The sequence below is a fragment of the Dendrobates tinctorius genome, unplaced genomic scaffold (genome assembly GCF_039654945.1).
Source record: "Dendrobates tinctorius isolate UK_male_01 unplaced genomic scaffold, ASM3965494v1 ptg000089l, whole genome shotgun sequence".
In the NCBI taxonomy this organism is placed as follows: Eukaryota; Metazoa; Chordata; class Amphibia; order Anura; family Dendrobatidae; genus Dendrobates; species Dendrobates tinctorius.
Window position 1 is genome coordinate 4,586,241 of NW_027361757.1, and position 72,089 is coordinate 4,658,329.

General features: G+C 48.1%; 1 long non-coding RNA gene across 1 annotated transcript; it reads left to right on the forward strand.

Annotated features, from left to right (window-relative positions):
- Positions 1-41,945: 41,945 nt before the first annotated feature.
- LOC141098190 (uncharacterized) lies at positions 41,946-50,315 on the forward strand. The gene is made up of 2 exons (XR_012234175.1): positions 41,946-42,558; positions 48,114-50,315. It is a non-coding gene; the product is annotated as an uncharacterized lncRNA (long non-coding RNA).
- Positions 50,316-72,089: the final 21,774 nt, after the last annotated feature.

The window sequence follows — 72,089 nt, forward strand, 5'->3', positions numbered from 1 at the left end:
TGCCAAACTAATCTCGTTTGAGATGATGCCCTACCGGTTGGTGGAAAGCGCAGCTTTCCGCGAACTCATGGCCTATGCAGTACCACGCTATGACCTACCCAGTCGCCACTTCTTCTCTCGCAAAGCCATCCCAGCCCTCCACCATCATGTAAAAGACCGCATTGTCCATGCACTCAAGCAGTCAGTGAGTGGAAAGGTGCACCTCACAACTGATGCATGGTCCAGTCGGCATGGCCAGGGCCGTTACGTGTCCATCACTGTGCACTGAGTTAATGTGGTGGATGCAGGGTCCACAGGGGACAGCGGTGGTGGGACAGTGCTGCCTAGCCCACGGTATAGGAAACAGTAGGCTGTAGGCGTTCCACCCTCCTCCTCCTCCTCCTCCTCCAGAAGCGAAAGCTCGTCCACAGAGCGCAGTCGTACGAGCACTCCATCTGCAGCTGCCACTGTTGCACACGAGGTGTCCCCCTATCGCGCAGCTAGTGGAAAGCGTCAGCAGGCTGTGTTGCAGATGATGTGTTTGGGCGACAGACACACCGCCGAGGTGCTGGCCGAGTACTTGAAGCGACAAACTGAGTCATGGCTGGGCAGTGTACATCTTGAGGCAGGCAAGGTAGTTAGTGATAACGGACGTAATTTTGTGGCAGCCATAGCCCTTTCAAAACTCAGACACATACCTTGCTTGGCTCACACCTTGAACCTGGTGGTGCAGTGCTTCCTCAAAAATTATCCGGAGTTAACAGCCCTGCTCCAGAAGGTGCGAAGACTGTGCGCGCACATCCGCTGGTCGCCTGTACACTCCGTTCGTATGCAGAAGTTGTAGCGATTGCTCCACCTTCCCAACCACCGCCTCATTATCGACATTGCAACAAGGTGGAACTCCACCCTGCACATGGTGGAGCGGCTGTGCGAGCAGAGGCAGGCCATAATGCATTTGTGGGAGGATACACGGCCAGGCACTTTGAGAGCAGACATGGAGTTGACAGGTGTGCAGTGGTCGAAGCTGAAAGACCTCTGTAAAGTCCTTCAGTGTTTTGAGGAATGCACACGGCTGGTAAGCGCAGACGACGCCATCCTAAGCATGAGCATCCCACTTATGCGTCTGCTCATGCAAACTTTGACGCACCTTAAGGAGCAGGCGTCTGCAGCCAATGTTGACGAGGAGGGAATCCTTGATGACATTCAGCCATTGTCTGCTCAGGGACCTCTCCTGGATGAGGTGGAGGAAGAAGAGGAGGAGGAGGATGATGATGGGGATGATTACTTAGGGGAGGAGGATGCATCTCTTGGGGCAAGTGAAAATGTTGGCGTGGCAAGGTCTGGTACAGGGTTTGTGCGTGACTGGAGGGATGTGGATTTGCCAGAAAGTGCTCCTCCAACCAGCACTCGCAGTGCATCATTGACACCGGGAACATTGGCCCACATGTCAGATTATGCCTTGCAGATCCTAAAAAGGGACCCCCGCATTGCCAAAATGATGAACGATGACGACTACTGGTTGGCCAGCATCCTGGAACCACGCTATAAAGGCAAATTACAAAACATCATGCTCAGGAGAACCTTGACCTAATATTGGCTAATAAACAAGCAACTCTGGTAAATCGGTTGCTTGAGGCATTCCCAGCACACAGCAGCGGTGATGGTTCTCACACGAGCCGTACGGGCCGGGGGCAGCTTGGCAGAGGTGTTCATGGTGCACACAGCAGAAGTGGCGTTGGAGACAGGGGTTTCATGACAATGTTGTGGACTGATTTTTCAAGTACCGCTCACACAACTGGTAATACTGCATCGATGGAAAGTGACAGGAGACAGCAGTTGTCAACTATGGTTACAAACTACTTTTCCTCCCATATCGATGTTCTCCCACACAGGTCATTCCCCTTTGACTATTGGGCCGCTAAACTGGACACCTGGCCTGAATTGGGACAATATGCCTTACAGGAGCTCGCTTGCCCAGCTGCAAGTGTGCTATCGTAAAGAGTCTTCAGTGCAGCTGGATCAATCCTGATAGAAAAAAGGACCCGTCTGTCAACCCAAAATGTGGATGATCTAACCTTCATTAAAATGAACCACGCATGGGTTTCCAAGGATTTTGTCCCACCTTCCCCTGATGACACATAGGGTGACAGAAAAATGGCTTGCTTGGGTCCACCTCTTCCTGGGACTTGACCTATTTCGCCTTTTGCATCAGCTGAATGTCCAACATCAACATATGCCACTTTCTAAAACTCCCTAACTGTGCTGCCTCCCCCTCCCCATGGCCGGCGTCACCACCTAGCACACGACACCGTGCGAGTGCCGTTGCCCTGGACAGGTGGGTAGGCCGACTCTTGGGCGCGGGCACTGGCACAGGGTCCCTCATAGTGCAATCAAGTGTCTCTGACGGTGGTGGTGCACACCCGCCGTCAGACACACCGCCGTACTATGAGGGGCCCAGTGCCAGTACCGACGCCCACGAGTGGGCCCCCCTTGCTTGGGCAGGGCCCCAGCATTTGCAATCTTTACCTCTCCCTGCTCCTCCGCTGTGTAGTCTGGGCCGTCAAATCCATACTGTGCCTGATACCATCTGAGCCTGCCTCCTGATGTATAGACATATATTTTGAATGTGTACGCTATCCATACATGTTATCCAGGGATACGGTACCCTTTCTCACCTTTGTGCAATCACGTGTAATCCATACTGGGCGTGAGAACGGCTGGCGAGCTGTTAAGCAAGCTACAGCACGTGTGGTTTGCACACGTAAGTTTTTCATTTTTTCAGGAATGACGGTTAGGCCTAATTCCGGAACTGCGGTTGACCTGCACTTACTGGGAAATCATTGTTCGCGGGTAATAATTGTAATCAGTGATCCCCATCACTAACGTTGTTCAGCGGGTTATCTGCACCTGTAAGCGACAAACGCTGGCCTTTTCAGTGTAGCGCACATGCAGCCACGGACATGTAAGGGCATGACACACCAGTTATTGGCCAATCTCATGTGCCAGAGCCTCACATGTCCCTCTAGTAAGCCGGACTCGGACCGCGGGCCATGACGGAGTCTCGTTCGTTAACGGAATTAAGCTTGCAATGTGTGCATCTTTTCTGTAGCTGGCATGGTTGAGGTTTCCCAGGTGGAGTCGAATTTAACCGTAGGCTCCACTCCTGGTGGTGCCCTTCTGGACATTCCTTTAAGGTTCAGCTTTGCAACCATACTGCCCACGTAAAACAAACACTTTGCCTTCATGAACGCTGTTTGGAGGGTCATGACTCGTGGGAATAACGCCGCCCAATCAGTTAACCTGCTAGAGAGATCCTTCGTTGCTCCCAAGCATGACATCACACTCCCTAGGAGGAAGGTAATGCCACTGTGGCGACCGTACTCCTGGGGGCGACACAAGTGCACTGATACCCAGCCACTGCTCGATGAATCTGCTGGTACATTGACCCAGACCACTACATTCCCCTCGCACGCTACATGGCCTGAATCTGACCCTGATGAAACTCAGGTTACCCTTCCCATATACAGTTCCATCTTACACAGTGACAAAGAGGAAGTTGCAGATGAAAGTGCAGGTTCGGCCCACCCGCCATCAGACACACCACCGTACTATCAGGGGCCCTGTGCCAGTGCCGTCGCCAACGAGTGGCCCCCCCCTGCTTGCTCAGGATCACAGCACTTGCAAGGTTGAAATACTGTGCAGTGAGATGGAAGATGGGGACGACGAGGAGTCCAGACTAGTACAGGGATTCCCTAGCGAGGAGACTTGATTGTTTTCAATGTTAGGACAGCAATTTTTGGGGAGCACTATACTCTGGAGAATGATAGATGAGGCCCACCGTACACTGGAACATTCCAAAGGTGGACATCAGACACTGGAGCAGCATTTACAGGGCCCATTATACACTAGAGCATTAGAAATGGGGCCCATTTTGTTTGGAGCATTATTTGGGCCCATAAGACAGTGGAGCTTCATCCATGGGGACCATCATATACTGTAGCATTATGTGGAGCTCATCATATACTGTTTCAAACATTATATGGGACCAATGATTCTGTATGGAGAAATAGATGGGCCTCGTCATGAGATGTAAAAAGTGAAGTATTTTTCATTGTACTATACCGCTATTTCTCTGCCGTATCGGAGCATGATGAGTTGTGGTATGTGTTAAAGGGGCGCTCTTTCGCCCAGGGCACATGAAAACCTGGAGCCAGCCCTACCCCCCCACAACTTTAGCCAAATAACCCCCATTTTTCAGTGCGTAACTTGTATTATGAAGTTAATTAAGGTTGACAAGCTTAAGTAAGAAGAATTGATGCTTTTGGCATTCAAATGGGCACTGTAGGTGTGTTTCCTGTCCTCCTCTCACTGCCGACTTTTATTCCCCATTGACTTACATTGGGTTTCGTGTTTCGGGACGACCCCGACTTTTCCCTATAATCGGCCGATCTTGCTCGACCCGACTTTTGGAAAAGTCGGGTTTCACGAAACGAAACTCGACCCTAAAAAACCAAAAGTCGCTCAACTCTAACCACAAGAATTTGATTTACCTGGAGTCGGCCAAACGCTTGAACCCTAAACAGGCTAGATGGGCCTTGTTTTTTACACGTTTTAATTTTGTGGTCTCTTTTCCTCCTGGCACTAAGAATGTCAAGGCTGACGCTCTTTCTAGGAGCTTCTTTGCTGATTCTCCTGTTGTGACCAAGCCTGCTACCATCTTAGGCGAAGGGGTAGTTCTTTCTGCCATCTCGCCCGATTTGAGACGTGCTGTGTAAGAGTTCCAGGAGGACAAACCTGAGCGTTGTCCCACTGGAAAGTTGTATGTTCCTGACCAGTGGAAGAAGAGAGTGATGTCTGAAGTTCATTGCTCTGCATTGGCTGGTCATCCAGGTATTTTTGGTACTAGAGATCTGGTGAGTCGGTCTTTTTGGTGGCCCGCCTTATCTCGTGATGTCAGGAATTTTGTGCAGTCCTGTGGGACTTGCTCCCGGTCTAAACCTTATTCTCGCTCTAGTGGGTTGTTGATGCCTTTGCCGGTCCCCAGGACGCCATGGACCCATATTTCAATGGATTTCATCTCTGATATGCCTGTCTCTCAGAGAATGACTGTTATTTGGGTGATTTGTGATAGGTTCTCTAAGATGGTTCATCTTGTACCACTCCCTAAGTTGCCATCTTCTTCTGAGTTGGTGCCCCTGTTTTTGCAACAGGTGGTTCGCTTGCACGGGATTCCTGAGAACATTGTATCTGACAGAGGAGTTCAGTTTGTGTCTAGATTTTGGAGGACTTTCTGTTCCAAGCTGGGAATTCAGTTGTCCTTCTCCTCTGCGTTTCACCCTCAGACCAATGGGCAGACGGAGAGAACAAACCAGACCTTGGAGTCATATTTGAGATGTTTTATTTCCGCTGATCAGGATGATTGGGTTTCATTTTTGCCCTTGGCCGAATTTGCTTTAAATAATAGGGCTAGTTCTGCCACTTTGATGTCACCTTTTTTTGTAACTTTGGGTTTCATCCTCGATTTTCTTCAGGGCAGGTGGAGCCTTCTGCCTGCCCAGGTGTTGACACTGTGGTGGAGAGAATGCACCAGATTTGGGACCAAGTGGTGGATAAGTTATCTCTCTTCCAGGAAAAGGCCCAGCGGTTTTCCAACCGACATAGGACCATTGGTCCCCGGTTTAAGGTGGGTGATATGGTTTGGTTATCATCAAAAAATATCGCTATGAAGGTCGCTTCTCCTAAGTTTAAGCCTAGATTTATTGGACCTTATAAGATTTGGAGATCATTAATCCGGTCTCTTTTCAGTTGGCTCTTCCTGTCACATTTAAAATCCATAATGTGTTTCATAAGTCCTTTTTGAAGAGGTTTGTTGAACCAGTAGTTCCTGGGGTGGCACCTCCAGACCCTGTATTGGTTGAAGGTAACATGGAATATGAGGTAGAGAAGATACTGGATTCCCATCTGGCTAGACGGAGACTCCAGTATTTGGTTAAGTGGAAGGGTTATGGTCAGGAGGATAATTCCTGGGTCTCTGCCTCTGATATTCATGCCAAAAGATTGGTGCGTGCCTTTCATCGGGCACACCCTGATCGCCCTGGTGGCATGGATGAGGGTTCGGTGACCCCCTCCTCAAGGGGGAGGTACTGTTGTGAGTTCATTTTCCCCTTCACCATTGAGGTCTGATGAAATCCCTCTTCTGGTGAAGGAAGGTAGTGAGGCTGATTACCAAGCACCTGAGCAGGATGATGATGACTGGGTGACGGGAATTGCTGACTGGATATAAGGCAGCCAATGCCCTTCTGCCTCGCTGGTGATTTCTCTGAGGGATTCTAGGAGACCAGTCTTATTCCTGCTCCTCAAAAGCTAAGTTTTCTGCCTTGCTCTTTGCATTTGTGTTTTGGTTTTATTTTGCCTTGCTTTTCTGGATTCGGCCATTCCCTGCTGGGGTGAGCTGAATTCCTTTGTGTCTTTTTGCTGTCTTCAGAAAATACCTGAGTACTGACATAGTCTTTTTGAAGCCTAGCGTCTTCAGGGCCTTTTTCCCTGTCAGTCCGTTGGCTCTTCTTTTGATAGGGTTTTTGGCGGATTGCAGACAGCAGCTTTTCTATCCTGTCCTATCTAGTTAGCTTGGGCCCCATCATTTGCTCAGTCTATCTTTCTATCTGTGTTAGTGCTTTTTCTTCTTGCTTCACCATCATTATATGTTGGGGGCTGCCTATTGCTTTGGGGTCTGCTCTGGGGCTGTCTTTAGGCTATGTAGTTCTCCGGCTGTGATCGAGGGGTCTAGGGCACCGTAGGAACCCCCCACGGCTACTGCTAGTTGTTGTTGATAGGTTCAGGGGTCTGCAATCCGATAGCTGCCAACTTCTCTGGTTTTCTGGACTTAGCTAGCATTTCCGTTTTTGCCTCCTACGGTGACTCATTCATAACATTAACCCCAGAAGTGCCGGTCACCCAGCACTGGTATCATGACACCCACATTGCCAAACTAATCTCGTTAGAGATGATGCCCTATCGGTTGGTTGAAAGCGCAGCTTTCCGCGAAATAATGGCCTACGCAGTTCCACGCTATGAACTACCCAGTCGCCACTTCTTTTCTCGCAAAGCCATCCCAGCCCTCCACCTTCATGTGAAAGACCGCATTGTCCATGCACTCAAGCTGTCAGTGAGTGAAAAGGTGCACCTCATAACTGATGCATGGTCCAGTAGGCATGGCCAGGGCCGTTACGTGTCCATCACTGTGCACTGGGTTAATGTGGTGGATGCAGGGTCCACAGGGGACAGCGGTGGTGGCACAGTGCTGCCTAGCCCACGGTATAGGAAACAGTTGGCTGTAGGCGTTCGACCCTCCTCCTCCTCCTCCAGAAGCGAAAGCTGGTCCACAGAGCGCAGTCGCACGAGCACTGCATCCGCAGTTGACAGTGTTGCAAACGAGGTGTCCCCCTATCGATCAGCTAGTGGAAAGCGTCAGCAGGCTGTGTTGCAGATGATGTGTTTGGGTGACAGACGCACCGCAGAGGTACTGGCCGACTACTTTCAGCGACAAACTGAGTCATGGCTGGGCAGTCTACATCTTGAGGCAGGCAAGGTAGTTAGTGATAACGGACAGAATTTTGTGGCAGCCATAGCCCTTTCAAAACTCAGACACATACCTTGCTTGGCTCACACCTTGAACCTGGTGGTGCAGTGCTTCCTCACTAATTATCCAGATTTAACAGGCCTGCTCCTTAAGGTTCGAAGACTGTGCTCGCACATCCGCCGGTCGCAGGTACACTCCAGTCGTATGCAGAAGCTGCAGCGATTGCTCCACCTTCCCAAACACCGCCTAATTATCGACGTTGCAACAAGGTGGAACTCCACCCTGCACATGGTTGAGCGGCTGTGCGAACAAAGGCAGGCCGTAATGCATTTGTGGGAGGATACACGGGCAAGCACTTTGAGGGCAGACATGGAGTTGACAGGTGTGCAGTGGTTGAAGCTGAAAGACCTCTGTAAAGTCCTTCAGTGTTTTGAGGAATGCACACGGCTGGTAAGCGCAGACGACGCCATCATAAGCATGAGCATCCCACTTATGCGTCTGCTCATACAAACTATGACGCACATTAAGGAGCAGGCGTCTGCAGCCGAGGTTGATGAAGAGGAAGAGGAGGAGGGAAGCCTTGATGACAGTCAGCCATTGTCTGGTCAGGGAACTGTCGTGGATGAGGTGGAGAAAGAAGAAGAAGAGGAGGAGGAGGATGATGGGGATGATTATTTAGGGGAGGATGATGCTTCTCGTGGGGCAAGAGAAAATGTTGGCTTTGCAAGGTCTGGTACAGGGTTTGTGCGTGACCGGAGGGATGTAGATTTGCCAGAAAGTGCTCCTCCACCCAGCACTCGCAGTTCATTATTGACACCGGGAACATTGGCCCACATGTCAGATTATGCCTTGCAGATCCTAAAAAGTGACCCCCGCATTGCCAAAATGATGATGACTACTGGTTGGCCAGCATCCTGGATCCACGCTATAAAGGCAAATTCCAAATATCATACCACAGGAGAACCTTGACCTAATATTGGCTAACAAACAAGCTACTCTGCTAAACCGGTTGGTTGAGGCATTCCCAGCACACAGCAGCGGTGATGGTTCTCACACGAGCCATTGGGGCCGGGGGCAACTTGGAAGCGGTGTTGGTGGTGGACACATTAGAAGTGGCGTTGGAGACAGGGATTTCATGACCATGTTGTGGACTGATTTTTCAAGTCCCGCTCACACGACTGGTAATACTGCATCGATTGAAAGTGACAGGAGACAGCACTTGTCAAGTATGGTTACAAACTACTTTTCCTCCCATATCGATGTTCTCCCTCACAGGTCATTCCCATTTGACTATTGGGCAACTAAACTGGACACCTGGCCTGAATTGGCACAATATGCCTTACAGGAGCTCGCATGCCCAGCTGCAAGTGTGCTATCGGAAAGAGTCTTCAGTGCTGCTGGATCAATACTGACAGAAAAAAGGACCCGTCCGTTGACCCAAAATGTGGATGATCTAACCTTCATTAAAATGAACCATGCATGGGTTTCCAAGGATTTTGTCCATCTTACCCTAATGACACATAGGATGCCAGAAAAATTGTTTTCTTTGGTCCGCCTGTTCCTGGGACTTGACCAATTTCACCTTTAGCAGCAGGTGAATGTCCCACATCAGCATATGCCATTTTTTTAACCTCCCAAACTGGGCAGCCTCCTCCCCCCAATGGCCGGGGTCACCACCGAGCGCACGCCACCATGCGAGTGCCATTGCCCTGGACAGGTGGGTGGGCCGACTCGTGGGCGTGGGCACTGGCACAGGGTGCCTCATAGTGCAATCAAGTGTCTCTGACGGTGGTGGTGCACACCCGCCGTCAGACACACCGCCGTACTATGAGGGGCCCAGTGCCGATGCCCACGAGTGGGCCCCCCTTGCTTGGGCAAGGCCCCAGCATTTGCAATGTTTACCTCTCCCTGCTCCTCCGCTGTGTAGTCTGGGCTGTCAAATCCATCACTGGGACTGGCACTTCAAATTTGGTGAACTGATAGAAGATGATGGTTAAGACGTAGCTATGCCCGGTCCCGCTGGCCGGGATCCAGCTTCAGTTGATCAATGGCTTCCATTTCTTATGGACGTCGACTCACAATGAGATGCAGTGGTGGTTTCTCATCAGCTTTAACAGTTTTCCTACCCACAGACGTGTGACATTCCAATTGAATTGCCTACGGCCTGTGGCTTCTGTGTTTTGCACTCCAAAGTTATGTGACAGATCATGATAGGCAGTGAGCACCATGTTTACATCTCTCCCTGTGATCAAAATTGGATGGATATGAGTAACGGCAATGGGATCAACAGTACTGCGATACAGCAACACTTTCTTCACAAAGAATGGTTTTTGCTGTGTCCACACACTAATTATTTGAGGGTCAGCGTCGCCTCTGAGAATTGTGACGGAAGATGTTCCCGTGAATAGTATTTCGTAGATTTCTGCAATCACTAGACTTTAGGTAAATAATTGTATGCATCTAATTTCCTATTGCAGAGAGTCTGGGCTGTCTTACTGAGACAGAAATATAAATGAAGATTTAAAAATACCACCAAAAGTGTATCATGGTGTACGCTTGAAATACATTTCCTTTTTTCTAGTTTTTAGATTGTTGTGTAATCCATGCAGAGAACACGGAGATTTTAAATGTATAAACTATGCTCTATATACCTGCTATCCAGTGATAATGTACCCTATCTCAACTTTGTACAATCTGGTCTAATTCATACTGGGCCTGAGACCGTCTGAGCCTGCCTCCTGATCGATACACATAGGTTTTTAATGTGTAAACTATGCAACATATATACGTGTTATCCGGTGAAACTGTACCCTTTATCAACTTTCTCGAATCTTGTAGAATCCATACTGGGCCTGAGAACGGCTGCAGAGCTGTTAAGCAAGCTACAGCACCTGTGGTTTGGACACGTAATGTTTTGCATTTTTTCTGGAATGGCGGTTAGGCCGAAATCAGGAGTTGCTGTTGACCTGCACTTACTGGGAAATCATCGTTCACGGCGAATTATTGGAATCCAGATCCCCATCACTAACGGTGTTCAGCGGGTCCTTTCAGTGTAGTGCGCATGTAGCCCCAGACATGGAAGGCCATGATAGCCCAGTTATTGCTCGACAGCTCGTGCCAGAGCCTCACATATCCCTCTAGTAAGCTTTACGCGTACCGCATGGGCATGCCGAAGTCTCGTTCGTTAACGGAAGAAAGCTGACAAATCGCTAGCACAACTACAAAAGGACATACCACACCACACACACACAATCGACAAAGCTTTCAATGTGTGCATCTTTTTTTGAGGTGGCATGGTTGTGGTTTCCCAGGTGGAGTCCAATTAAGCCGCAGGCTCCACTCCTGGTGGTGCCCTTTGGACATTCCTTTAAGGTTCAGCTTTGCAATCATACTGCCCCCGGAAAGTAAACACTTTGGCTTCATGGACGCTGTTTGGAGGTTCATGGGAATAACGCCGCCTGATCGCCAGTTGCCATAATTTATTGGTGGGAAATACGACGGTATATGATTGTGTTTGTTTTCAGATATTGTTTTTTTGGGTTTGGTTTTTACATTTTTAGTCCAGACTTTCTTGACTTCACAAGGGCATGACAAGCCTAGATCTGTGTCTCCTCCACCTCCTCCTTTTACTCCTCCACCTCTTTTGTAAATGTAGTTGCCCTTTTCCATATGTTATTTTTGCCTTCTGAGCATTTTGTCGGCTTTGGGACACCTTTTAAGGTGTTTTGTAATTGTTTTGTATGTGTTAGTATGTGTTTGCGTTTGCCTGCCATTGTTTTCAGTGTGGTTCGACGAACATTCGACGAACTTGCCTCCTGTGCAACGAACCAAAACACTAGCGGGGTGGCTCAACACTACTAATGATATATAGACGTACATTGTTAATGTTTAAACTATGCTATATATACCTGCTATCTGATGATACTGTACACTTTGTCTACTTTTTATATTCATGTCTAATCCTTACTGAGCCTGGGAGTGTCTCTGTGTGACTGATGGAATATATATGGAGATTGATAATTATCCTTTGACTGAATAGAGCTGTACGCTTCTGATACAGTACCACATATGTGATGTTATTTTGTGTCTATTTTGTGCTAAATTTGGAAGTTTGGTGGAAGAGACCGCGGACGTGGGCGTGAGGGGGCCAGCTGGTGCTGATGGTGGTGGTGCATCTGCTGATAGTGGCAAAAGCACAATAGCAGCTAAGGCAGGAGGTGTTGAGCCTGCGTCATGGTCTGTCTACGGAACGCCTGGAAGGCTACCTTTTCTGGGAGTAGCTTAACCGTTTTTAAAGCCGGAGCATGAGGAACTGGTTTGGGCTTACATTGCCGAAACAGACTCCAGCAAATATTCCCTCCTTTTCTGAAGTTTCAAAAAATGCAAGCACTGAGTCGTCAAGTGCTGGCTCCTGGTCAGGAAGAACCCCTTTCCTTGTCTCCTGAACCCCCACCCAAAGTGAATGATGCAGCAGGCCACACTTCACATTAGTCCAAGTAGCTCTTTCTATTATACCATGCAAGGGTTATCAAGTCAAATCGTGAATTCCCCAGTCCAAGATGAATTTGACATGGAATGTGGGTGGCCAGGCAGGGCAGTGGGGTTAATCGGTACCGGGACGGTGTCTCCCTGGGATGTGTCACAGTGGTGGTGACCCGTTCTGTGGCCCTGAACGTCCATGCAAAGGGGTGAATTACATTTATAGGTGAATGATACGTGACGCCACCTGTGGTTTCTGAGTAGATTGACCAGCGCTGCAGTGGCGCTTCTCTGGGACAGAAGTTGTGGTGCAGCTAAGATGTAGAAGCCCTGCACAGGTATGGCCATTGTCGCAGGGCACATGAAAGAGTTGGTAGATGGTGTGCAGTGCAGGATGTAGCAGAGCTGGCGCAGGCACAGGAGAAAGAGGACAGACACAGTCGTGCAGTTCCTTTACCTGTACTTGGTAAGTGCCGTCCAGGACCCAGAGTACAGATGGAGAAGGAGTTGGTCAGCCAGGAAGCCAATTTGGAATTCTCTCTCTGCAGATAGGTAGAGTGGTCTCCGTTCTAGCGCTTATCTGAGGTACTCGCCGTGCTGAGCTCAATGAAGTTCCCCCTGTTGACTCTCTCTTGGAACTTTCTCGTATGGCAGGCAGCCGTAGCCTTTTCCTTCTGGCTCCCACACGTCCCTGCTGGGGCCTCCGAGCCTTAGTTGGGTACAGAGCATTTACAGCTGCTGCTTTCTCCGGTTTCTGCTGCAGGAACGTCAGTGTCCCTACAAACTCGGAGACCGGAATCCGGACCATGCGCTCAAGCTAGGAGTGAGCCTTAACTCTGCTCATCCTCCAGCTCCCCTACTCACGTCCACACACTTCCCCTTCCCTTCACAGACTGCCCTAACTTACCTCCTCCCGACCACAGACAGCAGCTCCTCAGCAGTCAATTTCAGTGGTCTCCCTGCTGGCCTGGAGTGGGAAATGTGTTGTGTGTTCGTTTAACTGCTAGAGAGATCCTTCGTTGCTCCCAAGCATGACATCACACTCCCTATGAGGAAGGTAATGCCACTGTGGCGACCGTACTCCTGGGGGCGCCACAAGTGCACTGAGGCCCAGCCACTGCTTGATGATTCTGCTGGTACATTGACCCAGACCACTACATTCCCCTCGCACTCTACACAGCCTGAATGTGACTCAGATGAAACTCAGGTTACCCTTGCCATATACTGTACCACCTTACACGGTGACAAAAAGGAAGGTGCAGCTGAAAGTACAGGTTCGGCCCACCCGCCGTCAGACACACCGCCGTACTATGAGGGGGCCTATGCCAGTTCCGTCACCAACGAGTGGACCCCCCCTGCTTGCTCTGGATCACAGCACTTGCAAAGTTGAAATACTTACCTCCCTGCTCCACCGCCATGAAGTCTTCCGCGTTTCCTGACAGTGATATTCTGATCAGAGAGCGCAATGACATCACGTCTGTACGCCCAGACTAGTACAGGGATTCCCTAGCGAGTAGACTTTGCGGAGACTTATTTAATTGTTTTCAATGTTGGGACAGCAATTTTTGGGGAGCACTATACTCTGGAGAATGATATATGGGGCCCACCATACACTGGAGCATTCCAAAGGTTGACATCAGACACTGGAGCAGCATTTACAGGGCCCATTATACACTACAGCATTAGAAATGGGGCCCATTATATATAGAGCTTTATTTGGGCCCATTAGACAGTGCAGCTTCATCCATGGGGACCAACATATACTGTAGCATTATGTGGAGCTCATCATATACTGTTTCAAACATTATATGGGACTAATGATTCTGTATGGTGAAATATATGGGCCTCATTACTCTGTATAGCGCACTATGCGGTGGCCATAATACTGTATGGTGTAAGATACTGTCCGTTTTTGGAGCTATTGGAGAATTTAAAATGGATATCAGTCGTGAGATGTAAAAAGTGAAGTATTTTTCATTGTACTAAACCGCTTTTTGTCTGCCGTATCGGAGCATCATGAGTTGTGGTATGTGTTAAAGGGGCGCTCTTTGGCCCAGGGCACATGAAAACCTGGAGCCAGCCCTACCCCCCCCCCACAAATTTAGCCAAATAACCCCCATTTTTGAGTGCGTAACAAGTATTATGAAGTAAATTAAGGTTGAAAAGCTTCAGTAATAAGATTTGATGTTTTTGGCATTCAAAAGGGCACTGTAGGTGTGTTTCCTGGCCTCCACTCCCTGCCGACTTTGCTTCCCCATTGACTTGCATTGGGTTTCGTGTTTCAGTCGGCCTTCGACTTTTCACAAAAATAGGCCGATTTCGTTCGACCCGACTTTTGCGAAAGTCGGGTTTCATGAAACCCGACTCGATCCAAAAAAAGGCAAAGTCGCTCAACTCTACTAGTAACCTTTTTTTTTTCCTTAAGCTGGTGGTTTCAGTTCTAGTTTTGCCCTGGTGGCCGTTAGGGTCATTGCACTTGATGTTTTCTTTGCTTTGCCTTTTGCCCCGGTGGTCAAAAGCAGCTTTTGGCACCTGATCATTTGACCATTCCCTTTTCCTATATAGGGTCACATGGTCTATGAGCAGGTGTTGGTGATATTGGTCATTTCAACCATCCTTGGTAGAGGAAGAAGCTAGAGAGAGTTCCTTGCAGCACGGTTAGAGTCCTGGTGTGGAAGGACACACAGTGAGGAGTTCCTTGCAGCTCTGACAACGCTTGGTGACGTAGCAGCTATTCAGGAGGAAAGGTGCATTCTGGTGCTGGACTCTGTTGCTGGGAGCAAGAGTAACAGAGCAGAGCTAAGTGCTGTTATCCCTGTTTGTATTTTTCCCTGGTGTGTATTAGTACAGCGGTGGGGCCAGAGCCTGCACCACCCAGCTCCCTAGCAAGGGATAGGTGTAGGGTGTACTAGGGTGACAGTTTCTGGCTCGCCGACAGGTGAGGAGCCTGTATAGAGAACGTTAGGAGTGTGAGGGACACTGACTCAGGGGAGTGCAGGAGGTCTCCACGTCCCCATTCCCTTTCGCAGGGCCCACCGTTGGAACTGTTTCCCCTTCCCCCGTGTCTTGTTGTTTTAGTTACTGGCCTGCGGGTCGTGTCACAGGACAGTTACGCGTGCCATGTCTTGTTGTTTTAGTTACCGGCCTGCGGGTCATGTCACACAAGACGGGTCCACGTGACATTATCACCAGCCATAGCATTTTTCTCTGTTGAGCCATGGGCCAAGTGCAGACCGGTGAACAGTTGCTGCTGGCCCTCAATGAGGTTAGTGAGGAGCTGAATGATGTGCTTCAGCAGCACCTGCAGCGGAATTATGGGTCTGAGGCCTATCCTCTGCCTCAACTAGATGGTCCATATACGGCTTTGGGAGGATGTGCCATGGAGTCCCTGCTGGGGAACAGGACTTGCTTATACAGACGGACGTACCCAGGTAGGTGGGTGGAGTCGCTGTCCCCATGGTGCTGCCTGGTGTTCCCCAAGGTGATGGGGTACGGCCCTGTAGTGAGCAGACTATTGATTTAGTCCATGGCATTGACGCCGAAACTTCTGTACTGTCAGAGAAGCTGTGTTCCCCTGGTTGTGTGGAGGAAGACGACCTGGGAGTGTATATTTCCTCCTCGCCCTCAGAAGGTACTATGACAACAGAGGTGATGGTTTACGAGGTACCTGAGGGCATACCGGTGCTTGTGGACAGTGGAGCAGAAGTCAGTCTGGTGGATGCTCAGGTGGTCCAACTCATAGTCTGAGGTGTAAGACGCTGGACAAACCCATAAGCGTCCAGGCCATTAACTCTGTCCCACTGAGCCAGGGGGGGTTTACTCCAAGTCATAGAAGACATTGAGCTGCATAGCGGACATCAGGATGTGTCCCAGCCATACTACATCTTGGAGGGAAATCCAGCACCTATCGTTGTGGGCCCCCCTTGGTCTAAAAAACACAACCCGGTCTTAGATTGGCGGACTAGGGAAGTAGTCAGCTGGGACTAGTCGTGTGAGGGCTGCTGCCTAGGGGCTACTGTCTCTACTGTCTCTCTACAAATGTCCCCTTCCTCTCCAGTGGTAGCAGCTGAGATGCTGCAGGAGAGTAGGGGCAAGGCTCAACCCTCACCATTAGCCAACCCTGAGAGGCACAGACCTCGTAGTAGGAGGGGTTGGAGGGTGGTGTTTCCCTTGGTGAATTGCGGGGCTGTGAGTGTGGTGACACAGGGGGACGCCTCTGTTGTCAGTTCCAGAGAGAGTTCACAGTGTTGTGACAAACGAATGTGTGGCAATAAATGTTCAGGTCCGGACCTGTGTGTGAACAAGCATGTATGGGTGGCCACCAAAAACATCCAGTGGAAGTGTGTTGCGGAGGTCTGGAATTCTCAGGTGATCGGGCCGTATCTGGTGTCGGCTATCCAGGGCCCGGAGACTTAGCAGCTGGAGTTACCCACATACTTGCCCATACACCTCTTATTCCCCAGATCGGCGTTTTGGAGATGGGTGGTGCCTCCGGAACATACTTTGCCAATACCAGCGGTGCGCGTTTGTCATAAACCTGAAGTGCAGGTAGTTGCTGGGGTGAACTCTGGACCTGGGCGTCCCCGCTGTAGGTGGTTCACTGAAGAGGAGCGGTCTTGAGGGTCCGGAGGCCCCTCATTAAGTGAGAATACTGTCATGATCCATGCTGGATTATGACAGATAAAAGCACTAGTAACCTTTTTTTTTCCATAAGCAGGTGGTTTCAGTTCTAGTTTTGCCCCAGTGGCCGTTAGGGTCATTGCACTTGATGTTTTCTTTGCTTTGCATTTTGCCCCCGGTGGTCACTGGGATTATAGCAGCTTTTGGCCCCTGATCATTTGACCATCCCCTTTTCCTATATAGGGTCACATGGTCTATGAGCAGGTGTTGGTGATATTGGTCATTTCAACCATCCTTGGTGGAGGAAGGAGCTAGAGAAAGTTCCTTGCAGCACGGTCAGAGTCCTGGTGTGGAAGGACACACAGTAAGGAGTTCCTTGCAGCTCTGACAACGCTTGGTGACATAGCAGCTATTCAGGAGGAAAGCTGCATTCTGGTGCTGGAATCTGTTGCTGGGAGCAAGAGCAATAGAGCAGAGCTAAGTGCTGTTATCCCTGTTTGTATTTTTCCCTGGTGTGTATTAGTATAGCGGTGGGGCCAGTGCCTGCACCACCCAGCTCCCAAGCAAGGGATAGGTGTAGGGTGTTCTAGGGTGACAGGTTCCGGCTCGGAGACAGGTGAGGAGCCTGTATAGGGAACGTTAGGAGTGTGAGGGACACTGACTCAGGGGAGTGCAGGAGGTCTCCACGTCCCCGTTCCATATCGCAGGGCCCACCGTTGTAACTGTTTCCCCTTCCCCTGTGTCTTGTTGTTTTAGTTACCGGCCTGCGGGTCGTGTCACAGGACAGTTACGCGTGCCGTGTCTTGTTGTTTTAGTTACCGGCCTGCGGGTCGTGTCACACAAGACGGGTCCACGAGACAGCCAGCCAGGCTCCAGGCACCGGGCAGTGCCAGGCAACGGGCAGCGCCAGCCAGGCTCCGGTGGTCAGGGTCTGGAGAACAGACACGATCTAGAAAGAAACTTAAGCAGTATGGTGCAAGCACCACAGAATCAAGACTGTGCTCACAACATCTCATTCACCAGTGGTTCTCAGCCTGGACGGTTGCATCTTGGCAGCGTCCAGGTTGAAAACTAATTATCCCTCAGACACAGATTACGGCATGGGACAGAACGACGTACAGGTATGGAACATTGTTGTTTTTTATTTTATTTTTATTACAGGAGATCAAGGGCTTCGGTGGAATTAGGCGAGGTCGTAAGTTTGATTTATTTGAGAATATTAAAGGAGTCTGTCATCTTTTCAATTAAAGGACTTTACTCTGGGTGTCTGTGTTTTCTTACAATGTAACTATGGGGTTAGTAATGGGGGAGTCTTATTGACCCTCTCCATTACTGCATACAGCCGCAGCATCCAATCCACAGCAAATCCTAATGTAATCCTGAATGTGGACATATACCCTTAGACACCTATCCATTATTAAACCACTAGTCTGAAAGGGGTTGTTATTATTATTATTATTATGCATTTATAAAGCGCCATTTATTCCATGGCACTTTACATGTGAAAAGGGGAAATATAGACAAGTATAATAAACATGTGTAAGACAAGGGACACACAAGTACATAAGGAGAGAGGACCCTGCCCGCGAGGGCTCACAGTCTACAGGGATGGGTGAGGATACAGTATGAGAGGGTAGAGCAGGTCTTGCTGTGATTCAGTAGACCGAGGATCATTGCAGGCTGTAGGCTTGTCAGAACAGGTGGGTCTTCAGGTTCTTCTTGAAGGTTTCCTTTGATGGTGAGAGTCTGATGTGTTGCGACAGGGAGTTCCAGAGTATGGGGGAAGCACGGGAGAAGTCTTGTATGCGGTTGTGGGAAGAAGAGATAAGGGGGGAGTAAAGAAGGAAATCTTGAGATGATCGAAGGTTGCGTGCAGGTAGGTACCTAGAGACCATGTCACAGATGTATGGAGGAGACAGGTTGTGGATGGCTTTGTATGTCATGGTTAGGGTTTTGAATTGTAGCCTCTGGGCAATAGGAAGCCAGTGACCTGGCATAGGGGGGAGGCTGGGGAATAGCGGGGAGACAGGTGGATTAGTCAGGCAGCAGAGTGTGTAGGATGGACTGGAGCGGAGCCAGAGTGCTAGAGGGGAGGCCAGAGAGTAGGAGGTTGCAGTAGTCGAGGTGGGAGATGATAAGAGCATGCACTAGTGTTTTTGTGGTTTCGTGGTTGAGGAATGAGCGGATCCGGGAAATATTTTTGAGTTTGAGGCGGCAGGAGGAGATGAGGGCTTGGATATGTGGTTTGAAATAGAGCGCTGAGTCGAGGATCACCCCAAGGCACCAAGCGTGCGGGACTGGGGAAATAAAGCAGCCTTTGACATTGATGGTTAGGTCTGGTGGAGGGTAGAGTGAGATGCGGGAAAGATGATGAATTCTATTTTGTCCATGTTCAGTTTGAGAAAGCGAGCAGAGAAGAAGGCTGAGATAGCAGACAGACATTGTGGGATTTCAGTCAGTAAGGAGGCGAGGTCGGGTCCAGATAGGTAGATCTGCGTGTCATCGGCATAGAGGTGATACTGCAAACCATGGGATTCTATGAGCTGTCCCAAGCCCAAGGTATAGATGGAGAATAGTAGGGTTCCTAGGACAGAGCCTTGGGGAACACCGACAGACAGGGGGTGAGGTGAGGAGGTGGTGTGTGAGAGGGAGACACTAAATGTTCGGTCTGTTAGGTATGATGAGATCCAGGATAGGGCCAGGTCTGTGATGCCAAGAGATGAGAGAGTCTGTTGCAGGAGGGAATGGTCTACGGTGTCGAAGGCAGAGGACAGGTCCAGTAGAAGGAGGACAGAGTAGTGTCGCTTGCTCTTGGCGGTTAGTAAGTCATTAGTGAATTTAGTTAGGGCAGTTTCAGTTGAGTGATGCGATCGGAAGCCAGATTGTAACCGGTCAAAGAGGGAACAGGAGGAGAGGTGGGAGGACAGTTCAAGATATACATGCTGTTCCAGTAGTTTTGAGGCGTAAGGGAGAAGAGATATTGGGCGATAGTTAGACACAGAGGATTGGTCAAGGGAGGGCTTTTTGAGGATGGGTGTGATTGAGGCATGTTTGAAGGAAGAGGGAAAGACACCATTTGTAAGTGAAAGGTTGAAAAGGTGTTAGAGATGGGATGAGGACTGTGGCCAAGTTAGGGATGAGGTGAGACGGGAGTGGGTCGAGGGCACAAGTGGTGAGGTGTGATCTTGACAGAAGGGTGGAGAGCTGATCTTCTGTCATGGTGGAGAAGCTGGCTTTTGCAAAACAGGGCTGAGCGGCTAAGAGGGGCATTGGGGGCTGCGGGCCAAAGTTTTGTCTGATCATGTCGATCTTCTGCCTAAAGAAGGAGGCAAAGTCTTTAGCAGAAATGAGAGGAAGGGGAGGAGGTGTTGTGAGAAGGAGTAGAGAATTGAAAGTGTTGAAGAGCTGTTTAGGGTTGTGAGACAGGGAGGATATTAGAGATGCAAAGTAAGTTTGTTTTGCGGCAGAGAGCGTGGACTTAAAGCTGACAAGGGACTGCTTGTATGCATTGAAGTGCTCAGTAGAATGGGTTCTCTTCCATTTCCGATTAGTGGACCTGGAAACCCGTCTCATTTCTTTGGTCAGGCTGGTCAGCCAGGGGTGCCTGTTGATTGTTTGAGTTTTGCTCTGCGTGAGGGGGGCAGCCGAATCAAGTGTTGCTGTTATTGTGGTGTTTTAAAAAGTGGCAGCAGCATCTGTGTCATGAAGGGAAGCTATGTCTGTAAGAGGGAGAAGGGACTCAGAGAGTGATTGTAAATTGAGGTGTTTGAGATTCCTGCGAGGGTGAGCGAGTTTATGGAGCGGGGGTTGCGCAGTAGGAGAGGAGAGGGAAGAGAATGTCAGTAGGTTGTGGTCAGACAGGGGGAGGGGTGAGTTAAAAGAACACACACACATTAAGAAAAAAGACTTTTAATGAAATAAACAAACATACATTTTTTCCATCTTTATTACACTCCCAATCCAATAAAAGCCATAGTGTGGTTCTCACGCGAAATTATGGACATGCGTCTCGCCTTTTTAGACTGCAGCATGCGTATTTATCTTGCGTAGATGCTCTGTCTATGCAAGATAAATTACCCAGTCTATGGAAATCATGCAGTGATACCACATGTATTCAATGAACACATGCGGTATCACCACGCGTAGAAAGGGGGGCGGCACTTTGGGCAGAGCGGGGATTCCGCAGTGCCTAAAAGCGCCGGCAGTACTTAAAGTGGAAACATACCCTTATTGACACCTCTCCATTATTTACCAGGCTTAATGTCACCTTACAATAGCAAGGTGACATTAACCCCTTATTACCCCATATGCCACCGCTAAAGGGCGATGGGAAGAAAGTAAATGTTGGAATTAGCGCATCTTACAGATGCGCCTTTTCTGGGGTGGCTGAGGGCAGATTTTTTTAGCCAGGGGGGCCCAAAAACAATGGTCCCTCTCTAGGCTTTTATATCTGCCCTCATTCACTGGCTTGCCCTCTCTGGTGAAGAAAATTGGGTGGGAGCCCACACCAGTTTTTTCCGTGAATTAATCCTTTAATTTAACACCTACAGCTCCAAAATTTAACACACACACACTACTAACATTATTAGCCCTGCTGTGGTTCTGCAATCCGTTGTATTCCTGGAACTCCTAATCATGTGACCTGCTCTATGGTTCTACCCAGGCTGTTCTAGCGATGCTCTCTATGGTCCTGGAGGATCTGAACCCAAAGTCCCTCCCTGGTCTTGACCCGGAAGTACTGGTGCTATGGTGCTATATCTGACGGCCCCTCCCTATGGCCAGGGGCTGATTATCGTGTTGCTACCCTGCATGGCTGCTTGGTCTGCTCGGTCACTCTCTGTATTCTGTGCCCATGCACTCTGCCCTGTGGTGCGTCTCTGCACACGCTCTGTGCTTGCACTCTGCCTCCTGTCTCGTGCCATGTCTTGTGTTGTCTCTCGTGCCATGTTTGCCTTTGCCTTGCTTTGCCTTGTAGTATGTCCGCTGTTCTTTGCCTTTGCCTGTTTCGCCATGTCTGGTCTTTGCTATTATGAGCCTTGTAGTGCTTCTCATGTTTCTTGTCTCTGCCTGGTTTTCCGTACTCTGTCCTATGGTGCTCTCTTGCACATTTCCATGTCTAGTCCCAAGGTGCTCCCTTGGCCCGGCTCTGGGCTTCGGCCTACGCTCCGCTGCTAGACTCTGCCCTATGGTGCTCTCTTGCACATTTCCATGGCTAGTCCCAAGGCTCTCCATTGGCCCGGCCCTGGGCTTCGGCCAACGCTCCACTGCTAGCTCTGTTCTCGCTCTGCCCTGGCTCTGTTTCTGCCTATATTCCGCTTCGTGTTCCGTACCCTGTCTTGCCTTGTTTCTCGCCTAGCCTTGCCTTGTTTCTTGCTTTGCCTTGCCTTGTTTCTTCGTGTGCCCTTTGCATGCACCTGGCCTTCCTAGCTTCCTGCTTGTGCCTCAGCCGTGCCCACTCTAGCCGTGCCCGCCTGCTTGTGCCTAAGCCGTGCTCGTCGGTCAGTGACAGCTGTGTCGCCTGCTATGCCCCAGTCGGGATCGCTGGAGTCTTACCCGCCTGTTTGTGCTGCAGCCCTTCCAGCTAGCCAGTGCCCCAGCCGTGCTCTCTGTGCTTCCTTGCACCCACGCTGTCTCTGCACTGTGCACTCCGTGCTTCTCTTAGCACGCTCAGGCCCTCGCCTGCCCCATGGCATACCTCCCCGTGCTTATGTAAAAGTACGCGCAGGTCTTGCCATGTACCCTGTCATGCCCTCTTGCACGCACAGGCCCTAACCCTGTTCTTGAACCCTGACCCTGGCGTGTCTCTCTGCACGCGCAGGATTCTGCTTGAACCCTGACCCTGGCGTGTCTCTCTGCACGCGCAGGACTCTGTCTTGAACCTGACCCTGGTGTTTCTCTTTGCACGCGAAGCACTCTGCCTTGAACCCTGACCCTGGCGTGTCTCTCTGCACACGCAGGACTCTGTCTTGAACCTGACCCTGGCGTGTCTCTCTGCACGCGCAGGACTATGCCTTGAACCCTGACCCTGGCGTGTCTCTCTGCACGCGCAGGACCCTGCCTTGCACCTTGCTTTGAACCCTGGCGTGTCCCCTACACACACACCCTGCCTGGAATCCTGCCTTGGACCTCTGTGTGTTCCCTAACATGCACCATGCCTGCAGATCTGTCGTGCCTCCTTGCCTGAACCCGGGTTCGCCTGCCAGATGCCTGGAACCTGCCATCGCTGCCAGAGAGCGTAAGCCTTATGACTGCGGCCTGATGTCTGCAGCCAGATGCCCTGTTCCTGTCGATTGTTGCCAGTTGTCCGGAGTCCGATGCCATTGAGCCCTTGCCTGTACCCAGGCGTGCCACCTGGCACATACCATTCTTTGGACCTTGGCGTGTCTCCGAGCAAGCACCTTGTCTTGGACTCTAGCATGTCCTAGCACGCATCCCTCCTTGGAATTCTGGTGTGACCCCTAACACGTACCCTGCCCTGGACTTCGGTATGTTTTCTGCACGTGTTATGTTTGGAACTTTTGGCGTGCCCTCGCACGCACCTTGCCGTGTTTCACCGTTTGTGCCCTGCATCTGATTCTCTGTTTTTGCCTTGTATCTGATTAAAGTGTGTAACCATGTTTGCTGAAGAAACCCTGTGACCTCGCTTATGTTTCATATCCTGTTCGTCCTGTTGCCAGGCACTCAATAGTGTCTCCCTGAGCCGGCCGTCTGGTCCAGCTGCTGTGGTGGCTCACCCCCTTGGTCTTACCCCTGACACTCCCTGTACAGGGGGTAGGTTCTCACTAGGTCAGTTCGCCCTAGGTGGGTGGGTGCCACGGCCCAGAGGGTCCACTCAAAGAAGAATAACGACTCGGCGTAGGCTGACGCTCCTCACAGGGAATCAGTCAGTGGAGACGTATAGCTCCGAATTCTGCAGATGTGCAACTGATATAAAATGGAATGACTCGGCTCCCAGAAGATAATTTCTTCAGAGCCTTACTGAAAAGTTGAAAGATACTATGGCAGTGCATGAAACCCCTGAACCCTTGGAGGCTGCTATGTCGTTGGCTATACATGTTGATAAATTTATCCGGAGACTCTTTTTCAGCGTATTGCCCCTTTGCCAGGGGAGCAGTCTGGCAGTGAATCAGCTCTGGGGAAGGTGGAGGAACCCATGCATTTAGCAGGTGCCTCTGCATTGCATATTTCCCTGGAGATTTGATAAAAGAAGGGAGTGTGGGTTTTTTTGTGGAAAAAATTTACATTTTATTGGGGCTTGTCCTTTGATGCCTAAGCAAAAGGAGACTTGTTTAACTATTGGTAGTCTGGAGATCAATAAGCGAGGGGTGCACTTATCATCGACCTGCAGTTCCCATTTTGTCCTGATAGCAGAGGTGGTGCTGGAGAGCAAAAGCGAGATTTCTGTGTTTGTTGACAGTGGAGATGGAGTTAGGATGATTGATGCTGAGTTTGCTAGAACTTATGGGCTGGTTTGCTGTACATTAGTTAAGCTCATTCCCATCTTCGACATCGCGTCAGCGCCACTTGCACAGAAAGGAAGGATTTTATTGCAGAAAGTCTAAAGAAAGGATGTAGGTAGGGGCAACCGACCGGGGGATGGTCCGCTTCTTGCTGCAGATAGACACGATAGACAAAATTTGTGTTCAACAGGTCCGTTTTTATTGTCCGTCCTCCTGACGACCACAGCAATACACCACAGCAGCTTCACACTTCTCCATACACAGGCCCGGGTACCTTCACTTTTCTTTCCTGTAGTTGTGGCGTCCCTCGTGGCTCTTTTCGCTGTGGCTGCCCTAGGCCTTTCTACCACAGCGCTTCACCAGTCCGCTGCATCGGCTGTACAGTCATGGCCAAAAGTTTTGAGAATGACACAAATATTATATTTTCACATGATCTGCTGGCCTCTGGTTTTTATGTGTGTTTGTCAGATGTTTTTATCACATACAGAAATATAATTGCAATCATATTATGAGTAGCAAAAGGTTATATTGACAGTTAGAATGAGTTAATGCAGCAATCAATATTTGCAGTGTTGACCCTTCTTCTTCAGGACCTCAGCAATTCTCCCTGGCATGCTCTCAATCAACTTCTGGATCAAATCCTGACTGATAGCAGTCCATTCTTGTAAAATCAATGCTTTTATTTTGTCTGAATTTGAAGGTTTTTGTTTGTCCACCCGTCTCTTGATGATTGACCACAAGTTCTCAATGGGATTAAGATCTGGGGAGTTTCCAGGCCATGGTCCCAAAATCTCTATGTTTTGTTCCCTGAGCCATTTAGTTATCACCTTTGCTTTATGGCAAGGTGCTCCATCATGTTGAAAAAGGCATTGTTGATCGCCAAACTGCTCTTGGACGGTTGGGAGAAGTTGCTCTTGGAGGACATTCTGGTACCATTCTTTATTCATGGCTGTGTTTTTAGGCAAGACTGAGAGAGAGCCCATTCCCTTGGCTGAGAAGCAACCCCACACATGAATGGTTTCAGGATGCTTGACAGTTGGCATGAGACAAGACTGGTGGTAGCGCTCACCTGGTCTTCTCCGAATAAGCCGTTTTCCAGATGTCCCAAACAATCGAAAAGGGGATTCATCAGAGAAAATGACTTTACCCCAATCCTCAGCAGTCCACTCCCTGTACCTCTTGCAGAATATCAGTCTGTCCATGATGTTTTTCCTGGAGAGAAGTGGCTTCTTTGCTGCCCTCCTTGAGACCAGGCCTTGCTCCAGGAGTCTCCGCCTCACAGTGCGTGTAGATGCACTCACACCTGCCTGCTGCCATTCCTGAGCAAGCTCTGCACTGCTGGTGGCTGATCCCGCAGCTGAAACACTTTTAAGAGACGGTCCTGGCGCTTGCTGGTCTTTTTGGGCGCCCTGGAGCCTTTTTGGCAACAAGGGAACCTCTCTCCTTGAAGTTCTTGATGATTCAATAGATTGTTGACTGAGGTGCAATCTTTCTAGCTGCGATACTCTTCCCTGTTAGGCCATTTTTGTGCAGTGCAATGATGACAGCACGTGTTTCTTTAGAGATAACCATGGTTAACAGAAGAGAAACAATGATGCCAAGCACCAGCCTCCTTTTAAAGTGTCCAGTGGTGTCATTCTTACTTAATCATGACAGATTGATCTCCAGCCCTGTCCTCATCAACACCCACACCTGTGTTAATGGAGCAATCACTGAAACGATGTTAGCTGGTCCTTTTAAGGCAGGGCTGCAATGATGTTGAAATGTGTTTTGGGGGATAAAGTTCATTTTCTAGGCAAATATTGACTTTGCAAGTAATTGCTGTTAAGCTGATCACTCTTTATAATATTCTGGAGTATATGCAAATTGCCATTAGAAAAAATGAAGCAGTAGACTTCGTAAAAATTAATATTTGTGTCATTCTCAAAACTTTTGGCCATGACTGTAGAAGTGAACACCATGCACCATGCTTCACCAACAGTCCATGCCCCGGAAGTCTTCACATGCAGGACACACTTCCGGGGCATAGACCGCGCTGGAAAATACCGGCGCATATGCAGTATCGCTTATATGCTTCACCCACAGTTGGGCAAAGCATACTGCGCAGGCGCCAGAGGCCTCTTTGAATGCACAAGTGCGGCAAACAACGTTATCTGTGATATTCACGGATGAAGATTACGCTCAGCAAGCCGAGGAGGGGGGAAAGAAGCCGACTAAGCCACGCCGATCAGACCGGACCGCGGCGATTTGCATAACTCTTCACCAACATAACAAAGGTATTTTTGCATCAAAGGTGCGGGGTCGGGGGGAATAAAAAATCCTAAAAGAATCCTTAGGGGACGCACAATTGGGTGATATCTTTACATGATATCACTAAAGTAAAAAGGGGTGACAGATTCCCTTTAAAGGGAACCTGTCACCCACACAGGGTGTTTTTCAGTTAAAGAGCCACCTTCAGCAGCACTAAGGCTGCATTCTGTGAAGGTGGCTCTTCTTTTTCTGACCCCTAGTAACGATGAAATATCGACTTTTATAAATAGCTCCTCATACCTGTAATATGTCCCATAGGTATGATGTGTCCCCCTGTATCAGCTGCCTACCATCCGTCCATCATGTCTGTCAGGTGTTTCGGCGGCGCCCACCATCTGTCCATCATGTTGCCCCTGTGCGGCACTGCCTCCTCCTGTTTTGAATGCAGGTGCCTGCGCTGTGACAAGAGTTCTCGGGCATGCGCAGTGCGTGCTGCCCGAGAACCGACATCAGGCTATTGCGCCTGCGTGTTGTGGAGGCCCCAGATCCAGCCCCGCAGTGTGTTATGATGTATTCACACTGCGGGGCATATAACTGAGGGCAGTAGATATGCACAGATTGAAGGCAACTCCCTGATTCAATATGGCACCACACAACTTGATAGAGAGAAGAGAGCGGGTGCAAATTAGTCAGTGCAGGGGCGGACACTGACAGCTTGGGGCCCCTATGCAAGAAATGTTTGGGCCCACCTCTGTTTATGGCAACAAAGCTACAGATAACCTTAAGATATGTTTCCTCTCAATACGAATATTACAGTCCCCTATTACATGGTGCCCTCTTATGTACAGCACCATCCCTTACATATCGGAATCTCGTTATTTATAGCATCCTGGTTTTGTTACATAGCATCTGCTACACCGCTCTGACATACTCACCCAGCCTCCCATCCCACGCCGTCACTACATACTCACCCGGCCTCCGCTTCCACGCCGCAGCCTCTCACCACCCGACGGCCACGGCGGTCACCTCTGATGGGCTCGCGGCCGACGCCATCTCTGCATGCAATGCGCATGCGCCATAGGCCACGGCCACGCCTCCCTTCTGCTTCCTGTGCTCCGGCTGTGCCCTGACCCGGAAGGACCTTCGGACCAATGGCAGACCAGACGGGGCCATATTAGGCCACTTCCCCCTGAGGGAGGCGCCAGATCGTTGTGCTACCTTGCACACTGGGCCATGCTTCCTCCTTTGCTCTCTGCAGACTCTCGGTACCGTCCTCGGTGTTTCCTGCAGTAGGCTCGCAGCATGTCTTCTGTGTTCTCTGCAGTATTCTCAGTCCTGCTACAGTGTTCCTGTTTCCTCCGTCTCCTGCCTCCGGTTTCCCTCTTCCATCCTGCTCCAGTCCTGCCGTCCTACTCCAGTCCTGCCTCCGGTGTTCCTGGTCCATCCTGCTCCAGTCCTGCTGTCTTACTCCAGTCCTGCATCCGGTGTTCCAGTTCCATCCTGCTCCAGTCCTTCCATCCTCCTTAATTCCTGTCTCCTGTGTTCCAACTCTGTCCTGTCATCTACACTTCAGTTCCTCCATGTTCCAGTCTATAGTTTTACTCCATTCCTGTCTCCTGTGTTCCAGCTCTGTTCTGTCATCTACACTTCAGTCCCACAGTCCTACTCCAGTCCATCCTGAGCCGCCCCTCTCGGTACCGGCTACCGTGGTACTCGAACCCCTGGGCCTGCTCCTAACGGTCCCTGTATAGGGGCCGTTTCCACCTGGCAGCTCGCCAGGGGCCCCTTGGTGCCACGGCCCAGAGGGTCCACTCCTGAAGATTTCGGCTCAGACCAGTCACGCTAACAGCATCCACTCTTGTTATATAAAAACTGAAGTGATTGCTGATGGAATCTGGTAAAGTTACTTTTCTGATGGTGGAGTATGATGGACTGGTCAGATGTTGCTCCATCAGCAGTCATGTTATATCTAACAACAGAGGACATTCTGTAGTAAAGAGAGAGCGCTGTGATTAACAAAAATAATGAGAAAGTAGTATGTAAAGGACGGTGCTATATATAAAAAAACATAATACTTTGTAATAATGGGAAAACACTGTTCATAAAAACAGAGGATGCTACATCATAGGGGGCCCCTCCATACATAACTGGAGAGGATGGCACGTAATAAGGGATGCTCCTTCCTGGGATAATGTCCCCCATACTGGGACCATTCCTCGTATGATGTGCCCCTTCCTGGGATGTGTTATGTTCCTCAAACATAAAATAATATACTACCTGCCTTCCCCTACGCTGCATGGTGTTCACTTCTACAGCCGATGCAGCTGACTTCAGCATCCCCACCATGTTGCATGATGTCACTGTCATGTGCTCTCAGCAACGGGCACGCTGACGCCAGCTGCCAGCCTCTGATAGGCCACCGGCATGTATTGCAGCTGAGGGAGCTGGCGGGACTCCTGCTCCACAAAACATTTTCAGCAAAATGTGGTTCCAAGGCCGTGAATCCAGCACTTGCATCCAGCTGATATAGTCGCTGGTGTTGGCGTGCCCCCTCCACCTCTGAGACCCCTGGTGCCATGATTACCTGGGATCGCTGACATCACAGTTGAGCCTAGAGCACATAATATGTATGTTACTAATGTCAGCAGTTATGTGAGCAGTCTTTAATTGTAACACAAGTGTTATCCCATAATCTCTATCAAGCAATTAAGGTTTTTTAATATTATATGCACAATACCTGTGAACTGGCACAGAATAAAATTGAATTATTATTATTATATGCTTAATGACACACGAGGAGATTGATATTATTGCACTGTATACATATGCAGGGTCAGCATCAGCACCAAGGCAAGTGTCAGGGCCCTGAGCAGACGGGGGGCCCACTCGCCGTCAGGGACACCGACACGCTATGGGGACCTGGTGCTAGCGCTGGCGAGTGGGCCCCCTACTTGCTCAGGGCCCCGGTACTTGCAATACTTGTCTATCCCCGTTCCTCCACTGCATCTTCTTTCACGTCTTCTGACTCTGTGATGTTTCAGGTCAGATGGCGTGATGACGTGACTAGTGTGCGCCCTCTGCTCTGAACAGTCACAGAGCAAAAAGCAGGACGACTGCGACGCTGAGGAGTCTAGAGGAGAGCAGCAGCCAGCGAGGAGAGGTGAGCATTTCACTTCATTTTTTTTTTTTTTTTTTTAATGTTTGGCGCAATATATGAGGTCCATCATATACTTGAGCATTACATGGGGTCCATCATACTGTATAGAGGACTACACTGTCCAGCTCCTGAGCTATTGTAGAATTTACAAGAGATATCACTCATGTAATGTAAGAAGTACGTGAAATCTTTGGCATTGTATTATACCTATATTTCTCTGCTGTATCTGCATCATGAATCGTGGTATGTGGTAAAAGTGCCAACTGAGACACTGGGGCCCACGAAAACCTGGAGCCGGCCCTGTACATATGCACTATGCTCCCTGATGGATATTGATTAACCACTGATTATAGAGTATAACCTATATGTACCGTGTTTATACTCTGTGAATGTTCATGGTTTGAGAAAGGTTCACAGTTTGAAATGTTGTGCATACCTGGGTGAATAAAGATCAGTTTTTTTCACTATCTCATGCCTGGAGTGCTGCTATTTATTTTTGCCGTATGCCACTATACATCTGCCTCTATTCATATGGTTACATTTCTATATGTAAAACAATATCTATAATAATAAATGCCCTAAGCAGCTTCCGGTTGTAACAACTTCCGTCCAGTTGTAACCGGTGACGTCACCACACACACACGCACATGTTAACCCTCAACACACCACACCGCCTCAACACACACTCCTCTCACCTTTCACCTCCACTCATGTCCACTCACTCTTTCACTCCACATACATTCCTTTCTCTCACTCCGTTTCTCATACTCACACCGTCATCGTCGCTGCCCCGACATCTTCCTCCGCCGCCGCGATCCAGGATCCAGACGTTCTCCAGGCCGCCGACATGTTCTTGCGGGACGCCATCTTGGATGTCGTGAAATCCCGCGAGATTCAAGATGGCGTCGCCGCAACAATATGTCGCTGGCGTGGACGACATCGGGATCCAAAAAGATGGCATCAGCGAAATCTCACGAGATTACGCCGACGCCATTTTGGATCCCGATGTCGCCCATGCCAGCGACATGTTGCGGCGACGCCATCTTGAATATCGCGGGACTTCACGACATCCAAGATGGCGTCCCGCAAGAATATGTCGCTGGCGTGGGCGACATCGGGATCCAAAATGGCGTCGGCGTAATCTCGAGAGATTTCGCCGACGCCATCTTTTTGGATCCCGATGTCGTCCACGCCAGCGACATGTTGTTGCGGCGACGCTATCTTGAATATCGCGGGATTTCACGAAATCCAAGATGGCGTCCCGCAAGAACATGTCGGCGGCCTGGAGAACGTCTGGATCCTGGATCGCGGCGGCGGAGGAAGATGTCGGGGCAGCGACGATGACGGTGTGAGTATGAGAAACGGAGTGAGAGAAAGGAACGTATGTGGAGTGAAAGAGTGAGTGGACATGAGTGGAGGTGAAAGGTGAGAGGAGTGTGTGTTGAGGCGGTGTGGTGTGTTGAGGGTTAACATGGCAAGAGGTGTTAACGACGTCGGCGAAATCTCGCGAGATTTCGCCGACGCCATCTTGCATTCGTGAAATTGCGTCATTTACCTCACGCCGACTTGCTGTGCGGACGCTTGGCATTGCCTGTACCACCATAACTACTGCTGCCTTGGTCCTATGCCTGTTTACTGCCGGTGTCTAATTACTGGACCAATTTGCCTGTACCGCCATAACTACTGCTGCATTGCTCCTCTGCCGGTGTCTAATTACAGGACCAATTTGCCTGTACCGCCATAACTACTGCTGCATTGCTCCTCTGCCGGTGTCTAATTAATGGACCAATTTGCCTGTACCGCCATAACTACTGCTGCATTGCTCCTCTGCCGGTGTCTAATTACAGGACCAATTTGCCTATACCGCCATAACTACTGCTGCCTTGCTCCTCTGCCAGTGTCTAATTACAGGGCCAATTTGCCTCTACCGCCATAACTACTGCTGCCTTGCTCCTCTGCCGGTGTCTAATTACAGGGCTAATTTGCCTCTACCGCCATAACTACTGCTGCCTTGCTCCTCTGCCGGTGTCTAATTACAGGACCAATTTGCCTGTACCGCCATAACTACTGCTGCATTGCTCCTCTGCTGGTGTCTAATTACAGGGCCAATTTGCCTATACCGCCATAACTACTGCTGCCTTGCTCCTCTGCCGGTGTCTAATTACAGGACCAATTTGCCTGTACCGTCATAACTACTGCTGCATTGCTCCTCTGCCGGTGTCTAATTACAGGACCAATTTGCCTATACCGCCATAACTACTGCTGCCTTGCTCCTCTGCCGGTGTCTAATTACAGGACCAATTTGCCTGTACCGCCATAACTACTGCTGCATTGCTCCTCTGCCGGTGTCTAATTACAGGACCAATTTGCCTATACCGCCATAACTACTGCTGCATTGCTCCTCTGCCGGTGTCTAATTACAGGACCAATTTGCCTATACCGCCATAACTACTGCTGCATTGCTCCTCTGCCGGTGTCTAATTACAGGGCCAATTTGCCAATACCGCCATAACTACTGCTGCCTTGCTCCTCTGCCGGTGTCTAATTACAGGGCTAATTTGCCTCTACCGCCATAACTACTGCTGCCTTGCTCCTCTGCAGGTGTCTAATTACAGGACCAATTTGCCTGTACCGCCATAACTACTGCTGCCTTTGTCCTCTGCCGGTGTCTAATTACAGGGCTAATTTGCCTATACTGCCATAACTACTGCTGCCTTGCTCCTCTGCCGGTGTCTAATTACAGGGCCAATTTGCCTATACCGCCATAACTACTGCTGCCTTGCTCCTCTGCCGGTGTCTAATTACAGGGCTAATTTGCCTCTACCGCCATAACTACTGCTGCCTTGCTCCTCTGCCGGTGTCTAATTACAGGGCCAATTTGCCTCTACCGCCATAACTACTGCTGCCTTGCTCCTCTGGGGGGTGTCTAATTACAGGGCCAATTTGCCTCCACCGCCATAACTACTGCTGCCTTGCTCCTCTGCCGGTGTCTAATTTACAGGGCCAATTTGCCTCTACCGCCATAACTACTGCTGCCTTGCTCCTCTGCCGGTGTCTAATTACAGGATCAATTTGCCTCTACCGCCATAACTACTGCTGCATTGCTCCTCTGCCGGTGTCTAATTACAGGGCCAATTTGCCAATACCGCCATAACTACTGCTGCCTTGCTCCTCTGCCGGTGTCTAATTACAGGGCCAATTTGCCTCTACCGCCATAAGTACTGCTGCCTTGCTCCTCTGACTGTTCACTGCCTGTGTCTAATTACAGGGCCAATTTGCCTCTACTGCCATAACTACTGCTGCCTTGTTCCTCTGCCGGTGTCTAATTACAGGGCCAATTTGCCTCTACCGCCATAACTACTGCTGCCTTGCTCCTCTGCCGGTGTCTAATTACAGGGCCAATTTGCCTCTACCGCCATAACTACTGCTGCCTTGCTCCTCTGCCGGTGTCTAATTACAGGGCCAATTTGCCACTACCACTTCATAACTACTGCTGGGCAATTACAGGGTCAATTAGTATCTGTTTACTCTACAATACTCCAGGACACCTTCTTCACTGCCAGATAACTGCCAAATAGACTCCTTTACCTGTGCCAACATGAGTCATAACAAAAAGTATGCCAATGCCAGTGAAAGGAAAGCAGCTTTAGCACTACGACAAAAACAACGCCGTGCTAATGAGACTCCTGAGGAAAAACACCATCGCCTTGAGAAGATTAAGGCTTATAAACGCCGTCACCTCACACACGAATCCCCTAACTCTAAATCCATAAGATTGGCTGAAGAAGCCTCTGCACGCCGTCACCGCCGACAACAGACGGCCTCTTCCTCATCATTATTATTAGACTCACAACAGGATGCTTCCACATCAGCATGTGGAACAATTTACTGCTACACTTCATCCCATATGCCGTTCACTGACATAACTAATCAGCAATCTGTTTCTGCCCTATCAATACCACTATTCAATACTGATGCACAGTATGCCAATGCCAGTGAAAGGAAAGCAGCTTTAGCACTACGACAAAAACAACGCCGTGCTAATGAGACTCCTGAGGAAAAACAGCATCGACTTGACAAGATTAAGGCTTATAAACGCCGTCGTCTCACACACGAATCCCCTAACTCTAAATCTATTACATTGGCTGAAGAAGCCTCTACACGCCATCACCGCCAACAACAGACAGCTTCTCCCTCATCATCTACAATAATAAATGCCCTAACCAGCTTTCGGTTGTAACAACTTCCGTCCAGTTGTAACCGGTGATGTCACCACACACACACGCACGTTAACCCTCAACACACCACACCGCCTCAACACACACTCCTCTCACCTTTCACCTCCACTCACGTCCACTCACTCTTTCACTCCACATACGTTCCTTTCTCTCACTCCGTTTCTCATACTCACACCGTCATCGTCGCTGCCCCGACATCTTCCTCCGCCGCCGCGATCCAGGATCCAGACGTTCTCCAGGCCGCCGACATGTTCTTGCGGGACGCCATCTTGGATTTCGTGAAATCCCGCGAGATTCAAGATGGCGTCGCCGCAAGAACATGTCGCTGGCGTGGACGACTCCATTTTGGATCCCGATGTCGTCCACGCCGGCGACATGTTCTTGCGGCGACGCCATTTTGGATCGGCGAAATCCCGCGATAGTCAAGATGGCGTCGCCGCAAGAACATGTCGCCGGCGAGGACGACGTCGGGATCCAAAATGGCGTCGGCGAAAACTCGCGAGATTTCGCCGACGCCATTTTGGATCCCGACGTCGTCCACGCCGGCGACATGTTCTTCCGGCGACGCTATCTTGACTATCGCGGGATTTCACGATACTCAAGATGGCGTCGCCGCAAGAACATGTCGCCGGCGCGGACAACGTCTGGATCCAGGATTGCGCCGGCGGAAGAAGATGTCGGGGATCGTGGAGCAGCGGCGATGACAGCGTGAGTATGAGAGACGGAGTGAGAGAAGGGGTCGTATGTGGAGTGAAAGAGTGAGTGGAGATGGTGAAAGGTGAGAGGAGTGTGTGTTGAGGAGTGTGTGTGTTGAGGGTTAACATGGCAAGAGGTGTGATGCTATCGCATCCTCCCGATGCGATAGCATCGGGCCATAATCTAGTATATATATTGTAGGGATGTGACTCGCTCAGGTGCAGCGGGAGACAATCATGAGGCACGTTCTTCCCAAAGTTCATGAGGTTTATTTGCTCCATAAACCATAAATCAGCGTATCACCAAAATAGCCTCTAGCTTAGGCACAAAAGAACATAAACGTCCGTGGCTTCAGACTCGGACCGAGAGTCTCAGCACATGCTGGGAGGTGTAGTCCTTCCCATATACAACTAATATACATAGGCCAGGGCAATGTCCCGAGCAGCCCTCTATCTGCAGCCGCAGACCCAGGAAGGCTTCTCCTTCCTTAGCACACAGGCCACTCTCTGTAGTGTCCTACCTGGACACATGGAAGTCTGTCCACACTCTGACAGACTCACTCTCACACTCTCTCACATGTGCCAAACACCTCAATTACATAGCCCTGTAACCACACCCACAGGTGATCACATGGCTATGACATCACTAAAAGTTGTATAGACACACACAGGCTTCCCTGACACAGTGTAACAGAAAGATCAGCAGTACCTCTGCTGATCAATACACCCTGGAGCCTGCATCCCAAGGCCACCCACCTTGAGACCCATAATGGTCATTTAGTACCCTGCTCCTGTTACCACACTGAATGTGCCTGTACACCCGTCCTGGGACACCCACACAGCGCCCCCTAGCTGACATAGTGGTAACTACACCACATACCTCCCCCCTCTGTTCAAACTTGTGGGGTTGAACACATGACATCACCCAGGGATCTTGAGACCTGGCACCCATGTCACCTTGCCCTACCAGTCGGGAGGACCATCTCCGTCTGTTTCGGTAGTCATACTGCATATTTACGTTAGGCCTCCCCTGCCCCCAGCGGTCAGTATCTCGGCCTTGGGCTTTGACCTTCCCGTCAACGTCCGTCAGTGTGACCAGACACTCTTTAGTCTCCACCTGTCTGCAGTGTGCTAGATCACGCGACCTTTCTCTCACTGGCTGGCTCTCCCAGTTCGCACGGTCATGAGTCCCACGTCCAGCTGGGCCAACTGGCTGGTCTGAGTCTGACCCTCTGTCGCTATGTCCACCACCGAGTCTCGTGCCTATGTTACTAAGATTAGAACGGCCACTTGCGGACTCTCGACGTTCTTGCCTTCGACTACCTGTCCTTTCATTCCTTGGAGGATCCCTTCGGGTCCTTACACCTTGGGTTGGAGGGGGACGCCACATGACGTTCTCTATCTGCTCATTCATCTGCAGTCGATCCTGTCTTAGCTGCTCAATCTCCTTCAGGTACGCTACCCGATATTCCAGGAGCATGCGAAGCTTCCCAATGCTTTCCACCGAACCAACCACAATGACAGGAACCATGTCATCTTCAATAACGACTTGGATTTCACCAGCAGGTGGGATCCTCACTCTCTTCACACAGGATCGATTCACCATCTCCTGCATCACCTTTCCAAGTCTGCCAACGACTTTCCCCACCAGATTTCTGGGCACCGGAATTATGTTTTCCACAAAGCCCAGCCGACTTTTTGCTTCCCTTGCAAGCTCCAGACGTCGAGCGTCTTTCCAATTACGCTTCACGAGCATCTGTTTCGTGCGGAGACATTGTAGGTGCATCTCCTTCAGGACAGCCACCCTTCTCTCTGTGTCTTCCATTTCTGCCAGTATCACCAACTGGTCTGTTTCTGGTGCCCAGCTCACACTATAGGCCTTTACTGCCTTTTTAAAGGTCTCATGCACACCTTCGCTGGCACACGCTTCTCGCACGTCTTCGGGTACCTCCATCACACACTTGAAGGTCATGGACTTGCTCTCATCCTGGACAGATGGCTCTGGGTTCCCCACGGACACTTCCCTCAAGGTATCTGCCAAGACCGGGTGACTGTCTTGTGCAGCTCTTGGCTCACCATCTTCCTGAGATTTACAGTCTTCAGGACCCTTTTCCAAGATGGGCTTTGGCAGTTCTGCCTTGCTATCAGTCGGGCAAGGCCGCTGTACGTCTTCGCCCCTCCACTTCTCCTGCAGAAGACCTTTTACTACTCCACTGAGTTCTTGCAGAACTTTATCTTTCTCCTCTGCCAGGTAGCGACGCTCATCCTCTCTCCTGAGAATCTCTTGTTGATGCTTCTCTTGGGCCTCTCTGAGCACCTCCATATCTTCCAACAGGGTCTTGTTCATGGTTTTACACGCTGACAGGTGACCTCTGAGCTCAGAGACTTCCTTCTCCAGCTCATCTACTCTGTGCTCAGCTGCTTGCCTTAGGACTCTTTCCCGTTCGACATGTTCTGTTACAGTCTCCTTTATCAGCTGTATCTCACGATCCTGCTCTCTTTTGTCCATCACGTGTCTCACTACTACCTCTTTAATTATATCGTTAAAGGGTACCACTGGGTCAGTCACCCCAGTCGAGTGAACCCTCCAGTTACCGTCCAGCACCAATGTGTCTAGTCCAGTCGTCTCATCTCCCAGCCCACCATCTGTCTTATCACGAGACGTCAGGTCCATCAGTTGGGCAGATGTACTTCTTCCTCTGGTCAGTTCTACCTCTGACCTGTCCATGTCAGGAGCCGTCACTGTCTCAGTGTCCGCTTGTCCCACAGTCGAAGCATCTCCATCGTCAGACCAAACGTCATCAAACAAAAGAAAGTCCCGGCCCCTCTCCCAGGCATAGACTAAGTCCCGTGGTATTCCTCTACCTTGGCACTCACCACCTTTGGTCCCCTCAAACACTACTGTGTCTACTGCGTAGTTCACCGTGACCCCGTATTTACAGCGAACCCTGACGTTTTTCTCGGCCAGAGAGAAAACGAGAGGCGTTCCTGTCAGAGTCACCTGACTCTCTGAGTCCAGCCGACCAAAGGCTCCTTCCCGGTGCAGCATCACTGTACACATCTGTGGCCTGTCATTACTACCTGGAAAGGATATTCCACATTCTGAAAAAGACCTGCACATACACTGCGGTACTCCAGACATACCTACTGAGTCACCCAGTGCTGTCACTTCTTCACACTTGGCCACTTTCTGGACCACCACCCCACTTTGGGTTGCCACTCCAATTTGGGTCACCGCCCCCTTTTGGGACCCCACCCCTTTTTGGGTTACCACTCCAATTTGGGTCACCGCCCCCTTTTGTGACTCCACCCCTTTTTGGGTTACCACTCCAATTTGTGTCACCGCCCCCTTTTGGGACTCCACCCCTTTTTTGGTTACCACTCCCTTTTGGGTCACCGCCCCCTTTTGGGATTTCCCAATGTCCGTTCTGCAGAACTTCTTATGCCACAGTTCACACAGTACAGTTTGTCTTTTAACGATACCACACAAGTCTTTGTTGGCACCACCACAGCTCCTGCTGTCACTGATCACTGGCACCTCCGGCTGCTGTTCACACACACACAGCGGCTGGTGTCACTGCAGCTCCTGCTGCGCCATCTTCGTGGACCCACCGATCCACCAGAAGCCGCTTGTCCCCTTCTTAACCCCGCCGGGTTACCGGAAACCGCTTGTCACCCTCAAAGATAAAAACCACAAAAGCGCGCCCATAGGGCCTTACCAGTGCAGGTATAATGGGTTATGAAGCAATGATACAGGGTACTCACCCTCAATAGTTGTGTAAAGCCACAACTACTGTATCCGCTTAGTCACATGCAATAAAGCTGCAGCAGGATGGTGTAGACAGACAGCGTCTGCTACCAATGCTCCCAGGGCAGATCCCAAAAAAGGAAAAACACCAGGACCCTGTGCTGTGAGACCTTCGTGACCCCACTGAGCCACAGCAAGCACCTTCAGGTTTTGCAGAGGAAAAGAAAAAAAAAACAAAAACACATGCACAGTCTCTCATGTCCTGTCCGTGTGCTGTTCAGGACGTACCGTCTCCGCCTGAGACCGTCCAACACACAGGCGCACACTGGGTGCTATTCAGGGAGCAGCCCTCTTCCCAGGGTTTCCCAACACACCGGTCTCACCAGGTCCAGGGTGTCATGATCCAGTGTTGGATCTGGCGGTATTAAATTGCACTGGGTGAACTTTTTTTACTTTGGAAAGTTCCAAGGTGTCTTGACTGTCCCCGGTGGTGGTTAGCAGTATTGCACTTTAGGTTTTTGTGCACTTAATTAGGGATCAGGTGTTACACCCTAAAAAGGTGTGCTAGAGGTGTGCAATCACTGCCTGTGATATTGTGAGTTTGTGTCCACTCTGTTTTTGGAGAGCCTGGATGAAGGATGGAGCTGGTGAGGAGTCCTGCGCAGCTTAGCCAGGGGGGACGTGTTGCAGCTATGGTGTCTGGACGAAGGGCTGGCATGGCGTGGTGGGGTCGCAGTGATGGTGTCAGCGGGAAGTGTCTGCATGGGCTGGTGGAGTGGCGACTATGGAGAGTGGCACTCACCATGTGGGACTTGGCCGCTGAGCTGGACTCAAGCATGCTCATCTTCGTGTCAGCAGCTGAACTCGTCCTTGGGACTCTGGTTCTAAGCAGCTGCAACTGGTGTTGGACTCTGCTCCAAGGTTGCACTAAGGTGAAGGATCCTGTGATGGTGATGGATCCGGGTGGAGGAGAAGATGCACTCAGGTGGAGGGCTCTGTTGCTAGGAGCGCACGCAACAGAGCAAAGGTAAGTGGTGTTTCCCCTGTATTGTCTCTTTCCTCATGTGTGTTATTAGTGCAGTGGTGGGATTAGTCTCCGCACCGACCCATTCCCTAGTGAGGGTTTAGGGTCAGGGTGAGCAAGGGCGTTAAGGTACGCGTGCGGCGCCCGGTGCGAAACCGGCATAGGGAATGTTAGGAGTGCAGGGACACTGGCTCAGGGGAGCTCAGGAGGTCTCCAATTCCCTTTTCCCTATAGCAGGGCCCACCATTGTTGATGTTTCCCAGGTCCCCCTTATTATTTAAATTCGCCATACTGGAGGCGGGGTTTCCAGAATGTTTATTAACGTGTAATACCTAAATTCGCCAGGTGGAGGCGGCGTATCCACCTGCACGTATTATTATTTAAATGCGCCCCACTGGAGGCGGTGTATCCAGGGTCACGTGTGTCACATGGGTTCACCTTGCGGAAACATCTGCGTCCTGACACACGTGACCATGACACAGGGGCTCAGCGAGTGCTCTTCAGGACATCCGTCTCCACCTGAGACTGCCCAACACACGCCTCACCAGGTCCAAGGTCATAGCACGTGCTTCAGGGCTCCTCCCAACACTGACCCTCCAGGACCTTGCTCACTGACCCCTCCAGGGACACAGTCTCTCACTGACCCTGGTCAGTGCAACACAGACTCCTGTCTGTTACCTGTGTCGGCCACACAGGTTCCTGGATGCCTCTTCTCCTCAGAGGTATCCCACAAATATTAACACAGTCACTTTCTCTGACCTCGGTCAGTATTACTCACGGTTGTCAGACAGTCTGCTCTCCTGGCTCAGAATCGCCAGCGCTGCCACACGTGCTTCTGGGAGTCGCTGCCCGCAGTCTGTCACCAATTGTAGGGATGTGACTCGCTCAGGTGCAGCGGGAGACAATCATGAGGCAGGTTCTTCCCAAAGTTCATGAGGTTTATTTGCTCCATAAACCATAAATCAGCGTATCACCAAAATAGCCTCTAGCTTAGGCACAAAAGAACATAAACGTCCATGGCTTCAGACTCGGACCGAGAGTCTCAGCACATGCTGGGAGGTGTAGTCCTTCCCATATACAACTAATATACATAGGCCAGGGCAATGTCCCGAGCAGCGCTCTATCTGCAGCCGCAGACCCAGGAAGGCTTCTCCTTCCTTAGCACACAGGCCACTCTCTGTAGTGTCCTACCTGGACACATGGAAGTCTGTCCACACTCTGACAGACTCACTCTCACACTCTCTCATGTGCCAAACACCTCAATTACATAGCCCTGTAACCACACCCACAGGTGATCACATGGCTATGACATCACTAAAGGTTGTATAGACACACACAGGCTTCCCTGACAAAGTGTAACAGAAAGATCAGCAGTACTTCTGCTGAACAATACACCCTGGAGCCTGCATCCCAAGGCCACCCACCTTGAGACCCATAATGGTCATTTAGGACCCTGCTCCTGTTACCACACTGAATGTGCCTGTACACCCGTCCTGGGACACCCACACAGCGCCCCCTAGCTGACATAGTGGTAACTACACCACAATATATATATATATACTTACACATTACACAGACTCAAGTATTCTGTCACAAGCATCCTGGCTGAATGTGGCATGTAATACAAGAGTTTAATATTTCTTGACCGAATGTGTAACTTTGCATGACCCTAATTGGATTCCCGTGGAGTCCTGGAAACCTTTTTTTCGGCTTTACAGTGCACTGTATTATATACTGATTCTGGGTTACACAATGATTTTGGCCATGGCACAGGTTGTGCAGCATGAAAACATTGTAAACTGCTGCTACATGACATTGCAGCAGAAATAAAGTGACTAGGGTCACATTACAACCCCTTGGTACCATGACAAGCAGATTGAAAAAAAAATCAGAAGTTGTCACACCACTGCAGGGGTCGCACTGTGACCCTCCTCACCTGTAACAGCGGCATGAAGAGAAGTTTGGCAGCTTGAACTAAGTTGTGACCAAACATCATGTAACCCCAGCATGTGTATGTGGGATAACATTCCTGCCGTGCGACGACAATGCCATGCATGCCGATGTCAGCTGCTGTCCTGATTGGCGGTGTATGGATTGCAGTGCAGGGACCTGGTGCGTTTCCGCTCTGCAACACATTTCAGCTGATTGTGCCTCTTTGGACGCACATACAGCTGAAGTAGGGGCCCCCCTCCAGTATATACCCGATTGCACCCACTATGATTGCAATCATTACGCCCATGGGTAATAGAAGACATGTGACAACGTTATCACCATTGTGGTGTGAGGTGTAGTGATCGGTGCTGCACTGCCACAGATGGAAGCACAGGATCACTGCTCAGTCAGTTCCAATGCTGGAATGAATGCTAGTATCTGCTCCAGCACTGATCTCTAACAGCCAATAATTGCGCAGTGGGTGGGAGGAGGACAGGGCTGGACCCTTAGGCCAGGCAGTGCTAGCTCTGGTTGAGAATTTAGAAGAAAAAGCAAAGGTTGTTGCCTAGTGTGGAGTGCAGCATGTACTCAGACTCGGTGCAGGAAATGAAGTGAAATTCAGGGTGTCATAAATTACAAAAGAGCATAAACTAGGTTTAAAAAAATATTCTGGTGCTTTAATAATCGGTATCAGTTTTGCCAGGTGGTATCGGCGGTGGTTTTCCAGGTGGTATCAGCGGTGGTATCGGCTGTGGTGATATAGAAGAGTTAATGGTTTGCTTTTATATCCCTTTAAATGCCTTTAAGACTTCAATTGCCTTTTGCCTTATTATTGCTAGAATTATTCTTATGTAGACTAGTAGTCTCTGTCTTCAAGGAAACTATACTTGTTATCATATTTGTTCTCAACAACGTGTTCTGGGTATATTGTAAACAAGGTACGTACGACCCTGAGGTGATGGTGGGGGCCAAATGAGCTCTAGAGTCACATATTGTTGTAAATGGTATAAAAACATGTCTTATATTTCATTACGTCAGATAAAGTGATTTAGCCACGACCAGTGTGTGTGTCACTTTGTCTCCAAGCGCTTGTGAACTGAAGGGCGAGAAACCTCATCAATCCGGCCTCACTGGTGATCTGGAAAGATCTGACGCTTGGTCAGAACAAAAACAGCTACGACAGTTTGGCGCCCGACGGGGACCGTGGAAACCAGTCTATTTGGAATCCGTATGTGGGAGCTTCCTGGGAGGTTGAAAATGCAGAATCCAGGCTGCAGCAGGTGAGAACATTTATTCTTACATTGATTCTGCATCTGCAACCTCTCTAAGGATGTCCACATACCTCTGGGTAAGACTGTAACAGCACGGTTCAAAAGAACCCACATCACCAGTGAGGGGTGAGTATGTCTGTATGAGAGTTGAATAATAGAGTAATAAGATAATAATTGTCATCTGTATTATCTGTTAAACTGTTCTGGCAATATACTAATATACTAACTGGTTGTGTACTGTGTAGCACAGAGTCTGGGATAGACTCTGTGCAGTTGTTGTTGTTTTGGATTGGCAGTAAATCATATGAGGCTGTATTTTGTATAGGGCTGTGGTTTTTTGGTTGCTCTGGTTTTCAATGTTTCTTGTTGTTTAAGAAGTTGGCTTTGGTGTTCTCGGAGTGTCAGTGGACACTGCTGTAGGTTAAAGTGTCAATCAAATCCAAAGTGCAAGATAGGCAGGCTGTGTGAATCCTTGTATGTATGTCTATGAGAACCTCTGAATAAGATGAGAGATGAGTAATTGAGGAAAAAAAAAAAAAAATCCCGTGAATGAGCACGTATAAATGAATCATCACACATCATTTTTGTGTCAAGAGATTTGTTACCTTTCTAGTTGTGGTGGAATCCCGGACAGATGCGTTATAGATATTTCAAATCTACATCTGAGACTGAATGAATTGAGTAATGATATAGCTTGTGTTATATGTGGCATTACATTGTAAAGTTTCCTGAATGCATTTGGCCATAAAAGGGGCAAGGCATGGTTAATCTCATTATACAGTCATCTGCTCTTACAGTGAAATCCCGTGATTTTGAGTTTCTTTGTAGAAATTGATTTTGATAACTCTAAAGAGCTACAGAATTCAGTGAAGAACGCTGCATTCTGATGGGAGGGGGGAATGATACCGCTGCGCAGTTTTTCTTCTCCCTTCGCTCTTATCTCTGCTGAGTGTGAGCTGTGCTCAAAATTCTCTGTAATTCTATCCATAAAGTACGCGCTGAAAGATTTGTGCATTTTAAAGCAACAGTACTTAATTGAAGTTGGAAGTTAAAAGTAAAATATGGTGCCTAATTTAGAAGGAAATTGCAAGTGATTGATGGTCATTGTAAGTGATTGTTTGGTCATTAATGTGTTTGAACCTGCTTCTAGTTGTGTGATTGATTTGTATAGCAAATTGTGTATCAACAGAGGAGGTAGCCGACTGTACGGCTGATAAAGTGGGTTAGAGTCCTATCACACCTGGGACTTCTTACTTTAGTCAGCAGGTTTTATTGTTGTGGGTGAGAGGCGAGGGTGAGGAGCCCTCTGGATATACCTTGGCAGGCTCACTCTGACTTGCTAAGTGTGGCCTGTAAGACAGAGGTCCAGGCACACTGGGAGGGCATTTCAGAAGAAAGGTGAGCTGTCTAAGGTTGAAATAGCCTTCCCACAACAATCCATGGAGCTGGGCTGGAAGGATGCAGGCCTGATCCTATTCTAGCCAGCTGATCTAGCGGGTGAGAGGCAGAGAGCCTTCCCGCTACATCCTGTAGGTCTACCGGGTGAGAGGCAAGGAGCCTTCCCGCTACACCTTGGCAGGCTCTCTCTGACTTGCTAAGTGTGGCCTGTAAGACAGAAGTCCAGGCACACTGGGAGGGCATTTCAGAAGAAAAGTGAGCTGTCGGCAGAAAAAGGTTGAAGCCATGGCAACTTTTTCTGTGTACCGTCGGTGCCCCAATGAGATCCAAGAGAGCTATGCAAATTGAAAAAGACAGAGAAGAAAGGAAGCAGTAATACAGGTTGGACCAATTAAAAAAAAAAAAAAAAAAAGGCAAAAATACCAGAGTGTGAATGTTTGGATGTACAAAAAGGCACAGACAAGGGAAGAAAATAGCAAGTGAATAAATGATGCTTGAGAATGAATGTGCAGCAGTGTGGAAGGTGTATTATGAATGTTTTGATTGACAAAGAGTAACCAGAGACTCAGACAAAACAGATGGACTTGTAAACACTGTGATCAGACTCAGACAAACCCAGACTGAATAGCTACTTGTGTGACCTGTGCTACTGACCTAAGCGAGTTGCGCTAAATCCTGTCCAGACAAGATCATATGTAGTGACATAAGAAGCTGACATAATAGAGTGGGTAGTGGGGACATTGACCTTTGAGGAGTAAGCTGACAGTAGACATCAGACGACCAACCCCATCAGTGCGACTAGAATAAGAAAGATGCAGGTGTATTATCCCTGGAGCCCCTCTGACCAGCTAGCTTTGTTGAAACAGTTGCCTGACCCTGAAGACCAACCATTCCCATTTTACAGACACATACAGGAAATACAGCAGACATATAAGTGTACCTGGGCAGACCTAGAGAGGTTGGTGAGTTTAAAGGCAGGTGACGCACTAGGACATATAATTAAGACACACACAGATGTGACAAAGAATCAGGCTTGGGGCATGGATGATAAATCTGCACTGTCTGGGGAGACATACTGTGAGTCACTAAGACAATGGGCTACAGTGGAACAATCAGAGCAGTCTGTACTCCTGATTAACGTGACACAGCAAAGAGGAGAGAGTGTAGAGATGTACTTTGGACGGTTACAGCTGAAATGGGCAGACATGGGGTACATTTGCATAAACCCACTTGATGTTAGAATACTGGTGAATGCATTCATTGACGGTATGAGCAAAGACTTACGAGACACAGTACAGACAGCCAGACCTGAATGGAGACATGTAGATCCGAAAGACCTCCTTAAGGTAGCTAAAGAAATTGAGCAAACAAGGACAATAAGACGACCTGTCATGTATGCTGGAGCACAAGGAAAACAGTGGAGACGTAGTAAGGTACCAAGGGACCTAGAAACAGTGAGGTGCTGGAATTGTGGTACTTACAAAACTTATTGTTAGTGACAATACCCCTATGAATTTACTGGGAGCAGATGTGCTGAGTGCGATCCAGGCCACCATACAGTACTCTCCTGAGGGTATTACAGTCACAAGTCCCCTCTCAGATAAACATTTGTGTAAGATTGCGGCAATGGTGTATATGACAAAAGCGGTGAAACTAACACCTGACACCAAAATGCCTGAGGATGAGGAAATGGGACAGGTGCCAGACACTGTTTGGGCAAGGGGAAAAACGGATGTGGGTCGGTTGCCCATTCCCCCTGTCATGATTGAATTGTTTTAAGCAATACCCCTTGAGCCTAGCCAAATCAATTACCCCGAGCAGAGATATTAGAGAGTATGTTAAGGCAGGGGTTCTGGTGCAAAGAAACCCCCCCTTTGGACTGCAAAGATCTTCCCCCTGTGACACCACTTTGTATCCCATTAGGAAAAAAAGAAAAAAAAAAAAGGAACTCAAGGGTTTGCTGACACTTACAGAAAGGTTCATGACTTAAGGGCTATTAATGATGATACAGTGAGTGTGACCTCAATCGTCCCTAACACACACACACAATACTGTCACAGATCCCAGTAATGTCAAAATGTTTCACAGTCATTGATTTAGCAGGTGCATTTTTCTCTGTACCCCTGCACACAGACTGTCAGTATCTTTCTCCTTTACTCATAGAGGTGAACAATATTGTTGGACAGTCCTCCCACACAGGGGGAAAGAAATCCCCTGCCATCTATTCAGCAGCGATGGCAGGGATCCTTGAGTAGTGGCAATCACCTCATCCGCTGATTGTACTATTACAGTACGTGGATGACCCTAAGGGTTGCAAGGTCTCATGTGACAAATTACAGTATTACAAACAAAAGGTGACATTTGTTGGGACATTATATTGCCGAAGGTACCAGACACCTGACAGGAAACAGGCAATTCAAAATCTCCCTCTACCCAGGTCACATCAGCATCTATGCACTTTCCTAGGTTTAGTGACCTACAGTAGGCCTTGGATAAGGTCCGCTTTACAAATATTCCAACCACTTTATGACTGCTTGTCATTAGACCCGGGACCTCACACAAAATTGATTGTGTATGTGCGGTAGGAGCAGCTGCACTACTACTGGGAAAGGCATGTGAGATCACACTGACGTTTCTTTTGACAATCTATTCCCCACATGACATCCATGCCATACTCCTACAAGTTCAACCAAAACATCTGTCTATGGCCAGACAGCTCCGACTTGAGTGTGCTCTACTAATTCCTGAGTATGTCACCCCTCAAAAGATGTAACGTTCTGAATCCAGCCACCCTCCTGCCTGTGGATTCAGAAAAGGGGGAATTGGTGACCGTATTAGCAAGTGAGGAAGGATACTTTGACATGACGCATGAACATGTCTGCATAGAACTGATGAGTCAGGAGACAGTTGGGTTTGCACACATTCATGAAAAACCTGTTCCTAATGCAGATTTTGAGTTTTTTTCATGTAGATGGCCCCAGATACCACCAGGATGGACGATTCTACACTGGATATGCAGTAGTATCCTCACATGAGGTAATCCGAGCGGAACCACTCTCTCCTCACATGTCGGCGCAGGAGGCAGAGTTGAAGGCACTCACTGAGGCGTGTAGAGCCGCTGCAGGTAAAGTCGCTAATATTTTCACAGATTCGAAGACCATTAAAAATGAAGAGCTGGTGAAACAATTGATGGAGGCATTGATGTTACCAGTCCAGGTTGGCATTGTCAAGGTAAAAGCACACACATAGGTGACTCCGTGGAGGTAGAGGGCAATAGAAGGGCGAACGAGGCTGCTAAAATAGCACAAGGCGGCCTAGAGAGCAGTGGACGGTGGCGGGGAGTCAGCGTATTCCAGTCACATTGGGTCTAGATGTCCTGAAATCCCTCCAGTAAAAGGCTGCCCAAACAGAGAAGGTACACCGGGGGAGACTGGGAGCTGAGCTGAACTCAAATGGAGTATGGGAGAATAAGGATAAAATGTGCCCACCAAAGTCCCTGTTCCCAATCATGGCGCAAGCAGCTCATGGCCCCACTCACACCTCAAAAAGTCACATGTGTGCCATGGTAGATGCCTTCTGGATCGCTCCTGGTTTCAGTTACGCAGCCGCGAAACTTGTACAATCATGCCTCATCTGTGCACAGCACAACCCAGGTAAAACAGTAAAAGTTTCCTAAGAAAGCGACACCTAGGCCTCTCTACCCGTTTCAGAGACGGCAGATTGACGACATACAGCTACCAAGGTAGGAGTGTATGCAAATATCCCAGTATGTGTAGATCTCTTCTCTGGTTGGCCGGAAGCCTATCCGGTAGAACGTGCAAATGCTAAAATGACTACAGACAAACTGATGAAAGAACTGATCTGCAGGTATGGTGTCCCAGAAACCACAGAAACAGATAGGGGTGCACACTTCACGTGAGAAAAAATGAGGGCAGTCATGCAGGCCCTAGGTGTACAGCAAGCATTTCATACACCATATAGGCCACAAGGTAGTGGGAAAGTGGAAAGACTAAATGGGACACAAACTGAAAATTCAAAAGGCCATGGCAGACACAGGAAAGAGCTGGGTGGAGTGCTTGCCTCTTGCACTCTTTTCAGTCAGACACACTCCAAATAGAAACACAGGCTTGTCTCCTTCTGAAGTCCTGTTGGTAGTGCACCAAAGACTGGTCTGTACTTCCCACAGGTGCTACAAATGCAACACGGTGCTATGACAGCCTACGTCCAGGCCTTGCAGGAAAGACTTAATGTGGTGCATAAACATGTGTTCTCATACATTCCAGATCCTAATGCCAGTGCAGATGTGCATCAGCTGAATCCAGGTGATTGGGTGGTTATACGAGAGACACGTGAGAAGGATCCGGGACCCACGATTTGACGGCCCCTTCCAAGTCCAGCTGACCACATCCACTTCAGTAAAACTTGAGGGAAAGTCCACCTGGATCCACGCCTTTCACTGCAAGAAGGTCCTGTCAACAGCAGAATGACTGTACTCCTCATCACCTTGCTGGCAGTGACAGGGTTACTGCACTCTACAGAGACACAGGATAAACTCTTAAATGCTGACTGGGACAACAAACTCATTCGGCATCATGCTCTTCTCATAAAGGACATGGAAGGACAGAAACCGAAAGACTGTTGGATCTGTACACACAGCCCTGTATCTGCGAGGACTATGCCGTACTTGGCCTTACCTCTGGAGCCATGGGAGGTATTAACCCCACACTGCATACACAATGGGACTTGGACTCAATCTAGGTTTTGGGGAAAAGATGTGCCCCGTGATATATCTGCCTCATTGGCTATAGTCGAATGGGCCGCTAATCCCTGGTTTCAGTTTAATATAACGCGGCCTAAAGGTACAAATGTGGTGGCGGGAATATGATTCCGATGTCGGAAATATGGTCGCCAGGAGGAGGACTGAAATCCCTCACTCAGACCCTATTCCCAATGATGGACGGTGGTTCAGTCTTCAACACACTGGAGCAGACACCTGTGGTGAGGACAATAATTACACTCATGATCAAACACAGGTTAAAAAGACGATGTACCAGGATGGTATTGAAGGCTGTAGAGCATCTACGGGTAAAATAATAAGGAAAGAAAGGGGTAAATGTACATCTGGTATAAGGGGAAAACCAATGAATAATACTTGGTGTGCCCATAAGCCTGCAGTAGGTCAGGACTTTTGAGTTTATACCAATGTATACAGACCCCTGGTCACGTTTGTGTTCTCCCTGAAGGAGTATTCTTGGTTTGCGGACATCGTGCCTACAGGTGGGTGAGCCCAGACATAAGAGGGGTCTGCACTCTTGCTAAACTGACACCAGCCACTTTCATAGTTCCTCATAGTAAAATAGACACAGCAGCAGTCCCAATTCACACTTTGTATAGAAGGGCTGCAGACAATACGCCCCAGCCAAATGGTAGGCCGCATCTAGTAGAGATGGGGATAACAAAATATTCAGTAGTATGCTAATATACCCCTTCATAACACAAATGTGGGATAAATTAGTGGAAGCTACCGACTACCTGGACGATCAGATTTTCCAGATTCTTGAAGTTCTAAATGAGACTAATACAATACAGAGACAATTAATCATAGTTACTAACCAACATACTAGAGTACTAGATTACCTGACAGCAAAAGAAGGAGGAATGTGTCAGATAATGGGTCCCACCTGTTGTAATTTTATAGACCCTGCTTGCAATCTCCAGATCAGGGCCGGTATAGACAAAACAGGTGAACGTAGAGACCAATGGTTAAAGCAACACAGTGCAAACAGAGACTCCTGGTGAGGTAACACATTCTCTTTCCTAAATCCAGCAAATTGGTTTAATGGCTTAGCAGGATGGATTTTTGGCATTTTGCAGACTTGTATGCAAATTTTGTTGTTTTGCTTATTGTTTTATGTAGCCGTAAAAGCGCTAATATATGTATTACTTAAGCTACTGAATAATGTATGTGTGGAAAAAAAAAATCTAAGGCTGAACCTTCTGTTGTGTATCATAGACCCCAGGTAGCCATTGCTGATGGGGAAGGTGAGTGTCCACACTGAGGGTGGATGGGCGAAGCAGGTAGGAAGCCCCCTTATGGGTACTAGACCCATGAGAGAGTAGCTCCTTTGTGGACATCACCTGACCCTGTGGCAAAGGTTATACCATTTACAAAAGGGGGAAATTGATATAGAAGAGTTAATGGTTTGCTTTTATATCCCTTTAAATGCCTTTAAGACTTCAATTGCCTTTTGCCTTATTATTGCTAGAATTATTCTTATGTAGACTAGTAGTCTCTGTCTTCAAGGAAACTATACTTGTTATCATATTTGTTCTCAACAACGTGTTCTGGGTATATTGTAAACAAGGTACGTACGACCCTGAGGTGATGGTGGGGGCCAAATGAGCTCCAGAGTCACATATTGTTGTAAATGGTATAAAAACATGTCTTATATTTCATTACGTCAGATAAAGTGATTTAGCCACGACCAGTGTGTGTGTCACTTTGTCTCCAAGCGCTTGTGAACTGAAGGGCGAGAAACCTCATCAATCCGGCCTCACTGGTGATCTGGAAAGATCTGACGCTTGGTCAGAACAAAAACAGCTACGACAGTGGTTTGACAGGTGGTATCGGCGGAGGTTTGCCAGGTGGTATTGGCAGTGGTTTGCCAGGTGGTATCGGCGGTGGTTTGCCAGGTGGTATCAGCGGTGGTTTGCGAGGTAGTTTGCCAGATGATGGTTTGCCAGGTGGTATCGGCAGTGGTTTGCCAGGTGGTATCGGCGGTGTTTTGCCAGGTGGTTTTGGCGGTGGTATGCCAGGTGGTTTCCACAGTGGTATGCCAGGTGGTTTCCGCAGTGGTTTGCCAGTTGGTATCAGCAGTGGTTTTCCAGTTGGTATCGGCGTTGCTTTGCCAGGTGGTATCGGCAGTGGTTTGCCAGGTGGTATCGGCAGTGGTTTGCCAGGTGATATCAGCGGTGGTTTGCCAGATGGTATCGGCGGTGGTTTGCCAGGTGATTTCGGCGGTGGTTTGCCAGATGGTATCGGCGGTGGTTTGCCAGTTGGTTTCGGCAGTGGTTTGCCAGGTGGTATCGGCGGTGGTTGGCGAGATGGTATTGGCGGAGGTTTGCCAGGTGGTTTGCCAAATGGTATCGGCGGTGGTTTGCCAGATGGTATCGGCGGTGGTTTGTCAGTTGGTATTGGTGGTGGTTTGCCAGATGGTTTCGGCGGTGATTTGCCAGGTGGTATCGGTGGTGGTTTGCCAGGAGGTATCGGTTGTTGTTTGCCAGGTGGTATAGCCGGTGGTTCGCAAGATGGTATTGCGGTGGTTTGCCAGGTGGTATCTGCGGTGGTTTGCCAGATGGTATCGGCGGTGGTTTGCCAGTTAGTATCGGCGGTGGTTTGCCAGATGGTTTCGGCGGTGGTTTGCCAGGTGGTATCGGCGGTGGTTTGCCAGTTGGTATCAGTGGTGGTTTGCCAGTTGGTATCGGCGGTGGTTTGCCAGATGGTTTCGGTGGTGGTTTGCCAGTTGGTTTCGGTGGTGGTTTGCCAGTTGGTTTCAGCGGTGGTTTGCCAGATGGTATCGGCGGTGGTTTGCCAGTTGGCATCGGCGGTGGTTTGCAAGATGGTTTTGGTGGTGGTTTGGCAGTTGATTTCAGTGGTGGTTTGACAGATGGTATCGGTGGTGGTTTGCCAGTTGGTATTGGCGGTGGTTTTCCAGTTGGTTTTGGTGGTGGTTTGCCAGTTGGTTTTAACGGAGGTTTGCCAGGTGGTATTGGCAGTGGTTTGCCAGGTGGTATCAGCGGTGGTTTGCCAGGTAGTTTGCCAGATGGTTTCGACGGTGGTTTGCCAGGTGGTATCGGCAGTGGTTTGCCAGGTGGTATCAGCGGTGGTTTGCGAGATAGTATCGGCAGTGGTTTGCCAGGTGTTATTGGCGGTGGTTTGCCAAATGGTATTTGCAGTGGTTTGCCAGGTGGTATCGGCGGTGGTTTGCGAGATGGTATTGGCGGTGGTTTGCCAGTTGGTATCGGCGGTGGTTTGCCAGGTGGTATCAGCAGTGGTTTGCCAGGTGGTATCGGTGGTGGTTTGCCAGATGGTATTGGTGGTGGTTTGCCAAGTGGTATTGGCGGTGATTTGCCAGGTGGTATCGGCGGTGGTTTGCAAAATGGTATCAGCAGTGGTTTGCCAGGTGGTGTCGGCGGTGGTTTGCCAGATGGTATCGGCGGTGGTTTGCCAGGTGGTATTGCTGGTGGTTTGCCAGTTGGTATCGGTGGTGGTTTGCGAGATGGTATCGGCAGTGGTTTGCCAGGTGGTATCGGCGGTGGTTTGCCAGATGGTATTGGCGGTGGTTTGCCAGGTGGTATCGGCGGTGGTTTGCAAAATGGTATCAGCAGTGGTTTGCCAGGTGGTGTCGGCGGTGGTTTGCCAGGTGGTATTGCTGGTGGTTTGCCAGTTGGTATCGGTGGTGGTTTGCGAGATGGTATCGGTGGTGGTTTGCGACATGGTATCGGCGGTGGTTTGCCAGATGGTATTGGCGGTGGTTTGCCAGTTGGTATCGGCGGTGGTTTGCCAGTTGGTATCGGCGGTGGTTTGCCAGTTGGTATCGGCGGTGGTTTGCCAGATGGTATCGGCGGTGGTTTGCCAGATGGTTTCGGCGGTGGTTTGCCAAATGGTTTCGGCGGTGGTTTGCCAGGTGGTTTCGGCGGTGGTTTGCCAGTTGGTATCGGCGGTGGTTTGCCAGATGGTATCAGCGGTGGTTTGCCAGATGGTTTCGGCGGTGGTTTGCCAAATGGTTTCGGTGGTGGTTTGCCAGGTGGTATCGGCGGTGGTTTGCCAGGTGGTATCGGCGGTGGTTTGCCAGGTGGTATTGGCGGTTGTTTACCAGGTGGTATCGGCGGTGGTTTGCCAGGTGGTAATGGCGGTGGTCTCTCATTTTTTCCTATATAGAGTGGAGATATAATAAACTGTGTTAAAGCGCATTCCAGCTACAAGATATTGATGTGCTATCCTCAGGATCTATAGTATATCACAAAAGTGAGTATACCCCTCACATTTTTGTAAATACAGTGTTGTCCCATGAAAAAAAAATATCTCCTCTACATAACTCAACACGCAGCCATTAATATCTAAACCGCTGTCAACAAAACCGAATGCACCCCTAAGTGAAATGGCCAAGTTGCGTAATTAATATTTTCCCTCCCGGTATCACGTGACTTATTAATGTTACAAGATCTCAGGTGTGAATGGAGAGCAGATGCATTAAATTTGGTGTTATTGCTCTCATACTGGTAAATGGAAGTTCAACATGGCTCCTCAGGGCAAAGAACTCTCTGAAGATCTGAAAAAAGGAATTGTTGCTCTACATAAAGATGGCCTAGGTTGTAAGAAGATTGCCAACACCCTGACACTGAGCTGCAGCATGGTGGCCAAAACCATACAGCAGAATAACAAGACAGGTTCCACTCACAACTGTCCTCACCATAGTTGACCAAAATAGTTGAGTGCACGTATTCAACGTCATATCCAGAGGTTGTCCTTTCAAAATAGATGTATTAGTGCTGCCAGCATTACTGCAGAGGTTACAGGGGTGGGGGGTCAGTCTGTCAGTGCTCAAACCATATGATGCACATTGCATCAAATTGGTCTAAATGGCTGTCATCCCATAAGGAAGCTTCTTCTAAAGATAGTGCACAAGAAAGCCCGCAAACACTTTGCTATAGACAAGCAGACTAAGAACATGGATTACTGGTACTAAGTCCTCCTGGCTGAGATCAAGATAAACATATTTGGTTCACATGGTGTAAAGCGTGTGTGGCAGCAACCATGTGAGGAGTACAAAGACAAGTGTGCCTTACCTACAGTCAAGCATGGTGGTGGGACTGCATGAGTGCTGCCAGCTGTGGGCAGCTACATTTTATTTAGGGAACCATGAATGCCAACATTGTCTGCTTCAGTATGTCATAGTACAAGATTCCCTCTCTTAGGAAACTGGGCCTCTGGGCAGTATTTCAACATGATAATGACCCCAAACACACCTCTAGTGTAACACGACCACTGCCTTGCTAAAGAAACTGAGGGTAAAGGAGCTGGACTGGCCAAACATGTATCTAGACCAAAACCCTATTGACCATATGCTTGGCATCTTCAAACGGAAGGTGGAGTAACGCAAGGTCTCCAAGATTCCAAAGTTCCGTTATGTCGTCATGAAGGAATGGCAAAGGATTCCAGTGACAACCTATGAAGCTCCAGTGAACTCCATGCCCAGGAGACTAAAGGCAGTGCTTGAAAATAATGGTGGCCACACAAAGTATTGACACTTTGGGCGCAGTTTGGTCATTTTCAGTTAGAGATGTACTCACTATTGTTGCCAGCGGCTTAGACATTAATGGCTGTGTGTTGTTATTTAGATTGCACCAAATTGACACTCTTATACAAGCTGTACACTGACTACTGTACATTGTATCAAAGTGTCACATCTTCAGTGTTGTCCCATGAAAAGATACAAAAAAATTTACTAATTTCTGTGATATGCTGTATCCCCAAACATCAGCTGTTATAAGTTGTTCTAGGACCTGATCTGCGTTGTCTGGTGATGACTGCTATACAGTGACTGGGAAGACATATTAGAACTCTATTCAATATGTTTATATGAAGCCGGAGCTTATAATCACTTATCTGATATTGATTGCCTATGCTTAGTATATTTTAATCAATATCTTGTGACATGACAGGACAACCCCTTTAAGAAACACATAAGCTAAATTTTTATTTTTTTTAACATTCAGACATCCTGGTTAAGAATGAATAAATTATGCACTACATAATTGTTAGAGCTACAAGGATGCCATTTAATGTTGAAACCATTCCTACATGCGATGGCTCGATTGCACGATTTTGCAGAAAAAAAATTAGGAAATGCATTTAAAATTATGTGGTTATTGGCACCTGCATACAGTCTAAAGATATTTATGTTTTAATAACCATTCACTTAAAAGGGCACTCAACAAATTATAATATGTAAGTACAAAAGAAAGGCCATATTTATTTGTGAATGCAAATACAACTCCTAATGAAAAATCCCTTTTCACAAACTCCCCCTCATGTTGCCATCCCACAGCTCCAATGCTGTCAGTCGAGCATGCCCCCTGTTTGACTCTTTATTTCTCCATAGGCTGTTTGGAAGAGTATGGACGGTGAACTGGCCTGAAGCACCAAGGAGAAGCTGTGTGCTCCTGGGCAATTAAACTTCGGAAGAATAGGACCGCTCAGCCCTGTTAAGCTGGATACATGGAGGGGCTGAAGGAGAATTAAAAAGATGCAAAAAGAAATTTCATGTTGGTCGGATCTGTATATTAACGTTTATTATACAGATTTGGAGTTTTTTGCCATTTGCAAATTATATTTTAAATGCCCAAAATGCAAATAACTGCAGACATAAAAAATCATGTTTGATTTCATAATGACTGCAATGAATTACACCACCTAGTAAGTAGTAAAAATTTAGCATACTGGAAATTTCAATCATGAAGCTAGAGGCAGCACATTACAGAATGACAGTGAAACCTGTGGTGACGTGCAAAAGGGATGTTGTATACTCACTGTTTTCGTTTTTTCTGAAGAAAACGAAGCCGGAGAAGAAGGATCAAAGCCTAAAAAAAATAGAAACAAGGTACCATGAGTGTTAAGAAAAGACATCCTCCATCTCCTGAGATACCATGATATTGTGTACACTCGCTTACTCTACAAATGTCCAGCAGACTCATGAAATATGAGGAGGTCTCCTGAACGCCTGGTACAGTAGGCAAGTAGCACAGTTTATAATCTGTCCTGGTCACTGTCCGAATGAATGGAAGTGCTGGTACTGAGCTCACACCATTCAAGGGAATAAAACTCATGGATTAACACTTTACTGACATCCACCATACATAGGGTGCAAGGTGGTAGCGGGTGCATGGAGCGGGTTCACGGGAGAGCCTACCCCATAACCAGCTGATAATGGCTGTGACAAACAGCAAGAACCTACCTATAACAGCCGTAACTGTCAATCTATTACATTTTCAGTTTTTAAGTTAAGAAATTTGTCATTTTTTGATTGAATCTATTAACCCTTTCACCACTTATGACTTATATTCAAAAAGCCGTCATGTGACTTAACAGCTGCGGGAGGAGGGGTGTTCCACCGGCAACTGTTGTACAGTTAAATCCCGCTATCAGTCACTTACAGTAGGATATAACACGCGACAATCAAAATCGCATCATCCATTCCACCTCTCTGCACCGATGGGTTAATATGACAAGGTATAAAGTTTGCGATTAAAACAATGTGAGAATTGCACTTTCCAAACTTGGAATTTTTTTCCCTTTTTCCAGTACACTTTATGGTAAAATAAATTGTGTCATTCAAAAGTGCAACTCATCCCACAAAAACAAGCCCTTATATGTCTATGCGGACAGAAAATAAGTTATGACCCTTGGGAGAAGGGGAGGAAAATACGAAAACAGAAAATGGTTAATTGTCCGGAAGGGGTTAAACAATGCTTGTCTAGTGCCCCCCAAAAACATGATGCAACTTCCTTCGTTTTTTTGCAGGAAAACGTGATACCTGCAGTTTTTGCTGCATGTTTGCACTTACTCATTGCTTTCTATGGGTGAAAAAACGCTGAAACAAAACAGTGAAAGAAATTACATGCTGCAGTTTGCAAAAACACAGCCGTTTTCCAAATCAGTCAGGAAAAAAAATACAGCGTGCGCGCATCAGATTTTTAATATCTCATAGATTTTGATGTATTGTAAAATGCAGCTTAAAATTTGCATTTAAAAACGTAGCAAAAAAAATGCAGCAAATACGTATCGAGTGAACAAGGCTTAGACACACACTTTTTTAAGCATGATTTTTTTTTTCTTGCCAAAAAAAGTGCAACTTGTAGTCTAGAAAATACAGGACATGTCTTAGTAATTATTAAAAGAAAAATACATTGTGGCTTTAGAAGGGAATATGAGTTTGTAAAACAAAAAAAATAAGTCGTCTAGTCAGTGAAATTGGACTTGACTTGAAGAATAAAGTTATCATGTAATATATACGGAGCGCTGAACGCTGGGACTGTAAAGCCCAATAAACAATGGGGAAAATACTGATGATTTAATTTAATTTCCCAAACACTTACACAAGTTTTTCAACACTTTTTACGTATTTATGGTTTTTATAAAAACTACACTGAATTTCTCACAATACAATGATTTATATTGATTTATCATGATGTTATGTAAATATCTTATGTATGTATCTCATGATATTATAGATGTATGGAAAGATCTGCAGGTCGTCACTGACTCATGTTATAACTAAAGGGCCTGTTACACGGGGCGATTACAGGCGTTCCGCCACTTGCATTTACCTTGATGGAGGCTTCTCGCTCCTTGTTCTTCTGCAAAGAAATAAAATCAAATAAATAGGAGTCCAGATAATCACTTAAAATAAAACTTTCTCAGCCTGCAATATTGTATAATGAAGTCTTGCCTATCAGAGGAGCTGTGTCTCATCGTCCCATATAGTCCCTCTAACTTTCAAGAAGAAAGTCATAGATCAGAAATAGAAAAGAATGATGGACACCAGTCACTATGCTCAAAGACAGATCAGGACACTTTATTCTTCTCCCAGTCCCAATCTTTTCTCCACTGGTACAAACATCCCATTGTTTTCTCCACTGGTGAAAACATCCCAGAGATCTGCCTATTACTAAGAAACCAATTACTGGCGTACAGAATAGAGAGGCGGACATCTGACCCCTCAGTGACTGAAAGACAGAATAGAGAGGTTGACAGCTCCATTTACTATCTGCAGGATATGTATGTGGATCCAAAAGGAAACCACAAAAGATTGCACTAAAGATTAGACAATCAGAAGGCAGCAAAGAAAGCTTCAGGAAAAAAAACTTTTCCAAAACCTCTTAAAAATCAAATATATAACAAGCATGACTGATAACCAATAAATGGGTGCCTTATTAGCAGCAGCAGGCATCGGCTGATGGGAGCAGTAGTCCCATCAGGTGAGCCCCAGTGACCGGAGGTAAACTTTACACCTCCAATCACAGCTGTGGGCTCATGTTGTTTTTTGGCAGTGTGAGAACCACGGCAGTCTGACCAGTGGTGATGATTTTACAGCTGAGCAGAAGCAGTGTATGACGCGCTGTCATGCACATGACATGGCAAACACTGAATGCTCAGGCCAAGTGAATGGGGTCAGGGTTTTGGTCCAAGTACTGTTCTGGTACCTGAACCTGAACTTTTTGTAACTGTTCGGCCAAAAACGCCGGACCCAAACATCCAGATGTCCGCCCATCTCTACTTATTGGCAGTCTTTTGCCCATGCACAGTTTTCACTGAGCTTCCAGTCAGTGGATTGGGGTTAGACAGAGCTCAGTATTCAGAGAACTGATAGATCTGCAGCACATAAAACAGTGATTTTATCAAAACTGCAGCAAGCAGCTCAGTAAGTGACACATTGCTGAAATTGTTGCTTTTAGATGCGATAGGAAAAACCTGGTGAGAGATTCTCTTGAAATCCTCAAATTCTGTCTGCCAGCAGCTGCCAACAGAGGACGTTTCTGTATGAGGATACCTAGAGAGCTAGAAGATTTTTGGCAGAAAAAGATACCATGCCCTATCTTGTCCATATTATTTCCCTTTTTTAAATTTATAATAGATGATTATTCCAAACATAATTGATTACATTTATTGATGATTTTCTAACTATGTACCACAAAGTGAATATTGTCTTCTACAGCCTCCATACATTCTAATACACTGCAGACTGTTCACTGGGAAAACTCTCAGATGAGCTCTGTATACAGATCACTACAGAAAGTGTATGTCTTTTCCTTCTATGAAGCCATAATACAATAATGGCTCATGTGTTTTCTCCTCCTCCCCATTTAAAGGGAACCTGTCAGCAGGATCGTGCTCATTAAACTACAGTAAGTGTCAAGTTGGCACCGTTATTCTTATTAAAATGATACCTTGGTTGATTAAATTCGTCTTGTGGTTGTTGTTTAATCTTTATTTGCAGTTTTAAGTTAATGAGATTCTCGTGAACCGGGGCGGCCAGTGGGCGGGGTTTAGTGTGGGTGGGGCTGTGAGTGGGCGGAGCTGTGAGTAGGTAGGGCTGTGGATGGGGCTTTATGTGCTGCTCTGCTTACATATGCATCTGTATGGCTTATGACAGGTCACTGGTCCCTCACTGACCTTCTGTCACGTCTCCGTCAGATTTGGGGCCTGCTGTTCCGGTCGCAGCCACTAGGAGGCGCCGGGCCGCCACTTCGCCGTCAGACTCAGGGACGGCTGTTCCTGCCTCGGCCACTGGGAGGCGCCGTGGTTCTATTACGTCGCCGTCAGACTCAGGGCCTATGGTCCCAGCTTTAGCCACTAGGAGGCGCCGGTCTGTCACGTCACCGTTGGATTCGAGGCCTGCTGTTCCGGTCACGGCCACTAGGAGGCGTCAGACCGCCACTTCACTGTCAGACTCGGGGACGGCTGTTCCTGCCTCGGCCACTGGGAGGCGCCGTGGTCCGCCCGTGAGTTATGGTGGTGACAGAGAAGTGGCTCCTGCGCAGGCATCTGGTGGGCGCAGGCTCCGCCCCTCTGTCAGTCATTAGGGGGGTTACTGCAACACCATCTGGCCTGGTCCTGGGGGTGGCCCTAATGACATCACCAGTCCAGGAACCTGTGAGGGATGACCTGATCCCTCAAATACCTTGGGACTGGTCTTGCAAGTCGCCGGATATATTCTTGGTTCCCCTGTGTGTTACTTAGTGATTGATTTCTGTTTGACTCTGACCTCAGCCTGGATTTCTGACCCCTCTTTTGCCTGACGATTCTGTACTTCTGCTACTCTCCTGGTTTGTGACCTTGGCCTGGATATTCTGACTCTGCTACTTCCTAACGATTCTGTACCTCTGCCGCCCTCCTGGTTTTTGACTCTGACCTTGGCCTGATATTGACTCTGTTATTGCCTGCCATTTTTGTACTTCACTCTGACGACCGTCCTGATCTGGCCGCTGCTCCTATTCAGACAGTACCTCCTGGGCTCTGTTGTAAATCCAGATCCCTGTATAGGGGTAAAGGGTATCAGTGTTTCTCGGGGTGTTGCCTGGCTGCAGCCCAGAACCGCAGACGGACGTTACATTATATCCGGCCATAAAATTAACTGCTTCTTGTGTATATACCCAACATATACAAAAGCAGTCTCCCTGAACTTTTTTTTTTTTCTTCTTCTGACTGAGCTGATTTTTAGCCTGAACACCTGTTGCAGTGCACAGCCTGGAAGATCTCTCTCATTTTCTTGGACAACTATGCGGCAGTCTGGAGTCTTCAGGGAGAGAGCTGCACCTCAGAGATCCATGCTCCTGGCATGTCGACCTCTGGGCAACTACTCTGGCTATGGTTGCCCAGGGGCTCAGGTATTGCCCGCAGATGCGGCTAAAGTTTTATTACCCATTTCAGTTTCATGTGGTCAGAAATCGCTGTGTTTAAACGCATATGTGGATAGTGGCTCTGAAGGAAATTTTATGGATTCCTTGACTGCTAGGAATCTGGGTGTAACTCTACTAAAACTTAATGCCCCTATTAAAACCATGGCTATTAATGGCACGTCCATTATTCAGGAGGGGGTTAAGTTTGTTACTGCCAAGGTTGCTATGTCTGTGGGAGCCTTACACACTGAGCTGGTGTCATTTTTTGTGATGGACAATTTAACCTCTGCAGTTATTCTGGGTATGCCATGGCTACGCCAGCACAATCCTGTCATCGACTGGCACTTGGGTGACGTTGTACGCTGGAGCCCACAGTGTCAGAAAAATTGCATATCCTTGGCAGTAAACCAAGTTAAGGTTAAAACCCCCCACATACCGTTTGCTTTCAGAGATTTTGAGGATGTCTTTTCTATTGTAGAATCTGAAAAGCTACACCCTCACATAGAGTATGATTGCCCTATTGATCTGATTCCGGATGCCCGTCTCCCTAAGGGAAGAATATTTAATCTCTCTGGCCCAGAGCGTCAGGCCATGAATGACTATATTGCAGATAGCCTAAGAAAAGGGTTTATCAGACCGTCCATTTCTCCAGTTGGGGCCGGGTTCTTCTTTGTGGAGAAGAAAGATGGTGGTCTCAGACCCTGCATTGATTATCGGGAATTGAATGCAATCACTATAAAAAACCAGTATCCGCTTCCACTCATCCCTGATCTTTTTAATCAGCTAACAGGAGCCCGTTGGTTTACTAAACTTGACCTCCGGGGGGCATATAATCTGGTCCGCATAAGAAAGGGAGATGAGTGGAAAACGGCCTTCAATACACCCCTTGGCCATTTTGAGTACCTGGTTATGCCGTTCGGACTCAGCAACGCACCTGCCGTATTTCAGCACTTTGTTAATGATATTTTTAGAGACATTTGTGGGGTGTATGTCGTGGTGTATTTAGATGACATTCTGATTTACTCTGCTGACCCTGTGACACACTCTCAACACGTCTGTTCTGTGCTACAAAGACTACGTGAACACTCCTTGTTTGCTAAACTGGAGAAATGTGTCTTTTTTGCTGAGGAGGTACAGTTTTTAGGATACATGGTTTCAGGTAAAGGCTTCCGCATGGATCCTGCCAAGGTCCAGCCTATTAAGGCTTGGGTGCAACCAAAATCGCTGAAAGTGCTGCAGCGATTTTTGGGGTTCGCTAATTATTACCGCAAGTTTATTAGAGGTTTCTCAGAGATTGCCAAGCCACTCACGGATCTGACGCGGAAAGGGGCGGACGTGGCCAACTGGAATCCTGAGGCAATTCAGGCGTTTTCTACGTTAAAAGAGAGTTTTGTGGCCAACCCAGTTTTGGTTCAGCCGGATCTGGACCGTCCATTTATTGTGGAGGTGGTTGCCTCTGAAGTCGGAGTGGGAGCAGTGCTATCACAAGGCACTACATCCCTCACTCAGCTTCGTCCATGTGCGTTTTTTTCCCGCAAATTCTCTCCCACGGAGAAAAACTATGATATTGGGAATCGGGAACTATTGGCAATTAAATGGGCCTTCGAGGAATGGAGTCACTTCCTCGAGGGCGCCAAACACAAGATCACGGTAATTACCGATCATAAGAACCTGACATACCTAGAATCAGCAAAAAGGTTAAATCCTAGACAAGCAAAGTGGGAATTGTTTTTCTCTAGGTTTAATTTTATAATCACCTTCCGCCCTGGTACAAAAAATGTGAGGGCCGATGCCCTCTCTCGCAGTTTCTGCCCCTCACAAGCCGAGGACTGTGAACCAGTTCCGATATTGGCCACTGGGATCATTGTGTCCGCAGTGTCATTGGACCTTCTGGAGGAGATCCGTAAATCCCCAGAACAAGCCCCTGACACTACGCCACCCAACAAATTGTTCGTTCCGCCTGCGTTTCGCCTACAAGTGCTTAGAGAATCACATGACTCTGTCTTGGCAGGCCATCCTGGTCTCAATAATACCGCCAGATTGATAACTAGGAATTTTTGGTGGCCGACGGTGGTTAAGGACTGCAAAGAATATGTCTCAGCATGTGAGGTCTGTGCCCGCGCCAAGTCCTCCCATACTCGCCCTGCCGGCTGGCTCCAGTCCTTGCCCACCCCCGAGAGTCCATGGACCCACATCTCCATGGACTTCATTACGGACCTACCGTCCTCAGATGGAAAGACGTGTATCTGGGTGGTGGTGGACAGGTTCAGTAAACAATGTCATTTTGTCCCCCTTTCGGGGTTACCTAACTCGGAAACGTTGAGTAAACTGTTTATTGTACATGTGGTACGTTTACACGGTGCCCCGGTCAATATTGTGTCTGACAGGGGTACCCAATTCGTGTCAAAGTTCTGGAGGGCGTTCTGTAAACGCATTGGTATTGAGCTATCTTTTTCCTCGGCTTACCACCCTGAAACCAATGGGCAAACCGAACGTGTCAACCAGGCTCTGGAGCAATACCTTCGTTGCTACATCTCAGAACACCAGTCCGATTGGGCAGAACATCTGCCACTAGCCGAGTTTGCCCTAAACAATCAGTATCAGGACTCCATTAAGTCTACCCCCTTTTTCTGCAACCACGGGCTGCATCCGCGCTTTGGCTCATTCTCGGCCAGAATGTCGGAGCTTCCTGGGGTAGAGAAAAATATACATCGTTTAAAAACCATTTGGTCTGAGGTAAACTCTAACTTGAAAGGGGCCCGGGTTAGACAGACCTCGGCAGCGAACAAACGGCGATCCAAAGGACCGCACCTGGGAGTTGGAGACAAGGTTTGGCTCTCCACCAAAAACATCAAGCTTAAAGTACCGTCTGCCAAACTGGGTCCCAGATTTATTGGTCTATACGAGATTATAGAGGTGATTAACCCGGTGGCCTTCCGTTTAAAACTCCATCAGTCTTTCAAATTACCCAATGTCTTCCACAAGTCTCTCCTCAAGTTGTATCACTCCCCAATTCACCCTGTCCCGTCCCCTCCTCCTCCCGTTTCGGTCGGAGGGTCCTTGGAGTATGAAGTCCAGGGTGTCCTTGACGCCCGCCTTGTAAGAGGGTCCGTACAGTATCTGGTACACTGGAGGGGCTACGGCCCGGAGGAGAGGTCCTGGGTCCCTGCGCGGGACATCCATGCAAAAGCACTAATTAGAAGGTTTCACCTCCTTCACCCTGACAAACCAGGTTTTGAGGGTCCGAAGGCCCCTCTTGGAAGGGGGGGTACTGTCACGTCTCCGTCAGATTTGGGGCCTGCTGTTCCGGTCGCAGCCACTAGGAGGCGCCGGGCCGCCACTTCGCCGTCAGACTCGGGGACGGCTGTTCCTGCCTCGGCAACTGGGAGGCGCCGTGGTTCTATTACGTCGCCGTCAGACTCAGGGCCTATGGTCCCAGCTTTAGCCACTAGGAGGCGCCGGTCTGTCACGTCACCGTTGGATTCGAGGCCTGCTGTTCCGGTCACGGCCACTAGGAGGCGTCAGACCGCCACTTCACTGTCAGACTCGGGGACGGCTGTTCCTGCCTCGGCCACTGGGAGGCGCCGTGGTCCGCCCGTGAGTTATGGTGGTGACAGAGAAGTGGCTCCTGCGCAGGCATCTGGTGGGCGCAGGCTCCGCCCCTCTGTCAGTCATTAGGGGGTTACTGCAACACCATCTGGCCTGGTCCTGGGGGCGGCCCTAATGACATCACCAGTCCAGGAACCTGTGAGGGATGACCTGATCCCTCAAATACCTTGGGACTGGTCTTGCAAGCCGCCGGATATATTCTTGGTTCCCCTGTGTGTTACTTAGTGATTGATTTCTGTTTGACTCTGACCTCAGCCTGGATTTCTGACCCCTCTTTTGCCTGACGATTCTGTACTTCTGCTACTCTCCTGGTTTGTGACCTTGGCCTGGATATTCTGACTCTGCTACTTCCTAACGATTCTGTACCTCTGCCGCCCTCCTGGTTTTTGACTCTGACCTTGGCCTGAAATTGACTCTGTTATTGCCTGCCATTTTTGTACTTCACTCTGACGACCGTCCTGCTCTGGCCGCTGCTCCTATTCAGACAGTACCTCCTGGGCTCTGTTGTAAATCCAGATCCCTGTATAGGGGTAAAGGGTATCAGTGTTTCTCGGGGTGTTGCCTGGCTGCAGCCCAGAACCGCAGACGGACGTTACACCTTCCCCTATTTTACATACTGCATAGAATTTTGACCTGAAAAAAAATTTCACATTCATCAGACAGGTGCCGGTGCCTGCACTGTAACATGATGAGGTAGATAATATGGCTGTTTTCACGTTATTTGCAAATATAGTTTTGGTGTTAAAAAAACAATTTAATCAAACTATCGCCGGAGGCCGCGCAGTAATATGTATCGCGTGATAGATGCTACTGCGCAGGTGCCATCTTGATGGAGACTAATTATTTTTTTCTCTAGCAAAATGGTGGCAGCAGAGGTACCTGCGTAGTAGCATCTATAGGAACGAAATAGATGCCAATGTGAGCCATTATAATTAAGAATTTATTTTTTTTACAACAAAACTGAATTTCTAAATAACATGAAAACAGCCATATTATACTCCTCATCATGATGCAGTACAGGCGCCGGTGCCTGCCTGATAAATGTGAATTTTTTTAAAAACCATAATTATTTTCAGTATTTAAAATAGGGGGCAGATCAATGAGGGATCAGTGACCTGTCATAAGCCATACAGATGAATAGCTAATCAGAGCACCACTTGAAGACCCCCACAGGCCGCCCTGGAGCACGGGCATATCATTCGCTGAATACTGCAAATAAAGATTAAACAACAACCACAAGACGGATTTCATCACCAGGTATCATTGGAATCAGTATAACGGCTCCGACCTGACACTGTCTGTAGGTTACTGTACACAATCCTGCTGACAGGTTCCCTTTAACAAGTTAAATAATAATCCCTGTGTTGTGGCATCTTTGTGCTGTAAAGTATGATCTATGACTGGTGCCCAATACATGGCGGCTCTCTGTGTAGACAGATATTGAGTGCAGACAGGATCTACCAAAATACAAGAAAGATATATATCTTTGTACTGTGTTAGCCAGTAGATAGAAAACTATTTAGAATTGAGAGTCCTCAGTGGTTGATACCTATCTACTGCATTATTTCTGTGCTGTGTTGTGTATACATATGTGATCCTTCAGACGTTGTATTAGTCAATGCCTGATGAAGAGACCTGAGTAGTCGGGAAAGCTTGCAATGTGTCACCATCTTTTCAGTTAGCCATTTAAAGATATCAACCACTGAGGACTCTCAATTCTAAATATTTTTCTACTAGAATATAATGAATCAGTCGTCAGAGATAAGGAATCATCTCTATCATTATGGAATCCAGAAGGTTGGTTTATATTAGATCGTACATTATTATCACTTACAAAATTGTGATCTTCTTTTCAATATATCTGCTCTTCTGTATTATTATTTTATGTAATCCTGTGAAGTCCATCCTATAGTACAAGGAAACACATCAATGTATAGATTAGGTAAGGGTTTATCTACAAGTTATGGTAACACTAGCAATTGATGTGAACTATTAAAATAGATGTTCCCACTTCACCAATCCACAGTATAGGGCATAAGCTGCTGATTGCTGGGGGTCCGTCCGCCGGACCCTCCATCCCTGAGGTGCCGCTGTAGGATGGAGCTGAGGTGGCGCATGCGCACCACACACTGTAAAATGAGGAGAAAGACTCTTACCTGCGATTTACACCTTCAGCTGAAAAACAAACAACAGTTTACAATTAGATTTATTGAAGTCGTTAATAACAGTCAGTTGCAGCGGACGACTTATTTTTGGGCCGTATTCACACATTGTTTTTCTCATCTGCCGAAAACCAAACTAATTTTCATCAGTGCGCTATCTCCGATTTTTATCTTTTTTGAGTCCATGTGTCCATTTTTACCATCAGTATGTCATTTCTCTTGTATGCAATTTCCCAAGCTTCTCCTAGTATTCGGTCAATGGCTGAGTGTGATCCACAATTCTCCCCACTGCTGACATGTTACTAGCGCCATAGAATATAAGGAGCAGTGAAAAATACTGAGAGCACACCTGATACATAAACAGCCATGTGACTGAGCTCTTCCTGTACAACGTGATTGTACAGAGATTCCTTACAATCAGATCTGATCTGGCATCCAGGTTTCGGCTATAAGTCAGGATCACAAATGCGAGAAACACGGCCGAGTCTCACATGTTAATACCTGGCACTGCCGCCAGCACTCAGGAGTGGAGCGTGCGACTGCATGTATTGCTATGTGGCCACACTCTGCACTTCGAGTGCCGGTGGTAGTGCCGGGTACTAACGTGCGAGACTCGGCCAAGTTTCTCACATGTGTGATCCCGGCCGTACAGTCACTACTGGAGTGCAGGGGTGTTACATCAATAGTGGGGGACCACACGGCCGTGAGTCCTGAGGAGTGCTGGCTCTGTTCCCCATCACCCCAACTGTCATCATTTTACCATCGGCTTCTTGTTCCACCCTTCACCTGCCCCTGTGTGTCTGAGGCTCAGCAGGCGCCATTACGTCACTGGATCGCGCCTGCTGTAGAAAGCCTCAGTCCCCACCCTGCACAGACCGGAGCAGGGCGCTCGGGGGCACGGAGAGGTATAAATGCTATAAATGCTTGTGAGAATGTGAATACTTACATGGGATGTTAATCACTGCAGGCTGTAAAAGTAAAACAGAGAAGTATAAAAAGTCCATGAAATATTTCAGCTTCTTACATTGTCCTGTACATAACATACTCATAGGCTTCCATTACACTGGATAATGAACAGACTACATTATCACACAAGATAGATTTATTAATACTAGCGCAGTCTATGAGCAGAGCGTCAGTCCGTGCACCATGCAGCATTCATACAGCCCATAAACAGCACGCCTGGTATGTGACCCGGCATCTGCTGACAACTCCGGGTGGCATCAGACTTTATTTTCCACTTTTTCAAGACTAAGATATGAGGAATATATTTCTCCATTAGTTGTGTATTATGACTCTCTGTCGCTGCGCCCATTATGTACATATTTATTTGGGTTTAAAAATGAGGGCAAACTGCTATAGCTGCATTACTACATGTGCTCTAAAGGGAACCTATCAGGCCCCCCATGCCCTCCAATCCAGCAGCATTGAGCTATGTGTGATTAAACTCTATGCCTAACCAGCCCTGTGTAATATAATTCAGTTAACCCCTTCAGCTCCCAAGCCTGTTTTCACCTTCATGACCAGGCCAAAATAATTCATTTTTTTTACTTTGTCTTACTATGGGACTTTCACTTTTTGCAGTCTGATCACTTGTAAAGCATGGGGATGCAGGAGCTTTGCCATGCTTTAAAAACTGTCAGCGCTGCACTGGCAGACAAACTTGCTGCACCAAGCTCTGAGCTTGAAGTGGCTAGTTTGCTAGCTCTGGCGACCTGATGTCGTCATGATGACATCAGATCAAAATGGCAACGGGGCGCTGATCAAAGAGCAGAGGAGGCTCCCTCTCTCTGCATGCCTGCTAAATACTGTGATCGATATAGGGTACAGTGGGATAAAGCGCTGGGAGCGGTGCAATCACTGATCCTGCACTGAGTGCCGGGTGTCAGCTGTCAGAATCAGCTATGGTGCGCTCACAGTCGCTGTTCTCAGAAGACCGCCATGACTTATCCATCCGTCAAAGGTTGGTAAGTACCAGCTAACCATGCCATATGGATACTTCCAATGTTGGGAAGGGGTTAAATAAATGCTTTAAAAAATCATGTATAACCTCCGCTTTTCCTATACTAGTGAGGGCTTTGATTAGTCGGTGGGGTGTTAGTTCCCCAGGCTACTCAGCCATCTTTCCATGTTATCACACCACTGTAGGCTTGATAACATAATTTGCACGAGCCACCACATTGCCGGTCTTCCGGTCATGCACCGTGTGCGTCTCTAAAGCCAGGAAGCATACACGCTGCCGGAATGATCAGCGTCTGTGCGCAGATTTACATCAGCTGGTGATGGGACTGGCTTATGCACATTGTGTTATATTAAGGCTTAAGCGCAGGGAGCCGCTCGTCATGGCGCATGCGCAAGTCCATGATCAACACTGCATAAGCGCTGCTCTACTAAAAACTGCGCAAGCGCGGGATTTTCCAAAGTGGATTTGAGTGACGTCAGCGCAACTCCGGGAGCATCATTCAGATTGCATGGGCGGCGACAACCGTGACTGAATTAAACGAAGCACACCCCTATGACTAATTGAGCAGGTACAATTTAACTGTATAAAGTGCTTTTCGGACATCATTACAGCGCCATTTTTAATGAAAAACATGTTAGTGATGCACATTGCATTACTAATAATGCACTGGGGACAGTTTACATGCGAAAAAGGACATGACAGGTTCCCTTTAAGCGTGATGTGATCACAGGGAGCCGATTGGCTGCTAAGACAGCTGGGGGACGGCTAAATGTCCCCCTGCCTGTACTGTGATCTCTCCTGTAAAGTCTAGCCGTGGATGGGCGTCATATAACACAGTGATTTTTACTATATAATTCAATGCTGCTGTATTGCTGTATACAGAACAAGTGATCAGACGATCGCAGATTCAAGTCCCCTAAGAGGACTAACAAATGAAAAGTAAAGAAATATGTTTTTTTTTTTTAAAAGGAAAAAAAAAATTCAAATCAACCCCTTTTCCTCCAGTTATATATTAAAGGGAAAAAAAATAAAAAAAAAATACACATACTGTATTTGGTATCAACCTGTTCAGAAAAGTCAGATCTATGGAAATATAAAATTAATTGCCCCAATCTATAGAAACTGTAAAGCATAAAAAAATCAAAAAGTTTTTGTTTGCTACAACTCCAACAAAAAATACATAACAGCAATCAAAGCATCATAACTACCCCAAAATATTATCAATATAAACATCAGGTCACCAGGCAAAAAAACAAGCCGTTGCCCAACTCCATCATCCAAAAAACAACAATGTAACGGATATTCAAAAATGACGACTCAAGTGAATTTTTGTTCTTTTGCGAATTTCTGTATTTTTTTTCAACACTTAGCAAAATCGCTTTTTTTTTTTTTTTATCGTTGTAATCATACCAGTCTGATTGGTCCAGGCATTGCCTGTGCATGAAGAACGGACATCAGAAATTCATTATTATATACACATATAGAGACAGCATTACAGTCACTAATCTGAATTACATGACTTTTCTTATTTGGAACTTACATAGATTGGTCTCTCATTTTTGCTCGCCATTTCTGTAGTAGAAATAATCGCACAATCCTGAATAGGACAAATAGAGAAGTTTCCTTATAAATAGACTAATCTCCAATGCCAATTTTATCAATGGTAAATATTGCTGTAACTAATTAACAAATATAAGGTTTTCTATTTAAAAATGTACGGGACATGAGAATTGGGAAATAGGGGAAACTTATTACAAGAAATCAGAAACTTATATAGCTTGGAAATGGGAAATAATAAGGACAGGGCAGGAGCATAAGACACGGATACTCACTCTCCTCGTCTACGGTAGCCCTCAAAGGAGTTCCGGTAGAGCGGTTGCCCTTAGCGCCGACCTTGTGAGGTCACAGCATTCTAGAATGTCCTTGCAGCCAATGAGAGGACAGTATAATCCTGTATAATAAAGTATTGTAGCATTTATAAATATATGTAAAAACTGTGATACAGTAAATTATAGAAAACAACACCCCGCTCCCCCACACACACATGAACACATATCCGAAGAAGCATCTTATAATCTTTTTTATATTGTTATTATACTTATACACCATATGGACATAAGTGTAGGGATACAGAATTTCATAACATCTCATTCTAAATTCATAGGCAGTAATGTGGAGTTTGTTTTTTTCTACAAGATTTTGGAGGTGTCTGTGGGTATTTTTGCCCCTTCATTCAGAATAGCATTTGCGACAGTAGACACTGATGCTGGATGGGTGGTCCACACAACATACTATATACAGACACAGGGCCGAATTTGGTGTTCATGCAGCCCTAGGCACTTTATTGTTATGCCCCTTACTGGTAAGTCAGACTAAGGATGCATGCACACTACACCTTTTTCAGGTGTATTCGATCCGTAACCCGCCTGAAAAGTGCTAAATAAAATCTAAAAAGACTGAATATACCGTATTTTCCGCTTTGTAAGACGCACTTTTTTTCCCCAAAATTTGGGGGGGAAAACAGGGGTGCGTCTTACAAAGCGGACATGACTTACCTAGACTGTGATCGGGGGCGTCCGGCGGTTGCTGGCCGCTGCTGCGGATGTGTCCGGTGCCGCGTTGTGTGCCCTTCGATGCCCGGGGCTCTGCCAACATTGTGCGACAGGCCAGAGCCCCGGCATTTCCTCGGTTCCCTGTGTGCCGGTAAAAAGATGGCCACCGGCGCGTGCGCAGATGGGATCTCGGGACCCAGTTCTCGAGAGATGAGATTTGAAATCTCATCTCTCGAGAGCTGGGTCCCGAGATCCCATCTGCGCACGCGCCGGCGGCCATTTTCCCTGGGTTCCCTGTGTGCGCGCGGTGGTGCCTGCAAAAAAATGGCCGCCGCGCATGCGCAGATGGGATCTCGGGACCCAGCTCTCGAGAGATGAGATTTCAAATCTCATCTCTCGAGAACTGGGTCCCGAGATCCCATCTGCGCACGCGCCGGCGGCCATTTTTTTTTTTACCGGCACTTCAGCGCACGTATACAGGGAACCGAGGAAATGCTGGGGCTCTGGTCTGTCGAACAATGTCGGCAGAGCCCCGGGCATCGATGGGCACACAACGCCGCACCGGAGGCACCCGCAGCACCGGCCTCCAACCGCCGGACAAGTGGAGAAACCTGACACCAGCACAAGACTCTGCAGCAGCAACCGCACACATCGGAGCCCCCCCTCATCCCTGAATGCGGCCTGCAGCATCACTCCACGCCTGCCTCCTCCAGCAGCGAGCCTGGGACCCCGCTACACCGCAGCCACCAACCCCGGTAAGCAATAAGATGCAAGGATTATAAGAGGCACCACCATTTTATTAAAAAATATATTTTTCTTATTTTTCTCCTCAAAAATTGTGGTGCGTCTTATAATCCGGAGCGTCTTATAAAGCGAAAAATACGGTATGCACAACTCTGTAAAAATAATTTGCCAATCATGTTCATTCTTTTGAGCTTCTTTTAACCGCTTCAGGTTTCCAAAGATGCAAAGTGGTTAAACGAAGTGACCCATCCATAGGTGGATTATAAAGAGGGCGATCTGGGCTACCTACCAGGGCTCGAGGCTCTAGGGGGCCCATGGTGAGATTGCCCTCACTACAATGTTTTGTGCGCCACCAACAGGAAGCTTTCCTGGAACTCCTCTGCTGACTATACAGAATAGCAGCACAGCCCCAGGGGAGAGCCGATGCCTCTGCTGTGATGTGCAGCACGATGAGATCAAGGACAAGTGGAGTCTCTGGGACCGCCAGGGAGCAAGATAACTATGTGTTTCTTCTTTTATTAATATGTGTATGGGGTGTGTGCCTGTATATATGGACTTTGTAGGGGCTCGTACTGTATATAGGCAACCATATACGAGCTCATACTGTATATGGGGGCTCATACTGTATATAGGAGGTTATGTACGGGCTCCTGCTGTATATAGGCAGATGTGCGGCCTCATACTGTATCTAAGGAACTATGTGGGGGCTCATACGGTATATAATCATCTAATTCTGTCTGTCTGTTTGTAACGGAAATCCCGGGTCGC